The sequence below is a fragment of the Galeopterus variegatus genome, unplaced genomic scaffold, assembly GCF_000696425.1.
Source record: "Galeopterus variegatus unplaced genomic scaffold, G_variegatus-3.0.2 Scaffold658, whole genome shotgun sequence".
In the NCBI taxonomy this organism is placed as follows: domain Eukaryota; kingdom Metazoa; phylum Chordata; class Mammalia; order Dermoptera; family Cynocephalidae; genus Galeopterus; species Galeopterus variegatus.
In genome coordinates this window covers 69,904-132,797 of record NW_007726769.1, presented here as the reverse complement: position 1 = coordinate 132,797, position 62,894 = coordinate 69,904, and the positions used below count along the sequence as shown (strand labels likewise).

The 62,894-nt window shown below is 54.9% G+C and overlaps 4 protein-coding genes across 5 annotated transcripts in view; all 4 read left to right on the top strand.

The window, feature by feature from the left end:
• The first annotated feature begins 12,370 nt into the window (after positions 1-12,370).
• LOC103589168 (keratin, type I cytoskeletal 42-like) lies at positions 12,371-19,333 on the top strand. Its single transcript, XM_008571062.1, is given in 8 exon segments — positions 12,371-12,541; positions 14,953-15,035; positions 15,169-15,325; positions 16,454-16,615; positions 17,204-17,329; positions 17,576-17,806; positions 18,831-18,915; positions 19,031-19,333. Coding segments are annotated over 8 exon segments (1,113 nt in total). The 3' UTR covers positions 19,129-19,333.
• Positions 19,334-21,161: 1,828 nt separating this feature from the next.
• Positions 21,162-27,101, top strand: LOC103589167 (keratin, type I cytoskeletal 17). Its single transcript, XM_008571061.1, has 8 exons — positions 21,162-21,707; positions 22,700-22,782; positions 23,234-23,390; positions 24,879-25,040; positions 25,668-25,793; positions 25,886-26,106; positions 26,199-26,224; positions 26,981-27,101. The coding sequence occupies exons 1-8, from the start codon at positions 21,276-21,278 to the stop codon at positions 27,073-27,075; spliced, it is 1,302 nt and encodes a 433-aa protein (XP_008569283.1). The 5' UTR covers positions 21,162-21,275; the 3' UTR covers positions 27,076-27,101.
• Positions 27,102-34,486: 7,385 nt separating this feature from the next.
• KRT16 (keratin 16) lies at positions 34,487-37,526 on the top strand. Its single transcript, XM_008571060.1, has 8 exons — positions 34,487-35,140; positions 35,587-35,669; positions 35,805-35,961; positions 36,076-36,237; positions 36,328-36,453; positions 36,749-36,969; positions 37,071-37,120; positions 37,272-37,526. Exons 1-8 carry the CDS (start codon positions 34,619-34,621, stop codon positions 37,373-37,375), a joined length of 1,425 nt encoding a protein of 474 aa, XP_008569282.1. The 5' UTR covers positions 34,487-34,618; the 3' UTR covers positions 37,376-37,526.
• Positions 37,527-60,103: 22,577 nt separating this feature from the next.
• The window catches only part of KRT14 (keratin 14), a 4,867-nt gene continuing 2,076 nt past the window's right edge, over positions 60,104-62,894 (top strand). For both annotated transcript variants that reach the window (XM_008571058.1, XM_008571059.1), the window contains exons 1-3: positions 60,104-60,634; positions 61,818-61,900; positions 62,436-62,592. In XM_008571058.1, the coding sequence (XP_008569280.1) occupies positions 60,104-60,634; positions 61,818-61,900; positions 62,436-62,592 (771 nt within the window). The remainder of the gene's footprint in view (positions 60,635-61,817; positions 61,901-62,435; positions 62,593-62,894) is intronic.

Below are 62,894 nucleotides of genomic sequence, written 5' to 3'. Positions count from 1 at the left end.
CACTGAGGTGTGTGTGACTGTGTGTGAGGCTGGGTGTGAATGTGCACTGAGGGGTGTGTGAGACTGTAGGTGTAAGTCAGTGTGAATGTGTGTCGAGGTGCGTGTGTGTCTGTGAGCATGTGATCGTGTGTGTGTAGATAACGTGCGGCTCATCCCGCAGGAGTGCCCACGGGACCCGGGGCGTGTCCAGGCTCCCCGTCCCCCACGCCATGGTGGCCCCGGGAGACGACCCTCCCCGCGTGTTCTGGGGAGAGCTGGGGAGAGTCTTGGGAGGTCCAGGGAGCTCGGAGGCTCATCTTGGTCCCGGACCAGTTCACTCAAGGAGGCGGGTGAGCTTCCCACATTCTAAAGAGGGAACTCGGAGGCCATTCTCTATTTAAAAAAAAGTAATATAGAATAGAATAAAAATATTTACAAAGTATGTGTAGGACTTAAGAGTTAAGATCCAACAAACACCTGTGACTCCACTAACCAATTCTAGACACTCGACACTTGCCATGTGTCCTCCCCATCCCCACGTCCCCCACTACCACCCTCCCCCGGGCCCCAGGTGTAACCACTAGCCTGCATTTTGGGTAATTATTCCCTTGCTTTGCTTTATCCACCCAAAGCCATTCCGGCGTCCGGTGAGGCCTGGGCGGCCAGCACAGGACGCTTCCCCGGCTCAGGCCGTCCAGAGCAGAGACGCCGGGCCCAGCCGCCAGAGCGGATCAGTGCTGCCCTCTGCGGGCGCGGGAAGCCGGCGTCCTCCTGCTCGGTCGGTCCCCAGTCTGCGTGAGGAGCCCCCAGCTCACCGTGCTGAGACCCACAGAGAGGGGGACGCATCACTGTGCACGCACACGCGTGGACACAGATTTGCACACAGGCTATGCACACACTCTTCTATCCCTCCATTGTATTGTGTCCCGAGCAGGTGCCACACCCGGTGTGGGACTCAACAGCAGCTGCTGTTCCTAAGGAGTTGGCAGCAGGGAGGAGGTGGTCCTCACGCGGTGGATGGAGACTGCCCTGCCCCCGGGGCCCGCAGACTCAGGGCGGGTAGAGAGACACGAGGGGGTGGGCAGGGGGCAGGGACATGTACCAGAGGCAGGGAAGGGCTTTTTGAGATGCAGCTTTGGGGCGGGGGGTGCGGGGGAGAGACATGACGTAATGCACAGGCCAGCTTCAGAAGGAGATTTCGGGTCCATGAGCCTGGAGGCAGGGGAATGGACACAATGGCCCAGCCGGGGCCCGGTGCTATGCGGGTCGTGCGACTAGACAGGGAGGAGCTGAAGGTGGCGAGGAGGAGCCAGGCCCCAGGGGAAGGGCGCAGGTGGAGGACGGGTCTCCGGTGTCCCTGCGTCCCTCCCCCCGCCCCAGGCCGCTCCTCCCGGGACTGCAGGGGCGCGCGACCCAGAGTGGCCAGCAGAGGGCGCGCCCGTCACAGAGTTGAGGCTCCAGCGGCGCGCGGAGCGTGTCCGCCTAACAGGGCACCTGTCACGCTTGGGAGGCGGCTGGGGCCTGGAGTCCCGATGGGGAGCACTGTGGCTTCCTCCTCGGGAGCCACCAAACCTAGGGGTGAGAAGAGACGACCTCCTGAGGTGGGGGCCGCACAATGCTATGTTTCTCCTCTTCCACTGCTCCCTGGCTAGGCATTTGTCTGGTCGATGTGTCCATTGTCTCCAGGTGGTGACCTTGAAACCACCCCCCGGAAATGTGACCGCTCCTCCTAACCTGTCCCAGAGGTCTTCTTCTGGGACACGGGGTCTGTCAGGGCCTGCCGGCCTTTCTGGAAAGCTCCCCAGCGTCCTGGCCCAGGGCCCCGCCTCTGCAGTGTCCCTGCTCCCCCGCCCGGCCCGCAGGAGGACCTCCTTGTCTGTGTCCTTCCTCAGCCTGCGGCGTTCCAGGAGCCTTCTCAGTCATCACCGTCGCCTTCTCGAGTTCTCAGGACCAGACGTAGCCCTCGGTCTTCCGCCACAGGGTTACGGGCTTCCATGGGGGGCTCAGCTGGAGGTGTGGCGGTCTTGTCAGCTACTTGGGGAGGGGGGCAGTTAGGGAAGAAAAGGTCCCTTCTGTTGTGAGTCCCTCCTTCCAGCTCTTGGCATCTCCACCCCAGCAGGGGCACCTCCAACTCGAGCCATTCATTTAGTCGTTTGTTCAGGTATGCATTTGTTTCCGCGGTTATGGAGCACTGTTTGCTAGGTCCATTTCTGGGGACAAAGAGAAGGAGGCAGGGTCCCTGTTGCATGCCTAGAGTAGACAGGTAAACAGGCTGTGACAACTCAGGGTGCGACATGCTTTGGGAGAGGTGAATTGTCGTTTTCCTCTGAACTCTGCTTTTCCCCCTGGCGTCTCCATCCCACTCCGTGCACCATCACCCGCCCACCTGCTCATCCCAGAAATGTGGCGTCATCCCAGCCAGGCCACTGTGTCCTGTCCTCACCTCCGTCTCTCTCCCAGGCCATGATCTCCGCCCTGGGGCCAGCTCTGCCCCATCCGGCTTTCTCATTGCCACAAGTCAGCCCCTTTTCAAACCATCTGATGCCCAGACACAGAAAAGAAAGAATTAACAAATGTGACCCGAGGGAACATCTGCGTGGAAAAAGACTCATAAACGAAGTTGGAAAACCAAAGAGCAGCTGGAAAAAGCACTCACAACACAGAAAAGAAAGAATTAACAAATGTGACCCGAGGGAACATCTGCGTGGAAAAAGACTCATGAACGAAGTTGGAAAACCAAAGAGCAGCTGGAAAAAGCACTCACAGCACCTGTGCCAGGCAAGGCCTCATTCCCACGTTTATGGAAAAGCTCACACAAGTCAGGAAGGAAAAGACACCATGGGAAATAGACAAAGGACAGGAACAGCCAGTTCATAAGAGAAAAGAAGAAGCGACCAAAAAATACAGGGAAGGATGTTCAATTTCACTCATAATTGAATAAATGGAGACTGAAGCAACAGAGAGGCTTTTTCAAGTATCATGAAAGACAAAAAAAGAAAAAAGAAAACAACAAAAACAACCTTTGATGACACCCAATGCTGATCAAAGTACGGGGGAGAGTCAATCTCGTTCATAGTTATTGGGAGTGAAAATCTGTAGAACTTGACAAGATTTTATTTCCCCCCTGTGGAAAATTTCAAATATACACAAAAGTAGGGAGAATAACAGAACAAACTCCCACATGCTCATTACCCTGTTTCAATAATTGTCAACAAGAGTCAATCTCGTTCATAGTTATTGGGAGTGAAAATCTGTAGAACTTGACAAGATTTTATTTTTCCCCCTGTGGAAAATTTCAAATATACACAAAAGTAGGGAGAATAACAGAACAAACTCCCACATGCTCATTACCCTGTTTCAATAATTGTCAACAGGCTGCCTTTCTGGTTTCTTCTCTCCCGTTCTACCATCTTTTGTGGGGGAGGTTAGAATATTCTTAAGCAAACTTCAGACATTATTTCATTTTTACTGTAGGAGAAAATTTGACAATGCTTTTCAAAGTGAAAAATGGATTTACCCTTTAACCTGGTAATCTCACTGCTAAAATTTCTCCTAAGGGTTTATTTGCTATATATTCGGGGAGGTTTATTACAGTATTGTTTGTAAAAACACAAAACCTGGAGACCAGAGAGGTGGTTGGTGGCGATGGAATAAATAAATTATAGCTCATGGCTATGATGAATTAAAAAGAATGAGGTGGCTCTCCAAGGGATATTATCCACCGGAAAACTGAGGCATTGAAGAGATCGATAATATCCCTTTTGTATAATTAAAATCTATATAAATAGACACATTAAAAACAAAACAAAACAGAGCACAGCAATGTTGGACGACTGTTGCTACAGGATGAAGTCCAAACTCTTTAGCATCTCTTTGTGGTGGTCTCCCTTTCCAACCCTTTTTTCCAGCCATTTCTCCCACGTGTATGTCCTATGGATTGGCCCAGAGATTCCCAAAGTGGGTTCCAAGGAACCTTAGCTTGACCAGCTCCTCCTGGAAGTGGCTCCATGTCCAAGTAAATTTGGGAAACCCTTAGCACCACGGAGAGTCACAATATGCACTGGCTTGTTAAAGGCTCTGGGAAGTCTGCAGTGATACAAGCAGAGAAAAACTGTTTGGCCGGGATGTACCTTGTCCAGGCCCTCCGGCAGGGCCCAGCCCTTGCAGGTCAGGGTCGAGAACCTCTTCTCTGCGGGCTGGCTTTGCCCTCTCTGACCTTACGTAGCCCCACTGTCTCCCTCTCTCACTCCGCCCTAGCCATGCTGGCCCTTCTTTCTGTTCCTTGAAGAGGAATTCCTCGGTCCAGCCTCAGGGCCTTTGCAGTCACTAGCTGTCACCTCTGCCTGGAACGCCCTTCCCTGTACATGGCTGGTCCTTCCTTCATTCCTTACAAGGTCGTTATCCCCAGCATTCCTGTTGCCTCCCCCTGGAAATGCTGATCCAGCTATGACTCTCCAGGTGCTCCCCAAACACAGCAGGCATGTTCCCACCTCTACCTGGACAATTTCCCACCTTGTCGTTCTGGCCTGGCAGAGCACTGCCCTGGCTTTGAAACTCAGCTTTACTGTCCCTCCCTGTGAAACTGTCCTCAGCAGTTTGGTCTGAATGGGTCGCTCTCTCCCTGGTCCTGCCAGGGTGTTGGTACACAGGTACCTTCATCACTACACAGATAACACGGTGTGGTAATGCCCTCTGTGCGTCTGTCTCTCACTCTCCGGCCTGCCCTCATCGAAGGCAGGGCTCGGCTGACTCAGTACTGAATTCTGAGCACCAGCCCAGTGACTGCCACATAACGAGTGCAATGGATGCGTGCTGAAGGAAGTCCAGCTTTGTGTTCTTAATGTCTGAATCCAGCAAGTTTCAATAGAGCACCTCCTGTGTACAAAGCACTGAGTCAGACTTTGTGTCGGGTCCAGAGATAAACAGAAAGCCATCTTTCGGCTGTAAAGGATTATCATACTAGAAAGAGAGCGGATCCACCTCCCAATAATTCTAACACAAGTGAGGGTGGCCAGCACTCGTGGTACTGGAATGGGCCAGGGGAGTGTATCAGTTTTCTGTGGCTGCTGTAACAAATTACCACAGATTTAGGGGCATAAAGCAACACACATCTACTATCTTACAGTTCTGGAAGTCAGAAGTCCAAACTGGGTCTCACGGGGCTGAGATCCAGGTGTCAGCATGGCTGTGTTCCGTCCGGAGGCCCCGGAGGAGAATCTCCTCCTTGCCTTTTACAGCTCTAGAGGCTGCCGCAGTCCTCGGCTCAAGGCCCTTTGCGACTCTGACCTCTGCTTCCGACATCACTTCTCTGGCTCTGACTCTCCTGCTTCCCTCCTGTTGGGGACCCTCGTGATCACACTGGGCTTGCTCACATCTGCAAAGTGCCTTAGGCCTTATAAGGTGCATATTCGCAGGTTCTGGGGACCTGGACACGGGCCTGTTTGGGGCTCATTATTCTGCGTATGACAGGTGGGGAAGGATGACCTCTCATGGCAGGAGCCTTCACCAGCCGGCTCTGGAGTCACTGACGCTTGACTGAATCTCTAGCTACTGCAGGACCTGGTGCGAGAGAGACTTTTACGTGTTCACTCGTTGAGTCCTTGTGAAGAGTTGGTCATGGAAACTCACGTTGCAGAGCAGGGGCTGAGGCCGAGAGAAGGAAAGAGACTTGCCCAGCACCACACAGAGTCCAGACTTGACCCCAGGTTCTTAGGCTTGGACTTTAGAGCTCCGTTGATAGCACTGTAGAGGCATGATCATAGATGACATGTTGCCTGACCCTGGGCGGTGACGATTAGGAGCTATGGTTCCTCTCCCGAAAACCTTGCTGGGGAAAGTGTATCAACCTGGAATGTTAAGTAACAAGGCTCCCAGGGCTCCTGGGTTCTGAGGCAGACGTAGCAGGGACAACAGACTGCAGGAGTTTAGTGGAAGGAAGCTTGTTCCTGGCTGGTAGGTTGGGGCAGCTCAGCTTCAGAGATGGAGGAGGTAGGCAGGCCTTCATGGGGAGAAGTTGCGGGGAGCAGAGGGGAAGGTGGCAGAATATTCTCTGGAACTCAGGCCTCTGCAAGGGAATGCTCCTGCTCTGTCCTCCTGTTCTGCTCTTGGAAAGGAAGGATGACCTCCCCTGGTCCTCCTCCCCAGATCCTCCTCCCCAGGTCGTCCTCCCCTGGTCCTCCTCCCCTGGTCCTCGTCCCCAGGTCCTCCTCCCCAGATCCTCGTCCCCAGGTCCTCCTCCCCAGATCCTCGTCCCCAGATCCTCGTCCTCAGGTCCTCCTCCCCAGGTCCTCCTCCCCTGGTCCTCCTCCCCAGATCCTCCTCCCCAGGTCGTCCTCCCCTGGTCCTCCTCCCCTGGTCCTCCTCCCCAGGTCCTCCTCCCCAGATCCTCGTCCCCAGATCCTCGTCCTCAGGTCCTCCTCCCCAGGTCCTCCTCTCCTGGTCCTCCTCCCCAGATCCTCCTCCCCAGATTCTCCTCCTCAGGTCTTTCTCCCCAGATCCTTGTCCCCAGGTCCTCCTCCCCAGATCCTCGTCCCCAGATCCTCGTCCTCAGGTCCTCCTCCCCAGGTCCTCCTCCCCTGGTCCTCCTCCCCAGATCCTCCTCCCCAGATTCTCCTCCTCAGGTCTTTTTCCTCAGGTCCTCCTCCCCAGATCCTCCTCCCCTGGTCCTCCTCCCCAGATCCTCCTCCTCAGGTCCTCCTCCCCAGATCCTCCTCCCCTGGTCCTCCTCCCCAGATCCTCCTCCCCTGGTCCTCCTCCCCAGATCCTCCTCCCCTGGTCCTCCTCCCCAGATCCTCGTCCCCAGGTCCTCCTCCCCAGATCCTCGTCCCCAGATCCTCCTCCCCAGATCCTCGTCCCCAGATCCTCGTCCTCAGGTCCTCCTCCCCAGATCCTCCTCCCCTGGTACTCCTCCCCAGATCCTCCTCCCCTGGTCCTCCTCCCCAGATCCTCCTCCCCTGGTCCTCCTCCCAAGATCCTCATCCCCAGATCCTCCTCCCCTGGTCCTCCTCCCCAGATCCTCATCCCCAGGTCCTCCTCCCCAGATCCTCGTCCCCAGATCCTCGTCCTCAGGTCCTCATCCCCAGATCCTCCTCCCCTGGTCCTCCTCCCCAGATCCTCCTCCTCAGGTCCTCCTCCCCAGATCCTCCTCCCCAGATCCTCCTCCCCAGGTCCTCCTCCTCAGGTCTTCCTCCCCAGGTCCTCCTCCCCAGATCCTCCTCCCCAGGTCCTCCTCCTCAGGTCTTCCTCCCCAGGTCCTCCTCCCCAGATCCTCCTCCCCAGGTCCTCCTCCTCAGGTCTTCCTCCCCAGGTCCTCCTCCCCAGATCCTCCTCCCCAGGTCCTCCTCCCCAGATCCTCCTCCTCAGGTCCTCCTCCCCAGATCCTCCTCCCCAGATCCTCCTCCCCAGGTCCTCCTCCTCAGGTCTTCCTCCCCAGGTCCTCCTCCCCAGATCCTCCTCCTCAGGTCTTCCTCCCCAGGTCCTCCTCCCCAGATCCTCCTCCCCTGGTCCTCCTGGTCATCCTCCTGCCCTCCTTGCCCTGCTTCTCCATTGTGTGGTGGGCTGGGTGGTCAGCAGCAGGATGGGGAGCGAAGAGACCCCTCTTCCTGCAGGCTGTGTTGCTGGCTGAAGGAGGGAGGAGATGGGCATGCTCAGAGCATCTGGAGGCTCACACGTAGGAGCGGGGAGAAACCCCCATGCCTAGGGAGCTCCCAGTCTGAGGGGGGAGACACAGCTGCTACCCCGAGGAAGTGTCCAATCTGAGGGGGAGACACAGTCTCCCTCTCCGGAGCCTGGACACACCTGCCCCTAGGGGAAATCTCTCAGGAGCATTAAAGGACCGGTACAAGAGTGGGAATTAATAGGGTGCAAGCTGCCTCGCAGGGCTTGGAGAGAGAAGAGCAGAGTGGGCAGGAGGGGCGAGGGAGGAGGTCGGGCTGGAGGGTGGCGTCTGGAAGGTTTCTAGGAGCCTGGAGCCCCCTGTGTCTCTGACTTCCTGCTTCCCCAGCCCTTCAGGACCCCTCAGCCAGTCTGCAGGGCAAAGTGGGGACGGGTTGTAAGCCCCAGGCCTAAAGGACAGAGCTGCCGTCCTCTCACCCTCCCCCATTCGTCTCCCAGGCCAAGGAAGGGGGAAGGGGGTGTGCAAGAGGGAGGGGAGGAGGAGGAGGGAGGGGAGGAGGAGGAGGGAGGGGAGGAGGAGGAGGGAGAGGAAGAGGTTGGTCTGGTTGGGCTGGAGTCTTCCAGCCCGTGGGAAGCAGCAAGATTTCCCGCAGGTGACTTGCTGAGACCTGCGTTTCCCTTCCCAGACTTCTTCCGTACCCATTCCCGTAGTTCCCAGTCCTTTTTGCCTCCCTCGCCCTGTCCTCCTGCCCTGGGCCTCATCTGGGGCATTTGGGCCTCTGGGTCCTTTTTTGGGGAAGGGGCCCCGGGCAGCTGATGTGGCTCTGCCTGGAAAGAGGGAGTGTCCCCTGGGTGTCTGTATCACATGTCTTAGGTCCACCCAGGTCAATAGTTCCTGGGAACCAGGAGGTGGCTAAATGGGGCAGAGGGAGAGAAAGGCTGAGTCTGCCTGTCCCTGGGAAGAGGAGCCCTTGGCTGGAGTGAGCAGGGGCTCTGGGGGGACCCCCTTACCCTGTCTTTCCACATCGGGAGGAGGGAGGCGGAGGCGGAGCCTCTTTGAAGCCAGACACAAACCATTAGTGGGTGGAGCTGGGCGGGGCTGCCAGGGCCTCAGGACAGAGGCGGAAACAGCAGAGTGAGAGAGGATTCCACCTGGGGGGGGGTGGGCAGGTGCGGCCTGGAAAAGGTGCATTTCTGAGGGGATACCTGGCCAGGGAGGGGCAGGGACGCCTATCCTATCCCATCCCGTTCAAGGTCTCAGTGTCGCAATGTCTGTGGGGTGAATGGAAGGGAGCTGATGGGCCCCAGTGGCAGGGGCCTGGGGTGAGGGTCTTCAGGGTACTCTCCTCATCAGGTGTGCCAGGGTCCCAGCTGGAGCCCACCTGGGGCTCCTCGGCCTCTCACTTCCCCTGACCACCTGAGACTGGCCCTTTCCCTTGGGTAGGTGGCCATGTTCCCTTCCTGGGACCCCGTGTCCACCCCAGCCACCACCCAGTCTCCATGACCCTAACAACTCAACAAGCTCTCACAGAGCACCCGCTGCATCCGAGCCCCTCCTAGAGGTTGACAATGCTTGGGGCACCCGTAGGAGCCACGGTCAGCTGGGCAGACATGGCATGATCTTTGTCAACATCAATATGCACCTGCTGAACATCAGCTGTATACTAGGCCTGAGATCATTCTGTAACCCCTGCCTTCCGTCCACATGACAGGGGTGGGTACCACGGAACGCCTCCCCCAGCACCCTGGTCCTGCTCATATCTGAGGCAGGGGCTGTCGTGCTGCACTCCGGAGCTGGCTGGCTTTTCAGCAGTCTCTGGACAGGAGACTGAGGGCCTGAGGGGAGTCCAGCCTGGGGTTGGCACGCAGGGCATGGGGCAGGTGTCGTGTTCTCCCAGCCACTCCTGCTCTTGCCTCCCTGTCTCCCACTGTGCTGACTCCAGCAGCCTCTGGGGCTGGAGTGAAGGAGCCATTTGGATCTCTTCCTCTTTTCCCTTCTTGTCTTCCACACGGGCCAACCTGCTGACAGCTGCGGGGGCTGTGGGCCCGGCACTGCCCCTCAGGTCTGCCAAGGGCCTCTGCCCGCCAGGGGCGGAGGACAGGCCCAGGCAGGAGGTGTCACGGCCCAGAGGACCTCTGTGCAGCCCTTCCTCCCCAAGCAGGGAGAGTGGGAGCTGCAGGAGGCGCTGGCCTCAGGCCCGGCTCTGACGCTGAGGCTGGGACGTCCTGACTGCCCGCCGCTCCAGTGCCCTGTGCCTCAGTGTCCGTACAACGCCGTGAGGATCTGAGGAGGAATGTCCAGGGCTTCTTAGCCCTGGCCAGGGAAGGCCATACACTCCAGAGGACCAGGGCGGCCTTCCTGGGGTCCTACTTCTGTCTCCGTCTGTGGTCTAACTTTGCCTCCATCTGGGGACAGGAGGCTGAGCCAGCTTGTGCTTCAGTGTACGAGGCGTTCAGGGTCAGAGTGACTGAGGGGGCTTCACAGGCAGTAGAGTCTCCAAAGAGCAGAGGCAAAGAGGCCTGGAAGCCACTGGCATGGGGAAACTGAGGCCCAGAGAGGAAGAGGAGCAGACCCATGGCAGGAAGCCTGGTGTCGGGGTGAGGGACTTTGTGGGGGCCACGTGGTGGTAGTGGGGAGATGAGGCCTTGGTGGTTCTGGAGGGAGGAAGGGAGGTTAATAAACTCTCTGCCCATTCAAACTGGGCTTCAGGACTAAAGTCTGGGGGCTTTGGAAGTGGGGCTCCCAGGCAGGGTGAGGCTGGGGTGTGGGTTCCAGAGAGAGGCGCTGAAGGGTGGGCAGCATTCCTGGCCTGGCCCCCTCCTCAGACCCCTGGCTCAAGGCAGGGGAGTCCCTTCTCTGGGCCCGGAGAGGCCTGGCTGCGGGGAGGATGAGGGGGGTAAGTCAGTCGGCTCGAGGTCGGGGGAAGAGGGGTTCTTAGGAGGGTGGCTGTGGCAGGGGCTGGGGAGGGGTCTACACTGTATGTCCTTCTGTGTGAGGGTGACTGGCTGGTGCAGGGCCCTGGCACACTTGGGTGAACCCATGTTCCGCTGTGTCCCTCTCCTCCATCAAGACAGTCCTGCATTGCCAACAAGTCCGTCCTAATGTTTAACCTTGTGGTGGGCTGACCTTGCTCCTAGCCTTAGCCTTGGCTTTGAGCCTTCCCCCCGAGCACCCTCCTAGGCTCCTGGGAGACCACCCACTTTCTAAGTGGGAAGTCCATCCAGCAATCTAGCCTCATCTTAGGAGCTTGGGGCCACAGGGAAAACGCGACTCACTCCCTGTCCCCGGGCGTGGGCAGAGATCCCAGGCCACCTGTGCTTCTCCCGCCTGTGGGCCAGGCTCTCCCTCCTCTGGCCCATCCCTTGGGCCTGGCTGCCCCGGGAGGCTTCACATTCAGACAGGCTGGTGCAGACATCAGTGTCCTGGCAGCGCCTAAATCATTAGCGCCGCGGAGATGAGGCTGGTAATCTCCTTGTTGGGTGGAGCAGGTGCCAGCCTCCGGGATGTGCTGTCACTGCTCCTTTGCAGGGGCCCGACTTCAGGGCACGGCATGACTGAGGGCCTCCTGGCACAGATCGTGCTTCTCTGTGGCCTTCTCCCTCCCTTCGTGCTGCCTCTGGGAGCCCCTCTGCACTGACTTTCCTCAGGTGCTGGGAGAGTGCACAGGGAGTCGCTCCAACCCGCTGGCCTCAAGCCCCTCCTCACCCCACCCCTTCTTCCTGTCAGAGCTTGACTGATGTCCCTGTCTCCCCAGATTCCCTCAAAGACCTTGGGAGACAGAATTATCCCCATTTTACAGGTGAGAAAACCGAGGCTCTCGAATTGACTTCCTGAAAGACTTAGATCCGAAGCTCCTCAGGGCAGCAGCAGCATCGGCTCCCCCTAGAAACAGAAATCGCCCAGGCCAGGGGCCATGTCCCCTCTGGCAGACTTGGAATAATCCCAAGAGAGCTGGGGGCTCCCTTAGGACAGAGGCTAATTCTCCCCCCTCAGACCTGGGGGAGGATGTCAGGCCCCAAATTTCTCCACCCTCTCCCTGGGGCCCTGGAACGCTGGGTGGGGGGCCAGGCCAGCCTCTGGGCACTGGGCCTGTGGAGCCTTGTTTGTGCCCTTTCTGGCTGTCAGGGCTGGTTCTCCGGACTCCCCCCAAGAATGAGCTCAGCAGCCTAATTGCGGCTGAGGATGGAGGATCACCCTACCCTGGGGCTGCAGTTCCAACGCCACCTTTGTTTCTGAGCAGACAATGGACCGCTCAGAGGCCACTGTGCCCAGGCTGGGCTTGCACGGGAGGGGCCCTGGGGATGCACTCAGCATGTCCAGCCCGGGCCCCAGGCCCTGGGTGGCTGGTGCAGAGGCAAATTACATGATGGGGGTTTTGGCTCGGACTTCAAGGGCCAGGGGCCCGGCCCCCCTTCAGTCTGGCTATAAAGACTGCCCAGGGTCTCCATCCAGACCAGACCCTGTGCCTGACCTGTGGACGCCATGGCTGCCACCACCACCAGCATCCGCCAGTTCTCAACCTCCGGCTCCGTCAAGGGCCTGGGTGTGCCTGGCGGGGGTTTCTCCCGGATGTCCTCCATCCGGGTTGGGGGAGCCTGCCGGGCCCCCAGCCTCCTGGGAGCCGGTAGCTGTGGCAACATGTCGGTCACCTCATCCCGCTTCTCGGCAGGTTTGGGAGGAGGCTATGGCAGTGGCTACACCTGCAACCTGGGTGGGGGCTTTGGGGCCAGCGTTGGTGTGGCAGATGCCCTGCTGGGGGGCAGTGAGAAGGAGACCATGCAGAACCTCAACGACCGCCTGGCCTCCTACCTGGACAAGGTGCGCGCCCTGGAGGAGGCCAACACTGACCTGGAGGTGAAGATCCGTGAGTGGTACAAGAAGCAGGGCCCTGGGCCCGCCCGTGACTACAGCCAGTACTTCAAGACCATCGAGGACCTGCGGAGCAAGGTGAGGCTCCCTGCCCTCTGCCCTTAGTAACTGCTTCTGACTCGCCCCATCTCAACCTTTGACCTTTGCAACCAATTCCCCGCAATTCTAGACCTCCATCATGCATGCATTCACTCACTCACCCACCCACTCACTTGCTGTGGACCTGGCTCTGTATGAGTCTCTGGTCCCGTGTCTGGAGAACATCCTGTGCTGTGAGGTTTCTGGAAGCTCCCCAGGTGGACAGAGGAGAACCCCTCCCTTCTTGAGGGGAGCATATTTGGGGCGGGTGGAGGAGGAGTGGTCAGGGCAGGAGTCAGTACCTTGAAGGCAGAGATGGTATTCCAGACGTAGGGAACAGTATGGGCAAGGGCATCGAGGTGGGGAGTGTTTGGCATGACTGCTGGAAGGTGAGGCTGGGTATCTCCTTCTTGCTGTTCCGTTCTCCTCTGGGGCTGCCCTCCTACCTGCCTCCCTCGTTCAGGCTGTCCTCCTGGGTGGATGACATTTTCCTTCTCTCCCCAGATCTTGGGGTCTCTTCAGCACTTTGAGGTTCAGTCTATGCCCTGTTCATTGTGCTGATTTCACTAAGTCCAGCATGTTCTCATTGACTGCTTTTGTTGTGGGTCTTCCTCACTCCCTCCAAGATGGCCATTCTGGGGTTCCCTGAGGGCAGCGGCGAGTCTCTCTCTGCAGATTGGTGGGGTATCCCTGAGGTCAGGAGCTGTGTTTTCCTACTCAGACTGAAAGCTCCCAAGGGAAGGAATTTCTCTAAGTTAGTCTGATGGAGACAACACACACATACACACACTTACACACTCCCATGACCTCTAGGAATGTGGCCTTGGCATTCTGTGAACATGGCCATGCACATGGCCGTGGGTCTTCTGCACAGACCCTGCCCCTGAGAGGGTCCTGGGATGCTGAAGATGCCAGAGGCAGGTGAGGGGTTAAAGAGATGGGGCCTGGCTGGTCCCCGGCAGTTAGGCCTGCCCAGTTCCTGGGTGGAGAGCTGGGCCTGGTGCTTCCCTGTGACGGCCTTTGACTGCTCCTGCCCAGGACGTCCATCAGGTAGAGAATTCCTGCAATTTCCTCCTGGAAGCAGAGCTACTGGCAGTGCCAGATCAGATACTGAGCTTGGTCTGGGCAGTGGGAAACCCCGGGGAGCCTTGGTGAGTCAGTGCTCCTGAGCTTTGGGGTTACCCAGCACCTCCCCACCTACCCCCAGTGTACTGTGTATCAGGCCTCTGAGTCACCCTGCCCACCTCCAGCTCCTCTGAGTCACCCTGCCCCCCCCCCCCGGGCATTCACAGCTCACCCTCGCTGTGCCCGGTCAACCTCCAGAGCAAGGAGGGGGATGGGGGCTGGTCTCTGCAGGCTACAGATGGGCCCACTGAGGCTCAGAGCAGATAACAAACCGGCAGGGAACAAACAGGCTTCAGCCTGGCCCAGGGCCACTTCACTGAACTTAGGGGTCTCAGAGGGGTGCTGCCCCACTCTCGATGCACAGGACGAGCCTGCTGGGGCTGCTTTTGACTGCTGCCGGGGCTTTTCCCTTATGTTCTCTACGCTTCAGCCCTCCCCAGCTCATGTCCCACCTCCACCAACCTCTTCTCTCTGCTCCGTTTGTATGGTGTGGAGGGCCTTGATTGGAGCCTCTCTTGGGCATTTCCTACGGTAACCATGACGGCAGCGTGATCATAACCAAGCCTCTGCTCCTTCCAGAGCATCTCCTTTTCATGTGCTCATTTAAACCTCCCAGATGGCCTTGTGCGAAAAGAAAGCTTTGCCCTAGGTTTGAGGTGGGGCCAGTCATAACCTCATTAATTAATTAATTAATCACTTCATTAAACAAATGTACCCTTGGGGCCAGCTCTGGACCAGGCACTGTGCCCAGGGCTGAGGATTCCAAAGAGAACAAGACAGATAAGTTCTTGTCCCCCTGGAGCTCAGAGTTCAGTAGAGGAGGAAATCATTTAAAAAGTCATGGAAAGAGGTATAAAACCCAGAGAAGTGCTATGAAACGGAGATGGTCAGGGAAGAGGTATGGCAGGGAGAGGGGGCCCAGACAGGGTATCCAGGAGGGCTTCCTGGAGGAGGTGACAACTGAGCCTAGAGGTGAATTTCACTGGGGAAGAGGAAGTGAGGCCCAGGCAGTTTAGTCAATGACCCCATGGTGGGAGTGGGGTGCACAGGGGTCTCTCTCTGGGCATCCATGTTTGCCCATGCCTGGGCATCATGCCCCCACTAGTCTGTGAGCACTCCAAGAGCCTTAGCTGGGCCCCTGGAATTCCCAGCAGGGCGCTCAGACAGGGATCCTCACTGCCCTCATCTGGCCCACTCCCCAAAAGGCTGCAAGAAGGGTGTTGCAGGTCCTCCCTGGGGCTGCTGGGGAGGGGCAGGGTGTTCAGTGGGCCCATTGTCTCTCCCAGATCTTGGCAGCTACCATCGACAATGCCAGCTTTGTGCTGCAGATCGACAACGCCCGCCTGGCAGCTGACGACTTCCGCACCAAGTGAGTCTGGGTCCCCGGGGGCTGCCTGGGGGCTGGTGGGAGGTCTGTGGCTCTGCACACCACAGACTACTCTGTGTGTGTACAAGGGGGTGTCCTTGTGGCACTCCACGGCTCACACCTCCAACCGTCCCAGGTACGAGACGGAGCTGAACCTGCGCATGAGTGTGGAGGCCGACATCAACGGGCTGCGCAGGGTGCTGGACGAGCTGACCCTGGCCAGGGCCGACCTGGAGATGCAGATCGAGAACCTGAAGGAGGAGCTGGCCTACATGAGGAAGAACCACGAGGAGGTGAGGCCTGCTCAGGGAACTCAGGAGAACCTCGCCTGGGAGCAAGCAAGCCTGGGGCCCCAGAATCTCCGGGGGCTGTGGCTATGCTCTCTGTCTGGCTCCTGTCTCTGGTGGGCTCCTGGCCCTAACCCTGGCCCTGATTCTGACCCTCAGAGGGCCCTGAGTAAGGCCTGGGGGGGCCCCTCCTTCTAAAGATTCTTCCCTTGTTCCTGAGGCTCAGTGCACTGCGAGGGGTGGTTAAGTAACTAATGAATGAATCTATGTGAGAACACACAATGCTAATTGTTGTAATTAATTATAATAGTGATAGTCATAACAACAAGGAACATGTGCCCAGCACATTACAGGTGATTCACAGCAATAATCTCAGCTGATGCTGGCAACATCGCTGAAAGAAAGATACTCTCAATGAAGAAGTTGAGGCTCAGAGAGGTTAAGGCATTTACCCAAGGCTGCACAGGGACCTTCCCTCAGGTCTGTCTGACTTATGTCCACATCCAGGTCTGACTCCACCTCTCTGCTACCTCTCCTGCCTTCCTTTTCCGGAGAGCTCTGTACCTTAGTGACCCTAAGCCTCAATCCAAGGCTCAATCCAAGGCCCTACCAGGGGACTCAGGAGGCCGCATATTCCCCTGTGCTTGTGGCTTCCCTCTCAGCTGAACTCTGGGCTGGCCTGAGCCGAGGGATTCTATCCCTCAATAGCAGGATGCCCCGAAAGTGTTCCCCTTGGCTTTGAGGCTGGTTATGCAGTTGCTTCCCCTCACAGATGAACATTTCCTAATGAGGCCTGGCTCTGGCTGGTACCAACATCAGGCTGCTTTCCCCAAGCTGTGCCGCGGGGCTGGTGGGGGGACCAGGCAGGTGGCCAGGGTGGCGAGAAGGTGGCCTTTGCTCACTCCCCGCCGTGTTGGGGAGTGTTCATCTCTCTCCTGCTTCCGCACACGCTGGGGATGTGTGTGTTGGGGGAGACTGTTGATATCCACAGCCCTGTATATTTCAGCAACGTCTGCCTCTGCCTTCAGGGTGAGGAACTGTCAGCCTGTGTCTGTCATCGGCACCTGTCTCCCAAAGTAGACAGGCAGGCCCCAGGGTGGCCCTGGGTGAGCTCCTGCTGTCCTCTTTGCCCAGGAAATGAACGCCCTCCGAGGCCAGGTGGGAGGGGACGTCAGCGTGGAGATGGACGCCGCCCCCGGCGTGGACCTGAGCCGCATCCTGAACGAGATGCGTGACCAGTACGAGAAGTTGGCAGAGAAGAACCGCAAGGACGCCGAGGACTGGTTCTTCAGCAAGGTGGGTGGCCTGGTGGGAGTGGGCATGCACACATGTGGGCACACGTGCTGCGTGCCTGGGAGTGCTCCCAGATCCACAGACTGTCCCGGTGGGAAGGACAGACATCTGGGAAGCAATTGGATCAGCCCCGTATACTTTAGATGTAGAATGTGAGGCTTGAGAGGTCTGGAGCTCACGCCACCCTCCCCTGTGGCCTGGGGACAGGTGCAGGTCTCTACAACCCCTGTCTAGGGCTTCTCCCTCCGTAGGTGTTTGTACGATGTGCGTATGTGGATACGTAACCCATGCCCTTGCACTATTGAGCATCTACAGTGTCCCAGCGACAGTAACAGGCACAAAAGAATAAAACGCAGTGCTGGCCTTTGAGGGGTTGCTGCTGAGCAGGAGTAACCACTGCAAATGACCGCAGAGCAAGGTCAATTCTGCTCAGATCCAACGTGGGCACCTGTGAGCAGGGGCTTTTGGGGCCCCACAGAGGCTGGGGAGGGGCTGGTGGGTAATTCTGGGGGTAAGGGCTCAGGGGCAGCCTCTGTCCTCTGCCTCATCTGGAAGCGTCTTTAAGCCCCTGTGGCCCACCCTGCCTTCCAGACGGAGGAGCTGAACCGCGAGGTGGCCACCAACACCGAGGCCCTGCAGAGCAGCAGGACAGAGATCACAGAGCTCCGCCGCTCTGTGCAGAACCTGGAGATCGAGTTGCAGTCCCAGCTCAGCATGGTAGGGCCTCTACCCCCTTCCTGCCCTGGACCCACCTCCCTGGGGTGGACCCAGCCTCGTAGATCCCCCACTGGGGGAACCAGAGGCTCCCCACCCAGCCTGTCTCTTCACACTGTGACATGGTCCCCCCTGACCCAGGTACTGCCCCACTGTGCTGGCAGCACCCACAACCCCCAAAGGCCCTCTCTGGGTGCTCCACCATGGGGAAGGGTCCCAGCTCAGTCTCACCTATCCCTTGACCCACAGAAAGCGTCGCTGGAGGGCAGCCTGGCCGAGACAGAGGCGCGCTATGGGGCCCAGCTGGCCCAGCTGCAGGGGCTCATCAGCAGCATTGAGCAGCAGCTGTGCGAGCTCCGCTGTGACATGGAGCGCCAGAACCACGAGTACCAGGTGCTGCTGGACGTGAAGACGCGGCTGGAGCAGGAGATCGCCACCTACCGCCGCCTGCTGGAGGGCGAGGATGCCCAGTGAGTGGGGGCGCCTGGGCATCTACTCTTTCTGGTGGGCTGGGGTCACCTGGTTTGAGCACCAGCAAAGGCCAGGAGGTGTGAATGGAAGAACCTGGGAGGTTTTCAGGAGGCGAAATTGAAAATGCCGCTGGGGTCTGACTGTGAGGAGCCTCAAATGCCAAGTTAAAGCATCTGGACTAGATCAGGTTGGCAATGGGGAGCCATGGAAGGATCTGGAGCAGAGAAGCGGTATGTTCATAAAGATGTTTTAGAACATTCAGTCTGGCTGCAGGGGGAGACGTGGATCAGTGGGGTCAGGGTGGCGCTGGAGGGACCTGTCAGGAGGCTGAAGCAGGAAGTCAGGCAGAGAAGTCGTGTAGTGGCAGAGGGCAGGGAAATGAAGGCGCTGTGTACAGAAGAGAGGCTAGAGCTAAAAACAGCAGGGGTGGATGCCTGAACGTGGGGTGAGTGTGGCTCACAGTCAGGACTCAGTAAGTGTTGAGTGAACACATGAAGGAGTGGGTGACAATGACCCTCGGTTCCGTTTGGATGACTGTGGTTGGCATGTCATTACCCAGGATGGGCCAAGGAGCAGCGTGAGTGGTAATCTGGTTTGGAGTTGGGTGGTTAATTGGGGGCCCAGCGTGAGGGGCTGAGAGTGTCCTGGAGTCTCCGTGCTGAGTCACCCATTCAGGCTTTTTGCTCCCTGACAACGGTGAAGTCCATTTATAGTCTAACCACAGTCTCTCCTGCTTTAATTGAGTCTGTTTGTTGGGCCCTTCGGGATATGGAAAAACCACTTGCTCAGCTCCTCCTTATAAGTCCCTAGTTAGTAGCCACAAAGTGCTGCTTGGCCTTCAGTCGGGTTGTCCCCTTTTCTTCTTCCTGCCACACTGAGCCTGTGCCCTTTGATTCTTGGGCCTGTGCTGTTTGTTTCCGTGCACTCCCAGCTGTGATTTCCTGCCAGTTTGTGGGACCCCCTCTCCCCTCTGTCCAGACTTCCCCACCTGCCGCTCTCCCCCAGCCGTGCTCCCAGTGGGCCAGCTGGCCAGCATCCCTGGGCTGATGGTTCCCCCTCTCCCCGCAGCCTGGCCACTCAGTACTCCTCGTCCCTGTCTTCACAGCCCACCCGGGAAGGTAAGAGCCTGCTTTGTCCTGCCCCAGGGAGGGGCTGCGTGGATCCAGAGGGAAGGGGTGTGGGGAGAGGCTCCTGCCTGAGGTTCCCTGCATCCCCCTCCTCCACTGCCTGCAGCTGTGGTGACCAGCCGCCAGGTGCGCACCATCGTGGAGGAAGTCAAGGATGGCAAGGTGGTCTCCACCCGCGAGCAGGTCCACCGTTCCACCCACTGAGGCCCCTTTCTGCATGTGACAGCCCAGCCTCAAGGGCCAAGGGGCAGCCATTGCCTCCAGCACCCAGCATGCTACTGCCATGCCCTGAGTGCCCATCTGGGCCAGTGCCCACAAGCTGTTGCCTTTCTGTATCTGCTGCCTGCAGCCCCTCACTGGGGGGCCTCCTTGGTTTGCCCCAGTGACTGCTATTAAAGCTTTGCCTGAAGTTCAATGCCTCATGTGACCTGGTCTTGTCATTGGCAGTATAGGCTGAGGGTCTGGGGGAGGAGGAGAGTTTTTTGAGCATTTGGGTATTGGCTCATCACCTGCCAACCTGTTCTGCCCACTCCATCCAGGCCTGGGGCTCCCGGGGGAATGGGAGGGGAGGAGGTGGAAGGATTGAGGGTGGAAGAATGAGAAAGTTTCTAAGAATTAGCCCCCGGGTCCGTGTCACCTGTGGCTCACTCCCGGGAGGGCCTCGCAGACTTTCCGGGGACCATGACAGGTATAGAGTACATGCTGCCTCGGCCCAGGGTGGGTTCGAGAGCAGAGGAAGAGGGGCTGGGTAGGAGGCCTTTGGAAGGAGTGGGCCACGGTGTTGGTGGATGAGAGGGGTGGCAGTGGCCCAGCCAGCCCAGGAAACCAGACCGGCTCTGCCCAGCTCTGGGGTGTGTGTGGGGCGGGGTAGCCACCGTGTCTGTGAGCGTGGGGGGCGTCCTGTTTTCTTTGGTGGCTTGGCAGCTGCCGGGCTATTGAGGAATCTCTCTCCGCTGCTGGTGGGGCTGTCTGGGGCTGTCTGGGCCTGTTGGGGAAGTGGAAGCCATTGGCAGTCTGAAACACGACCACATTCCACCCAGCAGGTTTGCCGGGACCCTGGGACCCAGGGCTGGTCTAGAGGTGGTGGGCAGGGCAGGGTAGGGCAGTCGGGCGGGGCACATGGCCCACCCTGAGGAGCCACAGCTCAGTGAGCCTAGGGTGGAAGGGGTTGGCTGGGGGTCTCAGTAAGAGCCTCTTCTTGGGCAAGTCCTTTAGGTTCGCAGCTGGATGGCACCTGACATATATGCCCTTCACCTTACCCTGAGGTCTCCTGGGGGACAGAAGGGGTGAGGAGGGTGGGAGGGGGCATGTCCCTCACATTTCCTTCAGATCCTCTCTTAGCACAACACGCCCCCCACAACCTGCCATTTCTCCATCCTACAGCTAAGTTCCTCTTTGCCCACCCCAGCCCAGGACTGCCCCCTACACCTGCTGGAGATGGGGAAAGGTTTAGAAGAGGAAGCCAGGCTACCAAGGCATTGTAAGCATGGGGAAGGGTCAGAAAGCTAACCAGATGGAACAGTAGCCCCTGGAGTGCATCCCTGGGGGTCAGGGCCCTGCAGGAGCGGGCCAGTGAGGTGGGGTCCCTGGGGGCGGGGGGTGGGCACTGTGTCACAGCGAGGAGAAAGGAGGTAGCCCTGCCAGCACAGTTCTGGAGCTGGGGTCGGGACAGTATGACGCTGCATCCTCTCTAAGCCTTAGTTTCCTTATCTGTGACATGGGTTGGTAATCTGAGGCTTGATGGAGTTCCCATGGTTTGAGGTGGGCCTGGTGGGTTTGGATCCAGTTTCCAAGGCAGGACGGGCTCTCAGTCCTTTCTGTGTCCTCAGCATCCAGCCCTGGGCCAGCGCCGGGTGTGGCAAAGGAAAGCAACCTCAGGTGGGAGCTGCTTGACTCCCCAACCTGTTTGTTTTCCCAGCAGACACAGGGTGCAGGGGGGCCAGGCTGGGGTGGCAGCTGCCTGGGAGGGCCTGGTGACGGTGACGTCCTGCCTTCTCTTCTCCGTATTAGGTCATGGGAAAGCGTAGCTGGAGGGCCTGCCTGAATCACAGGCGACGGCCTGAGATCAGAGACATGCACACGCACACGCAGAGCTCAGCACAGGGTTTGGAGAAGTGAGGCAAAGCCCTGATGATGGGAGGAGAGGGGGCCCACAGCCACCTGGGAGCTGGCAGGTGGCCAGTGGTGATGAAAGCCCAGGGGAATGGAAACAGAGGAGTGAGCCTGTTGTAATCGCTACACCCACTTGCCATGGGACTATAAAGGAAGCAGGCGAGCCCTGGCAGCAGCACGCACTGGGGACTCTCTTTTTAAGCCCTCTTGCTCTGAGCCTGCAGCCCACTGTTGCCACCATGACCACCACCATCCGCCAGTTCACCTCCTCCAGCTCCATCAAGGGCTCCTCTGGCCTGGGAGGCGGCTTGTCCCGCACCTCCTGCCGGCTGTCTGGAAGCCTGGGCACCGGCTCCTGCAGGCTGGGGTCTGCCAGTGGCCTGGGGGCTGCCCTTGGGGGCAGCAGCTATTCCAGCTGCTACAGCTTTGGCTCTGGTGGTGGCTATGGCAGCAGCTTTGGGGGGGTTGAGGGGCTGCTGGCCGGAGGTGAGAAGGCCACCATGCAGAACCTCAACGACCGCCTGGCTTCCTACCTGGACAAGGTGCGTGCCCTGGAGGAGGCCAACACTGAGCTGGAGGTGAAGATCCGTGACTGGTACCAGAAGCAGGCCCCGGGGCCCGCCCGTGACTACAGCCACTACCACAAGGTCGTTGAGGACCTGCAGAACAAGGTAGAGCCTGCTGGTGGGAGTGGGCTTGGGGGCATGGCTTCTCCTCCCCCATCTCCTGCCCTTGATGCAGGCCTCGAGCCCAGCCTGGGGCTGCCACGGGCCCGGGAACCAAGTGCAGCTTGGCTCTGGCTTGGCTTCTGGGACCCCACCTTGGGGCCCCTATGTGGCCCATGTCTGCCTTTTCTGGGGGTAGCAGTCTGGGCCAGGGACAAGCAGCCTCGTGCAGGGAAGCAGTGTAGTACTGGAGGAGGAGCCTCAGTTTCCTCACCATGGAGCTTCTTGCTACCTCATGTGGTTGTAGGATAAGGCGAGAGGGTGTGTGTGGAGAGCTGGACCCCTGGGGCAGCAGGGGCACCTGGAGGGGGTCTGGGGGTGATGGTGGGGTGGGGCTCTGGGTGAGCTCCGGATGGCAGGCACCTGCTTTGAGGGTGTGGCAGGAGGGAGGGGGCGGGACCTCAGAGTGAGGAAGGCCTTATTTGGGGATTTTTCTGGCTTCCCCGTCCCTCCTGCTGTCCCTTAAGACTGGGGCTCAGAAAACCTGCCTGCTGGAGCCTGGGGTTAGGGCTTAGCAGGGGTCATGACTTCTGATTTGGGGGAGCCTCTCCGGGGCATCATCTTGCCAACTGTAAAACAAAGGGTTGCCTACATCAGCTGCTCCCTTCTGGAATTCTGGGACAGCTTCTGCCTTGGGGGGCACTCTCCCATTCTTCTCTGGCTCCCCCGTACTCTCAGCTGCTGCCTCCTCTGCTTTAAGGCTGAGCCCAGCATGGGGGTCTGCGTGGGGGGAGGCAGGTGCTGGTGGGGAGGGGAGACAGGTTTCAGCTGGTCACTCTCCTGCTTGCCCTGCCTCTGCCAACAATGCAGCGCAGAGCAGGGGCCAGGCTGGGGGGGAGGGGTTGGATCCCAGAGAAGGCCGTACATCCTGTCTCCCAGGCAGCGAGGCCATCTCAGACCCCCAACCTAATGACCTGATCACTGTGCCATCTCCCCAGATCCTCACGGCTACCGTGGACAATGCCAACATCCTGCTGCAGATCGACAATGCCCGGCTGGCCGCTGATGACTTCCGCACCAAGTGAGTCCTGCTGGTGAGCTTGGGCAAGCTGGGCAGGTTAAGGAGGTGCTGGGGGCACCCTCCCCACCCTGAGACCAGGTTGCTTGTGGCCAGGCCTAGGAAGTGGGGGTCAGGCAGTCCCAGGTGCTGCTAAGAGCCCACCCGTTGGTCCAGGATACAGCCAATACAGCAAATTCTGGAGGTCACTGGGCTTGGACAGGAGACACAAGAGAGGGAGGGGAGGCAGGAGGCAGAGAGGAGAGAAGTGAGGTGGCCGGGTGGGTGGGGGTCTTGCCTTATGATGATCCCAGGGCCCCAGGGCTAGAATTGCTTCCACCTCCCGGCCCCCCACCCTGGCCCATCATCCTTCACAGGTCCTTAGAGCCCTGGAAAAGTGAAGCCAGATAAGGGTCCAGGGCCTGGGCCCATGAGTCCAGGTAGCCTGGACTGAAGTTTCTGGTTCCCATTGCAGGTTCGAGACAGAGCAGGCCCTGCGTGTGAGTGTGGAGGCCGACATCAACGGCCTGCGCAGGGTGCTGGACGAGCTGACCCTGGCCAGGGCCGACCTGGAGATGCAGATCGAGAACCTGAAGGAGGAGCTGGCCTACCTCCGGAAGAACCATGAGGAGGTGAGGTGGCTGGGGCAGCAGGTCAAAGAGGCCGAGGACTGGGTGGCAGGGCCCTGGGGCTGGGCCACGGCTGAGGCCATGGGAGTCAACAGAGCAAGCACACTGGGGTTAGTCACTTCACAGGGCTGCCCTGTCACCTGATCCCCTGGGGCCCAGAGCCAGCATGCAGAGCAGCCTCCTCTGGTACCAAAATGCTTCCCTGCAGTCAAGGAGCCTCCCAGGGGCCTGCAGAGGACTTCCCTACCTGTCCTGGCCTCCCTCATGAGGATGGAATAAGCGAAGAGGTCTCCTCCTTGGCCCAGTTCAAACCCTCAAGTCTGGACCCCACATAGAAGTTTGGAAATTAGGGGGGAAATAGTTTGGGGGGCACAGACTTAGGAATTAGATTTTATCTTTGGAGAGCAGTCAGTTAGTGGGGGAGACACAGTCTGATGGTGGAGGCAGGGCCCATACAGACCAGGTGAACAAAAATCATCAGGAGGGTCAGCGGGCAGAAGATAGGCAGAACGAAGCAGGGATCCTTGGGAGGAGTGGGGAGCCCCTTGTGGGGGAAGGCTTGGGAGTGAGGGGCCAGCACAGGCCCAGATGCCCACGTGTTACCTCTCGCTGTGTAACAGAGATGAGAAAAGGTGACTCAAAGCAACATGAATGCAGCGATGAGAGCCTGAAGGGGCCGCATCTCAGCAGCTCCTCTGTTAGAAGGAGAAACTAGGTAGCAACCCTGAGCTGGCTATTGCTTCAGTTTTTATTGAAAAAACAAGGAAATTACAGGAAAAGAGCAGATGGTTAATCAGTCATAGTAAGAACGTACAGAAATTGGCTTTGTAACAATCTTTATGTAAGGATGCATGGTTCAAAGTAGTTTAAACAATATACCATCAAAAGAGTCATAAATCTAAGCTAAATAACATGCAAGAGACACAATAAGACAGTCATGAAAGTGCCTGACTTCTTGAGAAACTCACAGAAACAGCTTAACGCAAAATGTGGAAAAACCGCCCTGTACTAACTAATCTAGCAAAACGTCCTTGGAAATCTTAACACATATTTTCCCATCATTTAAGCTTTGTCGTATTAAAGGTTGTTGCCCTCGGAACAATCCTTGTTCTGTTTCAGTTCTTGTTCACATCAAAGGCTCTAAACCTGTCTGAGTTTCCTTTTCACAAAATCTTCCAATGAACCCGTTACATTAACCATCAGTGTATATAATCCCTTACCTGAACAGTGGTTAGAATTGATCTGGTGGTCAGTAAAAAAAGACAAAAATTTTAAAAAAAAAAAAAAAAAAAAAAAAAAAAAAAAAAAAAAAAAAAAAAAAAAAAAAAGAATTGATCTGGTGGGCTCTTGTCCCCTAGCTGTAGGCTCTCACCTTTTATCTGAGGACTTTTGTCCCATACACGCATTACCTAAAAACCCTATACTAAAAATCAAATAGGAATCAAGATTTCTAACCCTCTACACCCACACCCACACCCCCCTCCTCCACAGGAGATGAACGCCCTGCGATGCCAGGTGGGTGGTGAGATCAACGTGGAGATGGACGCCGCCCCCGGCGTGGACCTGAGCCGCGTCCTGTCTGAGATGCGTGACCAGTACGAGAAGATGGCAGAGAAGAACCGCAAGGACGCCGAGGACTGGTTCTTCAGCAAGGTGGGGGCTGCTGCAGGCCAGTGGCCTGAGCCCTGACAGTAAGCTCACTGCCTGGCATCTTGGGAGTGCCCCATCCTCAGCGAGCTTCAGGCACTCTAGGGATCAGGGTCACCCATTGCATCAATACACCTGGAGCTTAGCTGGAGCTGGGATCTGGGGGTCGGTGGGCAGGTGGGGAGCCCCCATGGAATGAAGGCAGAGAGTAAAGACCTCAGGAGCCACCACCTCTCCCTCGGGAAGTCAGGAACAAGCACAGACGCCAGGCTACATGTCCTGGTTGGTTCTCAAGTTTCCTATTTTGTGCTTCCCATTTGCAGGGATTAATACAAAAGTTTAACATTTCAAAGGGCGTGTTCCTGGGCTTTGGAAGTGGGAAGCTGGCAGGAAGGCACCGTTCCCCACAGTCAGGTTTGGGAGGAGGCCTGAGAGGCTCAGGGGAGGTCAGGAAGGTGGGCATGGCTGGATATCACATGTTACAGGATATTACATATTACAGGGTGTGAGGAAGGCCCAAGGTGCCCGTCTGGGAACAGATGCTGCCCTGGGCTGAGTGTATGGAGCCATGGGGGCTGTCTCATTTGGGGAAGGATCCAGACTCATGCTGCCTGTCCTGTGTCCTGTCTGCAGACAGAGGAGCTGAACCGTGAAGTGGCCACCAACAGCGAGCTGGTGCAGAGCGGCAAGAGCGAGATCTCCGAGCTCCGGCGCACTCTGCAGGCCTTGGAGATCGAGCTGCAGTCCCAGATCAGCATGGTAGGGACGCTGCTGTGCATGGCGGTGGGCCCAGGGCCTAGAGGGGGCACGGACCACCCTCACTAAACCCTGCTCCTCCTACCCTCCTGCAGAAAGCATCCCTGGAGGGCAGCCTGGCGGAGACAGAGAACCGCTACTGCGTGCAGCTGTCCCAGATCCAGGGGCTGATCGGCAGTGTGGAGGAGCAGCTGGCACAGCTGCGCTGCGAGATGGAGCAGCAGAACCAGGAGTACAAGATCCTGCTGGATGTGAAGACGCGGCTGGAGCAGGAGATCGCCACCTACCGCCGCCTGCTGGAGGGCGAGGACGCCCAGTGAGTGGGGGTCTGGGGCCAGGGCTGGGGGCCTCAGGGGTGGGGATGGGGCTCTCAGACCCCCATCTGATCTCCTCTCTGTTTTTTTGCAGCCTGATTCAATACAAGCCCAAAGAACGTAAGGATCTCAGTGGCTGAGAGCTGGTGGCTGTTGGGGGTTTGTTGCCCAGGGCAGGCGAGCCACCTGCACATTGCTGGGTCAGGGTCCCCAAGGGGCTCCAGGAAAAGATGACCGGTGCACAGCAAGACTGGGGCAAGGAACTTGTTAGGGCTCAGAGTTGATGCTCAGGGCAAGGATCAGACGAGGGAGACTGGTTTGATGGGCCGTGGGACAGGGAGCGGCCCTTACCCTGGAGGTCGTAGTCTCAAGGAGGAGACATGGTCCTAGCTCTGGAGACTCTGATCTGATGGGGAGACAGGGACATGGTCCTTGTCCTCCAGATCCCAGTCTGATGGGGAAGAGGTGATCCTAGCCCTGGGGTTCCTAGTGTAGTGGGGGTGATGGAGACCTGGTTTTTGTCTTGGAGATCCCAGTCTGATAGGGGAGGTGGGAGCATAGCCCGTGCCCCGGAGACTGCAGAGAAATGGAGATAGATCTCATGAAGGGCTCGGTCTGCGGGGCCCCTCTCTTGCAGAAGGACAGAGTGGGTCAGAACCAAGTAGCCCATCCGGGGAGGCACGACTGATGTGGGACACCAGCAGAGGGTGGGCTGGAAAGGAGGCAGTGGTTAGGTCAGGAAGGTGTGCGCTACAGTGTGGAGGCAGCAGAGGCACCTACGGCAGCTGGGACAGGGCGGCTCCCACACAGGGGGCCTGGGGCCGAGTGGGGGTCCGTCGGCTCCTGCCCACCTCCAAGAGTCTGCTTCTTCCACAGCCGTGACGACCCGCCAGGTGCGCACCATCGTGGAAGAGGTGCAGGACGGCAAGGTCATCTCCTCCCGCGAGCAGGTCCACCAGACCACCCGCTGAAGACTCGGCTCCTCCAGGCTAGCCCCCCGTCTGCCCTGCTCGGCCTCCCGCTTCGGCCCCTCCCCACACGCCCCTGCCTAACACCAATAAAGCTTGTCGACTCAGATGTGAAATGCGTCCTTGTGTGGGCCACTGAAGTGGGCCCGCGGGACAGATGGGTGGACAGCGAGGGGATGCGGATGACGGGAAACAGTCTTTGGACACCCACTGTTGTTGACTTGGAGGTCAGGGGTCAGCTTAGACCAGGGTAAAGAGTAAGTCTGGGGAGAGCTTGGGGGGTGCTTTGTGTCTGTCGAGGGCTGGTGACCCGTGGAGGGTGGCGCAGGCTGTGCCAGGCGCAGGATAGAGTCAGCATATCAGGGTGGTCCTAAGTGGCCTCCTCTTGCCCTGTTAGTAGCTCTGTGACTCTGGGCAGTCACTTCCCCATGCTGAGCCATGCTTTCTCATCCATAAACGAAGCCTGAGTCCCAAGGGATGACTCATCCATCAATTGCTCCTCCTGGTCCTGTGTGTGGTGCCCTCCCCAAGAGGGGGCAGGGGGCTGGCATGGGCTGGGAGAGGCACGAGGGGGGTGGGGTATGCGGTTAAGGCCCAAGGTCCTGTGAGTCTCAGGAAACCCTCAGAGGTGAGCGGGGCCTGTGCGTCTGGGGAAGGCTGTGGACCCCAGGCAGGTGTGGAGAAATGGCGGGGCCTCTGTCAGGGAAGTGTCGTCAGATGGTCAGCGGTGGCTCAGGAGGTGGCAGCTGTGCCCTGGGAGCAGCACCCCTCTCCCTGGCAGCTTGGCCCCCCTTGGGTCCACACCTGGGGGTGAGGGTAGTGTGAGGAGGGTGGGAAACTGCCTCCTGGGGAAGGGGAGGTGGGGTGGTCCTGCCCCAGTCACACCCGGGAGCTTCGGTTCCATTTGTTCTGGCAGCGGGCGAGGGCCAGCTGTGGGGGTCAGTGAGAGGGGAGGAGCCCAGGCCCTGGAAGTCTTCCTCGGGGGAAATCCTCAATCCGGAATCCGCTGGGCGGGGCAGGCTGCCTTCCTGGTTCTCTTCAAGGAGGGGTGGGTGAAAGAGGCTAATGAGAAGAGGGTGCCCCCACCCCAGTTCACTCCTTGGCCTCGGGGCAGGGGTGGTGGTGGTCGCTGCTGCTGCAGAATCAGACCAGGGCCCTCCAAACACCCTCTCTCTCCCGGTGCCTGGAGGCTGAGGTTGGGGCCCAGGCGGGGAGGAGGCAGGAATGGCCGGAGTCTCCTGAGGCCTGGCAGGGTGGGGGCCTCAGGACTAGCAGAGGCCAGGGACCGGACAGGTGGGGGTGGTGGCAACTGGGGTGTGGGGACTTTGGGCAGGTCATGGGCCCTCTCTGGACCTCAGAAGCCACAGTATGAAATGAGGGGTGGGAGCTAATAGCCCTTCAAGGGTCTGACACCCCAGGGTGGCAATTTCTTGTCCACAGGAGAGACAGCGGCTGGGGTTGGGGAGCCCGGGCCGGCTACGGCGGCAGCTGCAGGACTCGCGCTGGGGCAGGCTCTGTCCCATCAGAGGCCGGCGTCTCAGCAACCGGGCAGCAAATGTGGTGTGGATGGGGCGCAAGAGGGAGGACCGTTCCCACCAGAGCCCGCCGCGTATCGGGCCACGACAAGAAGAACCAGCCCTGGGTGAGGCTGGCTCATCCCGGAGGGTGATGTCATTTATCTGAGCAGCAGTCCCAGGAAGCAGGGAGGGTCTAGGGAGAGGCGTCCCATTGTGTGGACGTGGACACTGAGGCTCCGAGGAACAGTGACTCAGCCCTTGTCCCTGAGTCTGGTGTGTCAGGGTGGGGCAGGGCGTGGGACGGGAGTGGACCCCTCACGCGTATGGGGAAAAGGGGCCAAGCCCTGCCTCCTGCCCCACCCGGGCTCTCGGGCAGGGCTGTCTTCCCTTCTGCGCGCTCCAGTGGTCACTTTTACGGATGAGGCAAGTGAGGAGGGGTCAGCATATGGGGAGGACTGGAGCCAGCCCCAGAGTGTACCCCTCCCACAAAGTGAGTGGGTGGGTGGCTCAGGAGGCTGTGATGGAGGAGCATTCAGGTGTGCCAGGAGAGCTGAACCAGCAGACGCAGCGGCTGCCAGGCTGGGGAGGGTGGTCCCCAGAGGATGATATGGGGAACTTTGGTGGCTTTGTCCAGGTGCCCCAAGCAGGCCCAGGCTGCTGGGTCACGCACATGGCGCTGGATTGGGAAACCCGGCTGCGGGACTCCACGGAGGGACTCACAGTTTATCCACAGCCCCCGCCCTGTGCAGAGAATGTTTTGTCCCTGCCAGCGAGGCAGAAGCTGCTGGCCTGTGACTGCCCTTGGGGCCACCTCGCTTGCTCTTGTGTGATGGACACGCACACCTGATTCCCAGTCAGGCCCAGCCCGCGGTAGCCCACCCCAGGACTCTTCCTCCGCATCCCCACGGGGAGAGGACTGGTGGGTGGCACTCTGTGCGCGGCACTGCACTGCGCCGTGCCTGGGTCTGTACTGAGTCCAGGGGAGGGAGGAGACACTGGCCTTGGCCTACAGGACAGTGTCTGCCCCCGGGGGCCCAAGGAGCCACTAATCTGGGGGTGGTGAGCAGGGCACAGCATGGGGCTGACAGTGCTCCCTCAGCCCATGTGCAGTGTGGGCCTCTTGTGCCATCCCAGGCTTTGGGGGTTTGAAGGGAACAGAGAGACCAGGGCCAGGGCGTTCTGCCCCGGGCACAGAACCAAGGCTGTACCTGAGCTTGATGGATCCTTGGACTCCTTCAAGAGCCCCTTGTTTGTGCAGACAGTGTGAGGGGCTGTCACAGCCTCACCCTCAGAAGGGGGCATCACACATGGGGTAGGGGAGAGGATCACTTAAATGGTGCCTGGCACTCACAGATTCCCCCTGGTCAGGACCAGTCACAGTGCCAGAGCCTGGACCATGGCATTTGCCTACCCCCAGGGGCCCTGCCCTCTCTGTCTCCTGCAGGCCCGTTGGATCCTGCTGTGGCCAACCACACAGTGTTGGGATTGTCTTTACCACTCTCTCTCCCCACCAGACCATGTGTGCGAGGGCTCGTCTGTCTTGTTCTTTGAATCTGAGTGCCCAGTCCAGGGCCTGGCACATAGTAGGTATGCCATAAACTCTCACCGAGTAAAGGTAATGATGGCCCCCAGTCTGTGCCAGGTGCTTTCTTTGTTCCACCTCTAATCCTCGGACATGCCTGTGAGTAGTGCTGTTACCTCATTTCCCAGAGAAGGAAACTGAGGCTCAGAGAGGCTGAAGGGCTCGCCCGAGGTCTCGCCCCTGCTTGCCCCGACTCTAGGCTGCTTGGTCCTGATTCAGTGGGGGTCTTCTCTTCCTTCCTCCTGCCCTGAAGGCTGTGGCTCTGGCTGGGGTCTTCTAGCAGCCCCTCTCTCCCCTCAGCCTCCCGGCGGCCTCCCTCCCGGCACCTTGGGCTGCCTCCTGCCTTCCCAGCCTGGGAATCCCCAGGGGAGCTTGTAAACCAGTGGCCATGACCAGGCCTGTCCTGAGCCATGCTGATGCAGGGGCTGGAGTGGGGGCTGGGAATCTGCACGGGATCTGATGATCAGTCAGGTTGGAGAAGCCTTGCAAGTTGAGGCGTGGCACTGGCCAACGATATTTCCTGGCCAACTTGGGTATGACATAACCTCATACCTGGGATGGAGTGGGGCAAAGGAAGGGTAAGGAGGCAGGGGTGGGGGAGGGAATCCACTGCTTGGAGGGTGCCAGCTCGTGGGAATCTGTGCTCTGTGCCCACCAGATTTAGCAGTCCTGGCTCTTGGCGACCTCAGGGCAGGTGCGCTTCACTGGCACAGAGGACATGCCCCCCTTTCCTTCCCTGCCAACTCAGATCCTCCTGGGCCTAGCTGGAGCCTCCCTCTGGACCCTTCTGAGGGTCAGGGCTAGGCGGGTAGCCCCCTCCTTCACTGCTGAAACTAAGCGGAGGGTAACACTCATCCCCCCCACCTCCTGCAGGGTGCGGGGAGGCAGGCCGGCCAACCACCCCAGGGTTTCCTGCCACGAGGTGCTGTGTTCCCTGGCCTTAGTGTTCTCTTCAAGGTCAAATGATAAGTTTTTCTAAGGTCAAGGCTATGTCACCATCCCCTCTCCTTGCCCCAGTCCCTGAGTGCTGAGCACAGGGTGTGTGTGTGTGATCTATGGTACTGGCTGAGTGGTTTGCAGCTTCCCCTGGCTTCTCAGCCCATACAGATCCCCAGAACTTTAGGGCTGGACCTGTGTGTAATCCCATCCTGACTCCTCCCAGAATGGGGCCAGGGGTGGGCAGGGATCCAATCAGAAAGGAAGCGAATGTGTGCGTGCGCGTGTGTGTGTGTGTGTGTGCATGAGTGTGTGCATGTACACGTGTGTGTGCATGAGTGTGTGCGCATGTGCGTTGTGTGTGCATGTACACGTGTGTGCGTGTGTGTGCATGTACACGTGTGCGTGTGTGTGCATGAGTGTGTGCGCATGTGCGTGCGTGTGTGCATGTACACGTGTGTGTGCATGAGTGTGCGCATGTGCGTGTGTGTGCATGAGTGTGTGCGCATGTGCGTGCGTGTTTGCATGTACACGTGTGTGTGCATGAGTGTGCGCATGTGCGTGTGTGTGCATGTACACGTGTGTGTGTGCATGAGTGTGTGCATGTACACGTGTGTGTGTGCATGAGTGTGTGCGCATGTGCGTGTGTGTGCATGTACACGTGTGTGTGCGCGCATGAGTGTGTGCATGTGCGTGTGTGCATGAGTGTGTGTGTGCGCGTGTGTGCGTGTGCATGAGTGTGTGCATGTACACGTGTGTGCGCGCGCATGAGTGTGTGTGCATGTGCGTGTGTGCGTGTGCATGAGTGTGTGCATGTACACGTGTGTGTGCATGTACACGTGTGTGCGCACGTACGTGTGTGTGCATGAGTGTGTGCGCATGTGTGTGTGCATGTACACGTGTGTGTGTGCGTGCATGTGTGTGTGCATGTACACGTGTGCGTGTGTGTGCATGAGTGTGTGCGCATGTGCATGCGTGTGTATGTACACGTGTGTGCATGAGTGTGTGCGAATGTGCGTGTGTGTACATGTACACGTGTGCGTGTGTGTGCATGTACACGTGTGTGTGCATGAGTGTGTGCGCATGTGTGTGTGTGTGTGCGCGTGCATGTGTGTACGTACTGGGGGCAGAGAATGAAGAGTTCCCAGCAGGTTCAAGTCCCTGCTCTCCTGCTTTCCTGCTGTTTAGCCTTGGGCAAGTCTTTCATGCTCTCTGGTTGGGGCTTGGTGGCCTTTGGTGACCCTGAGGGCCATTTCCAGTTTTGAGGAGTCTGTGGTTGGACCTCAACTCCAGGCCCATCCTGACATCTGCACTCTGGGGTTTTTGTCCAAGATTCCAGGGTCCTCTCTGCCCATTTCTGGAGCCTGGGGTGGGGACTATCAGGGTCCCTGTCCCGGGTCTGGCTCAAGGTGTGTGCATCAGGTCTGTTCAGCCCTGGGGGCCGAGCGACTGACTGGACAGGATGTGACAGTAGCACAGCCCTGGTCGTGCTGAGACACAGAATCTCCTGCCCAGCAGAGCTCAGGCAGAGGCAAGGCCTCCCTGGACTCCTCTCACCTCAACAGAGGCACGGTAGAACAGACAGGGGCCAGCACGCGGCTCACCCCCACGGCACTCCAAAGAGGCTCTGTCTCTGGGTCCAGCCCTCGGTGCTGGACCAGGCTCTCAAGCCAGGGTCATGCCTGCTGTGGGCAGAGCTTCTACCAGGCCCCGAATGATGTGGGTGAAAATCGGACACACCTGGCCCCTGCCTGCAGCTATCATGGGAGCCCAGAGGGGGCCAGAGCTCCAGTCTTGACCCGGATCCCCAGCTTAAAGCCCAGTGACTCTGGGTGAATCACCACCTCTCTCTGGTTCTCCCTCTGTCCTCCTCACTCTGCAGAGTTAATTCAAGGATCAAGAGAATGACATGACGTTGAGACGTGTGGGGAGAGTGGTCCAGGATGGGGGGTTTGGCACGGCGGGGGAGCAGACAGGAAGACATTCAAACCTCAGTGCCAGGTGACCTGTGTCTTGGGCAGCCCACCCGCCCCCCTAGCTCCACATCTGTGGACTGGTGGCAGGAATAATGTTCACCTCATGCCCACCTTACAGGCTGTGCAGATGTGTCAGGCCCTCTGTGCACTGTCTGAGCAGGCAGGTGACCAGAGTCTCGGTGCCCTCTCCTTTCTCCTCGACTGCATAAATGGAGTTGCTACACCCGGCCTGGAATCTGTGGTCACACAAGAGAAAACTGCTGGAAACCAATCCCTGGACAGGACCATTTCTGTGGGGGGACTCTGCGGCCCACGGTGGGGTCAGCAGTGACACACAGCATCAGTGTCAGGATGGGGACCCCCTCTCACCACAGTCACAGGACGGTGCCATGATTAGGGGAGGGCAGTAGGTGGGGAGGAAGAACCACGTATTGGGGGGTGATCGTCAGGTGGGAGTGTGGGTACAGGGCTCTGTGGGGGGTGGGGAGGGGGTGCCAGAGTGTAGAGGTGGGCGTGAAGAGGCAGGCAAGGGGCAGCTGGGTGGAAAAAGGATGATGGGAAGGTTGAGGGCCAGGGCTAGCCAGTGGGCAAGGGCCAGTGGGCTCCTTCATGCATGTTTCTTTGTGGCTGGGGGTGTGATTTCTCCTTCTACAGATGAGAAAACTGAGGACCAGAAGAGCTAAAGGACCTGCCTGTGCTGTGCCACTTGTAAGGGGCAGAGCAGGAATGCAGCTGCCACCTGCCTGGCTCTACAGTGCATGCTGTTTCTATGGTACACACCACTTCTGGGGGTCTGGGGGCTCAAAGGCTGCCTCTGAAACTGGAATTAGATCCAACAGGGGAAAGAAAGTCATAGGATTTTTAGAGTTAGATTTTTAAAGTTAGAAAAGACTCCAAGATCACCTAGTCTAGTCTTGTCATTACTGAGGGGAAACAAGCCCAGAGAGGAGAGGTGAAAGGCCTCAGGTCATACAGCAAAGTGAAGCCGTGAACCCAGCTCCTGCTCAGAGCCGGCGTGCAGGATTCCCACAGCCGCATCCCAGGACAGCCCTGGGATGGCATTGTTGAGGTCTCATTCAGCCAGGCTGTCACTGTGGGGCAGGGAGTCCTTCCTAAGGGCTGACTCACTGCCTGGGGACGCGGCTGCCACAAAGCCGCCTGTGCCATGGCTCCACTGGCCCCTCGGGCTCTGGGAACAGGAGCCAGATTCCTGGCTGCCCAGCCTGAGTCACGACTGACTCGCGTTTGTGTTTTTTTCTCAGCCCCACACCCCCAGAGCTGGGTGGGAACTCTGAACCAGCACACAGCAAAGTGAGTCGACCCTGTGCTGAATAATCCAGAGTGGGGAGTTGGACGGGACCGGAGTGATGAAATCCGGAGGGGAGCCTGGAGTCAGCAGTTGGGAGGCCCCACCTTCCCTGGTGCATATAAAGCTTCCTGGGGTTGGAGGCAGCCACAGCGTCCTCTCTCAGCCGCCGAGCACCTTTCTCTTCTCTCAGCCAACTCGCTCGCTCATCGCCTCCCTCCTGGGCACCATGACCACCTGCAGCCGCCAGTTCACCTCCTCCAGCTCCATGAAGGGCTCCTGTGGCATCGGGGGTGGCTCCAGCCGCATCTCCTCTGTCCTGGCTGGTGGATCCTGCCGGGTCCCCAGCACCTATGGGGGCCTGTCCGTCTCCTCCTCCCGCTTCTCCTCCGGGGGAGCTTGCGGGCTGGGGGGCGGCTATGGTGGTGGCTTCAGCAGCAGCAGCAGCTTTGGTGGCACTCTAGGTGGTGGCTTTGGTGGAGGATATGGTGCTGGCCTGGGTGGTGGCTTCGGTGGTGGTTTTGGTGGTGGTTTTGGTGGTGGCGATGGTGGTCTCCTCTCTGGCAATGAGAAGATCACTATGCAGAACCTCAACGACCGCCTGGCCTCCTACCTGGACAAGGTGCGCGCCCTGGAGGAGGCCAACACTGACCTGGAGGTGAAGATCCATGACTGGTACCAGAGGCAGCGGCCCAGCGAGGCCAAAGACTACACCCCCTACTTCAAGACCATCGAGGACCTGAAGAACAAGGTGGGTGGCTTTGGTGGATAGAGTGGTGGTGGTCCTTAGAAAACCTCTCTAAAAATTCCATTTTACAAACAGAGAGACTGAGGCACCTTGGGGGAGTGACCTGGGTCACCCAGAGAAGTGGTAGCATAGGGTCCCTTTTTAGCATCTCTGTGTCTGAGCTGGGGCTGGAACCCTGAATCTCTCATTCCCTCCAAGGATTCTTTGCATTGCAAGCTCAGCTTTTCAGCCTTGGGGCAGGATGGTGGTGGTGGGAGACGTGGGTGCATCCCACACACCATGAGCTGGGTGGAGAAGGCATCCCAGCCTAGCTGGGGCAGTGTAGGGCCTTACCTGCCATCCAGGCAACCCCCAGGTTTGGGAGGTTCCTTTTCCCCTTTCTACCCTTCACCCTCAAGCAGCAGGGTCCTTGGCTGACCAGGCCTCCTATCCTTCCATCTCCACTCCAGATCATCGCGGCCACCGTTGAGAATGCACAGCCCATCCTGCAGATTGACAATGCCAGGCTGGCAGCCGATGACTTCAGAACCAAGTGAGTTGCCAGCATGGTGGGCTGAGGGCAGAGGGCAGAGGGCAAGGAGTGGGACTGTCCATCCAGGAGGTCCAGCAGGCACAGAGCCTTGGGAGCCCCAAGGATGTTTCTGATTCTCTGACTCTGTCCTGTCAGGTATGAGCATGAGCTGGCCCTGCGCCAGAGCGTGGAGGCCGACATCAATGGCCTGCGCAGGGTGCTGGACGAGCTGACCCTGGCCAGGGCCGACCTGGAGATGCAGATCGAGAGCCTGAAGGAGGAGCTGGCCTACCTGAAGAAGAACCACGAGGAGGTGAGGTCGCTGCTGGCTTTGGGGGTGGGAGGCTGGTGTAGTGGTGTTGCCAGATCCATGCAGGGCCAGCAGAGGGGTCAGCTGGGCTGACCACCTCCTGCCATCCTTTCCTAGGAGATGCTTGCCCTGCGGGGCCAGACCGGTGGGGACATCAATGTGGAGATGGACGCCGCCCCCGGCGTGGACCTGAGCCGCATCCTGAACGAGATGCGTGACCAGTACGAGCAGATGGCAGAGAAGAACCGCAGAGATGCTGAGGCCTGGTTCCTGAGCAAGGTGGGGCTGGGTCCTCAGTCCTCTGCAGGACATCCCAGCCAGGGGGCCTCTGGAGCGTCTCACACCGTTTGCTCTTCTTTCCCATCTCAGACTGAGGAGCTAAACAAAGAAGTGGCCTCTAACAGCGAACTGATACAGAGTGGGCGCAGCGAGGTGACTGAGCTCCGGAGGGTGTTCCAGGGCCTGGAGATCGAGCTGCAGTCCCAGCTCAGCATGGTATGAGGGACCTGGCCCAGCTGCAGCCCCCCAAGTCACCAGTAACGGCCACTGCCACCTCAACAGTGCCACAATCCAGTTCCAACTTTCTTTTCCCAGGAGTAGGAAAATTTTAAGATGGAAAATTTTAAACAGATGGAAAAATTTGGGCCCAGCATGGAGGAATAACTTTTCTCCATGTTGTCCAGCCCATCAGTACCCCAGCTGGGATGAAAATCCATGCATCTCTCAGGAAACATGCCCAGAGACTCGGAGGGACAGGAGTGACCATGTATGTTGACTCTCCCACTTGCAGAAAGCATCCCTGGAGAGCAGCCTGGAGGAGACCAAAGGCCGCTACTGCGTGCAGCTGGCGCAGATCCAGGGGCTGATCGGCAGTGTGGAGGAGCAGCTGGCACAGCTGCGCTGTGAGATGGAGCAGCAGAGCCAGGAGTACCAGATCCTGCTGGACGTGAAGACGCGGCTGGAGCAGGAGATCGCCACCTACCGCCGCCTGCTGGAGGGCGAGGACGCCCAGTGAGTGCCCGGCCACCCCCCCACCCCGAGTTCATGCCCCCACTGCACACTCACTGTGCCCCACCATGTGTCTAATGGTCTGTCTCTTTCAGTCTTCACAGCCTCCCCTCCTCCCAGCACGCATCTGGCCAATCCTATTCTTCCCGTGAGGGTAAGGCTCCTGAGGTCCCCAGGCACTGAGGCCCCTCTGCCTGTTTACATAGGGTGGGGGCCAAGCCCTTTCCCCCACAGCCTCTTTCTCCCTGTTCTCGAGGCTGCTTGGCCCCCAGAGCCCTTCTCACCTCCTCTCTCTTCTCCCACAGTCTTCTCCTCGTCCTCCTCGTCCTCTTCCAGCCGCCAGACCCGGCCCATCCTCAAGGAGCAGGTCTCGTCCAGCTTCAGCCAGGGCCAGAGCTCCAAGCACTGAGCTGCCTCCCCCAGAGCCTCCTGCCCACCCGCCAGCTGCTGCTCCTGAAGGCCTGGGTCAGGGCTCTGTTCTCCCAGCACGGTTCCCAGCTGTCTCCCCTCCCCCTGCGCTGGTGGTGGGCTAATAAAGCTGACTTTCTGGTTGATGCAAACCTGTGTGATTTCTGTTCTTGAACTGATGGGAGGGGAGCGGATGGTGCCTCCCAGGAATGCTTCTGGAGCCCCGCAGCCTGAGAGATGCAGGAAATGGAACAAATCTCAGAAGACCTGGAAGGGTCTTCCTAGAAGACCTTCGTGCCACACGGGAGTGGGAGGGGGGCACAGGAAGGGAGAGGTTCGCAGTGCTGACAGACACATGTGAGGCATTCTCTGGAAGTTCTTCTATCACACTCTCCTAGTAACCTGTGAGGGGGCGTGGCCAGGCCCATTGCGAGTTGACAACCCCGGGATTCAGGGAGATTAAGTAACTTGGGTAAAACCATGCAGACAGTAACTGGCATGATTGGAATTCAAACTCAGGGCTGTCTGGCTGCAAAGACAATGCCTTTCTTTTACTACCAGTCCATCTTTTAGGTATTTTTAGGTATTAAAGACTCCAAAGCTTGAGCTCCTAACACGACCCCTGGGCTCCCCATATCTGCACATGATGATTTCTGTTTTGGAAGGTAGAAGGGGGAGACTTCTGCCTTGGAGATGGTGTCTGTGGTCAGAAAGGAAATCTTTCTTCTCCTGGACTGCTCCCCCTCACCACTCCCATCAGCTTGTTCCTCTTCCTTATTCCTTGTAGCTGGTTAACTGAGTGCTGACGAGTCCCCTAGAAGATATCTGTCACCCATACCCTCTGTATCCCACGGCCACCACCACATGCAGACCTTCTTCCTCTCTCCCGAGAACTGGGTGCAGTCTCCTAACTGGGGCCCCTTGCTGTCCATCTCTCCCACTCCTGATTTCCACCCACTGACCTTTCCACAAGATTCAGAACAAGGAAGTGATCAGGACTTTCCTGTGCAACAGCCTGTGACAGTCGCCTTTCCCCTGCACACTGGGCCCTGCCGTTGCAGCTCTGCCTTGTTGTCCTCCTGCCCTTCCAGCCCTGCCGCCCCTGAGTCAACCCGACCTGACTAACTGCATGGCCCACACCTCTACTCACTGATCCTTCTACCTGGATGCCCTCCATATCTAAAAAATTAAATTAAAAAACCAAAGTTATGTGTGCATAACACCATGAGGTTTTTCATAAAAAAGAGCCATCCCCAGGCGGGATCCCACTCCTCCATTCCCACCACCCACTTTCAGTTTTAGCTGTTTGGTATGCCTCCTCATGTCTAAATTATAGGCTTATACTGCTATTTCCTGATTTTTCATTTTTAGTTTTTAATCTCTTGACTTCCTGCTTGAAGGATAGGAATTTAGCTATCTTATATAGCATCGCGCCTACCTGTTCTTTCCTTACTTTCTTTCTTCCCACCTTCTCAATATATTCATATTTTGGTTAGATAAATGTTCAGTGTTTACATTATTATGATTATTGAAATATTATTCACAGCTGAACCATGTTTTATCCTGTCTTAAATTTCCTTGGAATAAATATCACTTTTTCAATTTGCTTAAGTTTTCTGTGTATCTATTGTTAATTTGTTCCCTAATTCACTGTCAGAAGAATGTCTCCTCTTCATATGATAAAACCCTGGGTGCTCCATTAATTTCATCCTCTTGAAGATGTCCCCTCTGGAGCCCCCTCTCCTGTTCCATTTGGTTCTGGCTGCTCCCTGGGCCTGCTGCCCAGCAGTCACCCTGGAATCTCCCTTCACCGCTATCCTGGGCATCTCTGTTTTTTCTCTGTCCAAAAACTGCCTTTTAATACAAGAGAGCAGAGAGCTTGCTATTCACAAATCCTGCACACAGGTAAAGAAAGTTTGACCAATCAGATGACCCATTCTGGTGCTTTGAGGTAAGAATCAATGATGCAAACAACAAATATAGCGGAGAGTCTCTTTGGATGTGGGATACCAATGACAGAAGTCCTTGCCTATAATATTCTAGGAAAACCACTGTAGTGTCTAGGCACTAATGCCTCAGCTGTTAGGAATTCCTTCCAGTTGTGGTTCCAGTGTCTTCCTGATCTTTTCAGAGTCTATTTAGCCAGCCATTGAAGTAATAATGTGAAACCACATAATTTCTATTTAAAAAATTACAGCTTTAGAAAGTCCAACATATTTTTTTGTGACCTTCTTTCCTTCTTCCTTCCTTCCTTCCTTCCTTCCTTCCTTCCTTCCTTCCTTCTTATCCCTCTTTGTTTTAGTGAAGCACATCCTCCAGTAGTTTCCTGAGAAAGGATTCATAGGGGTTAAATTTTTTGAGACCTTTTATATCTGAAAAGATCTTTAGTCTACCTTCACTCTTGACTGATAGTTTGGCTGGGTATGGAATTCTTGGTTGGAGATCATTTTCTCTCAGCATTTGAAGGAATTGTTTCACTGCTTCTGGGCTTTCAATGTTGCTATTGAGACGTCTAATGCCATTTTGACCCTAGTTCCTCCGTACTGTCTTATCCTAACTCTCCTCCCTAGAAGCTTCCAGTTCTCTGTCTCTCCAGCAGGCTGAAGTACCACACATACTTGCCTTGATACAGCCCTGTCTTCATCCATTGGATTGGACATCAGCAGACCTTCCAGTGTGGGAGTCCACTGAATGATCTTCAGTTCTGGCAAATTTTCTTCCTTTCTTTTTTTTTTTTTGGCAGCTGGCCAGTGAGGGGATCCAACTGGCAAATTTTCTTATTTGACGATTTCCTCCCTCCAATCTCTTTGTTTCTGGAACTCCTCTTTATCCTATGCATTCTGTTTGATTTTCTTGTCTTTTTTTATCTACTTTCTGAGAAATTTCTTTATCTTTTCTATCATTTCAAGTCTTAAAACATCTGCTGTATTTTTGGTATCCAATAGCTCTGGATATTTTTTAGTAGTGTTGTTCTTGCTTCAAGATGCAATATTTTCTCTTGTCTCTTTGAGCCTATTAGTTGTGGCTCCCGCAATTCTTCTGTTTCTGTCATCGTCTCAGTTTCCTCTGAATTCCTTTTTTCCTGCTTGTCTTATCTCCATTTTTCATGCCAGAGGCTTTCCTCAAATGTCTGGTGGTCCTTGGTAGTCATTTATATTTAAGAGTAAGTCACTAAGAAACTGACTGGAGCGTGTGAGTATGTGTGTATACAGCAGGGGAGCTTGTCCCTTGGTGGGTCTCACTCTATAATAATCTGGTGAAGAATAAGCTGTCTCATTGGGGGCCCCCAAATGTCAGTACCTGTAGGTCTTTTCTCTTGGGTAGGTCTTCCTTAGAAAGGAGGTCTCTAATTTCCTGTCTGGGTTGTAAAGGCTACCAGCTTTCTAGAAGCTGTGTCAGGGAGAGGGACTGAGAGGGTCTCAGTCTCAGTTAATCTTCTGGTCGGTTTCAGTTTATTACTCCACCCCTTGGCCCTGCTTGGTGTTTAGGGGTTCAGAGTCTGTCTGGATAAGTTCTCCAGAGTAAGTCCCCATTTCCTCAAGGTATAAAGGAGGAGTGGTTGGCATCACATGGGTGGGGGAGAGAGAAAATATGGAGACCCCCCCCTGCCCTTTTTACAGACTTCTAACCCATCCTCCAGTTTCCAGCCCACTTGCTCCCCACTTTCAGAGGTACCTTGTGCCTCCCGTTCCGGAGACTTTCAGGTTCTGATGTGTGAAAACGCTTGCTTCTTGGCTTCTCCCTGGGCAAACACTGAGTTTTCTTTGTGTTTGTTTTCCAGATTCCAAAATTTTGTGCTATAATTTCCTTTCTTTCTCTTTTTGTCCATGTGGATTTTATCCCTCTACAGTAATTTTAGTTGTTTTTAGCAGGTGAAGATAAACCACATGTTTAGTCTGCCAGTTTACCAAAGTCCTTGCTTCATGTGCAAAATCATATTCATCTTTCAGGGTTGCTGATCCTAATTCATCATTCTGTAATGCATAACCAATGTTGGGTATTCAGCAATCATCTCCCTTTTTCTGATCATCAACCCTGATTGGCTACTTGGGCCATAGGGTGAGTCTATGACTCAGACTGAATCCCAAATCCCAATACCGAAAGGTGACCACTAATAACATTTTGGCTAGTTTCTTTCATATAAATGAAATATGTTTATATGTATTATGAGTTACAGTTACAACTACAATTACACTGAATGTCTCTACTATTTTACATTCAATTTTTGTTAATATTATAAGAGAAACACTTTTCCATGTTATTAAAGGTGTTTTAATAAAAGTATTTCCTGTGTTATTAAAAGTGTTATACATTTTTAATGCTGTTTTTACTGTTTTTTTATTTTTATTTTTTTCGTTGCCATTGAAAATAATTCAACAATGAACATGTTTCTGCATAAAACGCCTACAAATAGTTTGGATTATTTCTTTAGGCTAGATTCCCAGAAGTATAATTACTAGTCAGAAGATACAAATGCTTTCAGGTTCTTGATTTACTTTGCCAAATTGATTTAAATAGAAGCAGTGCCAATTGCATGGCTTGCCAGCAGGGAGTGAGAGTGTCTATTTCAAACTGGGGTCAGAAATAGGGTCTCCTTCTGAACAGGTGCTATCTTTGCTCTAACATCCTTTGATCTGCTCAAAGACTTTCATGTTCTCCAACTTTGAATATTATTTTTTAAAAACCTCTTTTGTAGATTGTTTTATCTGTCACTTTCAAAGCTGATGTCTTAGGAGGACCCTTATACAGAGACATAGTCCTGGCCTGGGTTACAAAGCAACTCCTGGGCTGGTGCACATGAATTTTTAGTAATGAGATATCAGAACAGAGGATGCACAATACCCTCTACCTGGGTGTGTGAGCTGTTTTGACAAAGCTGTCTTTGCTGGTATCACTGAGTGCATAGCTCTAATCAGTGGACCCTTGGGGATCTCCCTGAGAAAGGCCTCTACTTGACAGATGAGGAAACTGAGGTTCAGAGTAACTAAAGGGAAAAAAAAGTTTTCTTGGGTCTCACAGCTAAAATTCTCTGAGAGCAGGAATCACGTTTCTCCTGTTCATTGCTGTATCTTGTGGAAACAAAACATGAGTCCCTTTTAAATAGGACAATCTTAGGCAGAAATGTGAGTTTCCCCTTCAATGAGAGAATTAGCTTTTCCATCTGGAAATGTCTGGCTGCCTGGATTTTTCAAACTAAGGTCCAAGTTGCAAATCAAAGTGCATTTAGCTCTTTGGTGGCCTTTCCCATTTCCAAAGATCCTGGCACTGAAACGAGCAGGTTGAGTATGCTCAATGTTCCTTGTGACTTGTCCGGTTTGGACACACCCTCAGCTTCCTTACGCTTGAGTTGCTGTCAAAGTTTGTGAAATATTGTTTTAGATAATTGCATACAGTGCTGAAACAATGACTAGAGTGAGAATTAATGATAGCCCATAAAATGCATCTGCTGATGTACATGAATGAGTGGTGAGCTGGTAAGGCATTGCTTTCTTTGGGCTCATTGTTTCTGAGAGCTATAAAAAGCTCAGTGTCCCTGCAGTGTCTGAGATAAGCAACTTCTTTTGCTTGTCTTCCCACTGCTGGAGTTCGTTGATTAAGATCTTCTGACTGCTCCCTGAAAAATATACAGAAATGGAACTCTGTTTTGCTAGTCCCCAACAACCCTTAGACAGTACCCAGCACATGAGGGACACAGTAAAGATTTGTGGAGTCAAGCCATGGAGGTTTGGCTTAAAAGTCTCTACTCTTTCTGGTCTCCATGGAACATTCTCATAAGCAAGTTTCTTTTATTTTTATTTTTAATTTTTAAAAATGTTTTGTTTTCTTTTTATTGGTTATGAATATTCATGGGGTACAAAGCAAATTGTCACCACTTGTGCCTAAGATGTGATGGCCAGATCCACATGGGCAGCATGTCCATTACCACAAATTGTGATTATACCCCGTGTCCCCTACCCAATTATCCCCGCTCTCCCTCCCCATCCCCCTCCCCCCACTCCACTTTGTTTTCCTAGGTATGTTCTCTCCCTCTGCAAGTCCAACGCCCCACTGTGGTCTTTCTTTCCTTCCTTCTTTATCTCTTAGCTCCCACTTATGAGAGGGTACATATGGTGATTTTCCCTCTGTGCTTTGATAAGCAAGTTTCTTGAGAGCAGGCTTCTCTGGCTTCATGTGCTTCTTATCACTTTGGCACAGGTGGTCTCCATGGGTAGCAACATGGCACTGATGAGCTGCCATGGAAGAGAAAGCAAATATCTTCCTGAGCCCTGGAGGGATGGAGCCCATCTATGAACAAGAGTGGAGTTCTAAACCTGGCTTTTCCTCTAATGTGCTGTGTGGGTCTCCACCATGCGTCCCCACTGCCCCAATAGCCCTAGACCTCTGAAGGCTTAGAGCAGATCAAGGGGTGTTAGAGCAAAGACGGCAGCTGTTCAGAAGGAGACCCTATTTTGGCTGGCCCGTGGCTCACTTGTGAGAGCGTGGTGCTGACAGCACCAAGTCAAGGGTTAAGATCCCCTTACCAGTCATCTTTAAAAAAAAAAAAAAAAGGAGACCCTATTTCTGACTTCACCCCCTGTTAACACATTGCTAGGTCCCCAGGGTCCCTCTTTCCCCTACAATTGCAGGATTGTTACGCATAAAACAGATACGTTTTGTCCCTTCCATCTTTTATCTATCATACGAATAGTGTAACAACATGAAGGAAATACAGAAAATGAAAGCATTCATCGATTGTTCTGTCTCCAGAGTTTCATTCTCCCAGATTCTTTTCTGGTCTCAATATATGTGAATATACAGCAAAGGTGATTTTCAAATTATTTAAGAACCTTCATTTAATGTTAAATTAATAAAAGGAAAAGACCAGTATGAAGGGGCATATATGCAAGGATATTCACGGCTGCATTATTTTTAGTGACAGAAAATGGAAAATAAATTTTCTACTAGTAGTTTGAGAAAATAATGCTCCACTTACCATGGAGTATTAAGCAGCCATCACAGTCAATAAATGGGAGTGATGTCAGACGGCCAGGAGGGATTCCCCATGGAACCGGGGAGAGAAATGCACAACACAGAAAAGGTCGTGTAGTATATAGGCTTCACTTGTGTGAAATAAATAATAGCCTATCCTGTATCCCTTATTTATGTCACTGCATATGTGTATGAGTATGACTTATGAGTACCAAAAATATGAAAAGATACATATGAGGTTATTAACATAATTACCTTGGAGGTGGGTGGGAGGGTAGAGGGGAAGGGGGTATCCGAGAAAAACAGAAAATGTGAAAAAGAGTGCACATGTTTTTATACATCTACACAAAATTGTGTATGTCTGTATATGAATAAAGAAATTAAACAAAATTTTGAAAACCAAAGAATCAATTAATTAATTTGTTGGATAGCACATTAACTTCCTAATGAAAAACAGACTGCATGCACTAATATTCTGGCTTGTCAATTTCATATTACCATAAAGCAGATTTTTAATTTACTTTGTGCTTAGATATGACTATACAACTTAAAAGTGATAACTAAAAGAAAAAAAATAAAGTAAGATCATAGCCCCTTGCAGAGGGTAGTGTGGACCGGTGGGAGGAGGGTAGAGGCCAACCTGGGGTGAACTTTGAGTGTGAACTTGGGTGGTTGCCCCATCTCTCTGCCTCTCAGTTTCCTCATCTGTAAATTTTGGGTATTGCTATCTCCCTGAAGGGTGCATGCGAGGACTAAAGTAGATGAAGGGTGAACAAGCACACGGTAGATACCCCAAAACACGTTGGTCGATCCTCCTCTCTCCCTCTTGACAGTTTTCAGAACTGCTTCGTTGACGCATTTGGTTCTTGCAGCCAGGCTGCAGGCAGGCAGTGGGTTCTGCTTCCTGAGGCTGGGCTGGAGCAAACGTTCCTCCCTGCCTGCTCTCTGCCAAGCCGCCTCGCTATCTCCTCACACCTGACTCATCCCATTTTATAGGTGAGGAAATTGAGGCTCCAGGAGGCTGTGTGACTTGCCTAAGGGTGCATGACTGGTAGGTGTGGTGTCAGAACGGGCCCCCTCCCTATGCCACCTCTGCATAGATCTTCGAGGTGAGCAGACCCCCAGCGTCGTGTCACTGGATCAGGTTTGCAGAGAAGGCGAGTTCTAGCAGTAGCACAGAGAATTCAGTCCAAATCCACTTAGAGGTTGCTCTGGGCCAGGGGTTGTGCTGGGCTGAGGTGGGTGCACGGTGGAGCCACAGTGGTAAATCAGGAGCCACCCTGGCCGTTAATGAGATAGTTCTGTGCAGCACCCACTCAGGGACGGGTGCTCTTTGACCTCCTCCTGGAGGTCCTCTAGTGTGGCGTGGGTGGTGCCATGTGGCTGAGCGCTTTCTCAACAGCCGGGTCTTGGCTGGTGTCTCCCCTTTCCCTCCTCCTCTAGGTGAGGCGATGGGGGACTGAGCTCTGTAAGTTACAAAGGCCTAAACAGTGGCTTGAGTTTGCGCTGTCTGCCCAGAGGGCCACAAGAATTGCAGCCTTAGTTAACTCCGTAGCATGGGAATAAAAACTTTCTAGGAGCAGATCTGCCTGGGCGTGAGTCCCAGCCCCACTTTCTACTTGCCTTCCATTGTTGCTCTGAGGATTACAAGGGATGATAAGGTTAAGACCTGGCTCATGCTTAGCCCTCAATACATGTTAGCCTTTTGGAATGAGACTCTAAGAGGGTGAGCTTTACCTCTAAGCTGGCCCTAGAGGAGAGCTCCTAAAGCTGGTTCTGTTCTGTCCCACTGGAAGACTTGAGTCAGGGTTTTGTTTTCATACTTCTTTACCATCACCACCACCACCACCACCACCACCTCCACCCCAACAACCACCATCACCACCATCGTCACCACCACCACCATCATCACCACTACCGCCATCATCACCCCCCCAACAACCACCACCATCACCCAACCACCACCACCACCACCTCCACCATCTCCATCACAATCATCACCACCACCACCTCCAGTACCTCCAACATCCCCGGCATCATCACCTCCCTCCCTCTATCACGCCTCTAGTTCTTTGAAGGGGATGCTGTTCATGTGGTTTAAGTTGGGTGAGAAATAAACGAAGTCTTGGGACACAAAGACATCGCTCAACCTGGGACAGTCAAAGGACAGACACACACCATGCGCTGCAGCAGAAGGATGCTCACCGGATGCTGATGGAAAGACTAACAGAACGGTGATGTCCGGGCCCCTTGAGTAAAGACCGGATAACGTGGCAGTGCAGACTTGGACGCCCCACCAGGGCTCCCGTGGGGCTCCCTGGGGTCAGACAGTGCTTGGTCCATGTGGTGAAGGCTGGGTGGCTTCTGGATGCTGCTTCCACTCCTGCCCACTGGGGTGTCTCCCCTGATCGCTGGGGCCCACTGACTCTTATTCTCCCCTCTCACCAGTATCCCTGCCCCAGCCTGGTTTCCCCTCTTTCACCTTATCTTACCTGAAAGCAGAACTGCTTTGCATTTCATTAGCTCCTCCTAGTCCATTGCTTATGGCCTAAACGCTGGGGCTGGCTCATACTAACTCTTGAGAGCTGGATGTTAAAAGCTCAGTAATTTTGCAAAGCTGATTATTAAACACAGCCAGTATTAACAATGAAACATATAAACTTAAAATTGAGTAAATTGTAGTGGAAACAAAGTTAATAAATACTTAAAACTCATTACTTCCAAATTATTTTACTACATTTTAGTAATATCTATGCTCCTGAGGTTACTTATGACTGTCTCACCCACGTGGTGGACACACTACATGCGTGCTCACGCACATCTCTTCCCAGCTCTGTGTTAAGCAACTTCACGTTGGTCCCTTGACATTGGTCACACGGGGGTATTTACATCATAGAAATAGTAAACTCTATAAATAGGAACTTAATTTGTTGTTTTATTGATTGTCTAGACTTAAGAAAGGGATGGGAAAAATGTTAATAATGCAAGTTAATATCTATATATTTTACAGAAATTGGCCTTTATTTGTTATACTAAAGTCTGTTTGACTTTTGATACAAAGTAACATTTTAGTACAGAAAATCTCAGTCTGTCTGCACCCACTGTACCATCACAGTCTAACTCTGTCTGCAGCAAGTTCATCTTAAATGTGTGTCATGTTGAGTTCCGGTCAAGGTGGCAGGAGAGACGGTTCCCAGCGTCACTCTCTCCCACAGATCAACCAAAATTACTACTGTAAAAATGTAACATCAGCCAAGCCAGGGCCGCTGGAGCTCAGGGGAAGAGGAGAAGAGACCTACGGAGTTCATGAGGTGGGAGAAACTACGATGAGAGAAAGAAAAAGCTGCTCGGAGCATTTTGGGCCGCGGCTGCTTTAAGGCTCCAGCTGATGAGCGCATGGAGCAGGAGCGGGCAGAAGCCACAGCTGTGCCCTTCAGATGGCGTTGCTTGGAGGTGGCAGGGGAGAAGAGGGCCTTGGCGGCCCCCAGGACAGCAAGACCACTAGTAGGGTTCCCATGGACCCACGCAGGAGCGAGGAGCCAGAACAGCTGAAAAACGGGAGCCGTTCAGAGGCTGGTGAGTCATTGCAAGGGACCAGCACAGGGCCTGTCCCATGGGAAGTGTTTGGAGCACGGGTGGTGAGCGAGATGGGAACACCAGGAGAACACTGGGACACAGCAAGGCCAGCCGACCTGCCCCCCAGTCAGCGCAGGACCACTCAGAGGAAACTAGTCAGGAATGCAAGATTGCACGGGGTGCAGTTTGATGAAAAAACTCAGGCCCAGATCAGAGATTCTACAGAACACATCCACCAGGTCTCTGGAGAGCCGGAAGTACCTACAAGATCAACCATTAAACCCCGAGCTGCACAAAAAGCCTTCCCTAGGGAAACAGCAGCAAAGCAGCAATTTAAACAACCACACAGCTCAAGTACTGGTTCTCACTGGAAGTTCCCCCATGTTAGAAGCAAAGGACAAAAAATTAGTTCTGGCCCAGGCACACCACCAGTGCCTTGGAGCCTGCCTGGGAACCAGAGGCTTGGATTGGGGACCGGACCCCACTCCCACTTCCAGGCAAACTGTGCCAGTGCCTTGGGCCCTGCCTGGGGATCTGAGGCATGGAGAAGGGGTCTGGACCTCTCTCCCACAACCAGGCACACCAGGCCAGCACCTTGGGGCCCACCCAGTGACCTGAGACATGAAGAAGGGGACCAGACCCTCCTCACACAACCAGGCACACTGCGCCTGCACCTTGGGGACTGCCTGGGGACCTGAGGCATGGAGAAGGGGACCTGACCTTTCTCCCATAACCAGGCACACCATGCCAGCGCCTTGGAGCTCACCCAGAGACCCAGGGTATGGAGAAGGGGACTGGATCTCTCTCCCACAACCAGGCACACCATGCCAGTGACTTGGGCCCTGCCTGGGGACCTGAGGCATGGAGAAGGGGACCAAACACACCCCACAACCAGGCACACCGCCAGTGCCAAGGAGCATACCCAAAACAGCACCTCCACGTGGGTGGCCCACCACAGCACCACAATAACCATGGCTGCCGCAAAAGCCGCTAGATGCCACAACCACCACCCAGATGGTCCGCCAACCACTGGAGTGCATTCACACAAGAGTCACCAGCAGAGACAAAGAAAAGATGATGTCTCTTTCCAGAAAACCCATTTCAGAGTGACAGAAGAAGCATCTGCTCTATGATAATATTGAGGAACCTGACCACATCTCTCAGCATTGGACAGATCATCTAGGCAACAAATTAGCACAATAACCATTATTCTTTCAGAAGGAAAGAAGAAATCTAGGGAAATTACGGGGGGGAGAGGGAGGGAATGGGGGATGGGGAGAGATTGGACAAGGGGCATAAAGAATAATTGTGATTTGTAACAATATGATGCTAGTAATATTGATTTAATCAACATATCTCAATGTTCAACCCCCAAAATATGTATAACCTATTTTGATTCAATAAATAAAATAAACTAAAAATAAATAAATAAATAAATAAATAAACAAACAAATAAAAATAAAAATAAAGAGATGTTCCTATAAAAAAAAAGTGTGTCATGTCTGTAGCCATCTCATTGCAAATAGCTAAATATTAAGATAATTTTCTTCTGGTATTTGAAATCTATTATCTGATTCAGCAAAGAAATCATTCAGATCATTGATGAGTGAACGAAGTTAGGGCATATGCCTTTGTGGTTTCACTTTATCTTACTTTTTAACATAAATAGACGTTTCAACCAACATTCATGTCAGAACTACATGGTCAATTGCAAGCATAAATTACAAGAATTTGACAAAAATCAGTGGAAGAATCCTGTGAGAATCAATATAGAGACTTTACAATGTATAGAATTTACAATATATAAAATCAATATGTAAAATTTACAATAAAGAGTATTTCTTGTTATTTGCAAATTGACTGCTAAATATCCCTTATATTAGTAAAATTTATGATAAAATCATTTATTATATATATATACATACACATGAGGGTATTTCAAAAAGTTCATGGAAAAACAGAATAGAAAGATAATATGAATCTATCCATGAATTTTTTTTTTTTTCCTTTTTGTCTTTTTTCGTGACCGGCAACGGATCGCAACCCTCGGTGTTGTGCCCATACCAGACTGGGACCGGCAACGGGATCGCAACCCTCGGTGTTACTCCCGCACCTCGCTCAGCCAGTGAGCGGGAACCGGTCTGTATGTGGGATCCGAACCCTCGGCGGGAGTGCCACCGCACTTCCCAAGTGGTGCACTGTAGCAGTGCGCCACCGGGCCGGTCCTATCCATGAGTTTTTTTGAAGATTTTTAGGAAATATATATATATATCTCAAAAAACTTCAAAAAAAATATATATTCCACTTCCCTTTTGGATAGCTGGTTGTTAAACACTTCCCAGCATATCACTCACTGGCTTAGTTAAAATTAAAAAACTCTGGTATCTTAGTATGGGTTCCCTGGAAGCAGACCTTGAGACAAAAGTTCAAGTGTAAGAAGTTTTTGGAGGGTGTCTCATGCAACACCATCAGGGAAAGGATAAACGAGACAGAAGGGAAGGGAGATAGGAAGGGTGTGTTATCGAGCGAGTGGCCGCCGTGGACAACCGCAGCGTCATCCTGCTGGGGAGCTCTGAGAGACGGCAGAGAACATGTGCCTCACATTCCTAAAGGACAAGGAAGCTGGGATATTTATCCTCTAAATCCCATTGCTTACTGGCTGAGGGTTGCTCTTGGGTAGGAGGAGTGGGGGAGCGGTGTTAATTTCCCAACATTCTGGTCTGCCCTGTGAGTAGGCAGAAGGGCTCTGGTGGCCAGAGAAGGCCCTTGAGCAAAGATCTCTGATGCTGACAGCTGGAAATCTAGCCAGTAAATGCCCAGGAAAAGTGGCTGGAGCTTGGTGCTGGCAGGAGGCAGGCTGTGATGCTGCCAGGAGTAGGGCCCCTGGTTTTATGGAGCATGTTGGCTCTTTCGGGACACTGCACATTCTGTTGGCAGCTGGGAGGGGGATGCCAGAGGCACGAATTCAAGAGGCACTAGCTCTTGGGGACTGAGGTCCAAGGATTGCCCACACTTCCTTAAATCTATAATATAGACCTTCTGCACAGGGTGGTTGTTAGGATTAAATGAGATGACGTCAGTGACAGTGACTAGCACCATGCCTGACAGCAGGGGCTAAGTAAACTGAAGTTTTTAGGGTCCTTCAGATTCTGTGAAGACAGATTCTTCTCAGACCTTAGAAGATGTTGGTCTCTCTTGACCATCAGATGTGCCTCCTTCCTAGATGGTGAGAGTTTCATATTCTATCATGTTTCTCTTTTTGTCTTGGCTGCCAGGAAACTCAGAGCTAGGTGTCAAGTATAGTAGCCTCCTTCTTTATAACTACTCCCACTTCCCTTTTGCAGTAGACACAAATTGGGGTGACTGCTTAGCTCATAGGGGTTGGGGCCAAGTCTATGTTCCCCTTCTTCTGATACCAGATGCTTCCTCTCTGGTCATGGGTCGGAGGCACATGTGCTTTCTGGGTTAGTCATAGGAGTCCAGCCACTGGCTATATCAGGCCACACAAAAGCCTTCCTTGAGATTTTTCCATTCGAGCTGATCCTCTCTGGCCTTAAGGATGAGCTCAGGGCTGCCTTAGCCATGGTTCCAGCCTTTTCTTTATGGCTCTCTGATGCCTCCTTTTCCTTGTTTAGATGGTGAGAGCCAATGAAGCAATAAATTGCCTCTTTTGAAACTAATTTAAGTTGGTTGTCTGTCGCTTACAACCAAAATGTGTTTGTCAATATAGCCTATTTCCTAGTTCTTGATTAATTTTTCTTCTGCCCTTGCTGGATATTTTTAGTTTTACTGTACATGTGTCTTTTATCACAAGCTGCCCATGTCCTCTTTTAGAATTGGGTGACATAGAAATAGTCATTTTTGCAGACATTGCCTCCGTTGCACTGACAGCCAGGGCTGGGAAGAGAACCAGGTCCTGGCTGGAGCTGAGCGACCCGGAGGACCTCCCCAACGTCAGGACTGAATTGGAACCTGAGCTGCTGTGTCCCTACCTCCCTCACTCTGAGGCCAAGGGGAGCTGGCATGGGGTCCCTGGCTGCTCCCACACCTTCTCCCTCACGCCCCAACCATCTCGCTGACGCTTCCTCAGCAGGGTTTCCAGGGCTGCCCTGTGTCCACAGCCTCCACCCCCGCCAGGCCCTCGCCACCGGCTGACCTCAGAAGCTCACCTGCCCTGAAAAGCTCACTTGCGGCTTCCTGCTGCCCCCACCCCACCCCCGCTCCCACCAACGCTGCAGCACTAGCCTGGACTCTGTTCTCGGCCTCAAGGTCTTTGGCTGAATTCTGATGCCTGCTCTGCTTGTGCTCACTCCCTATCCTCCATGGGTCAAACTCTAGGGCTTAATTAATTCAAGGGAACTTTTAGCCAAACCTTGACTCTGTGCCAAGCTCCATGCTGGCCACTTGCCGTGGATTATCTACTCCTCTCAATAATCCTGCTGGGTGGGAACTGTGGTTATGCCCCTTTGATAGGAAACCCAGCTCGGAGGGCTGCAGCGACTTGATCGAAGTCACATGGCTGGCTGTCAGTGGAACCCAGACTCGAGCCTCGGCCCCGCTCCTTGCCCAATCCCACACGGCATGCCAGTCTCGGGGGTGGGGTGGGCTGCAAGACACTGGATCTGCTCTTGGGCCTCTGACTGGTGGAAATGACCCCTTCTTCTTACCCATGAGTCTAGAACTACCCAGGGACCCCCCTGCCCCACCCTCTCCCTTCCCCTTGTCCTGCTGTCCCCTGGCTCAGGGTTCCTGACACAGCCATTCCCACTTCCAGGTGCTGACTCTCCGTGAGACTCACGTTGGGTGCTGGAGTTCCCACAGCCACACCCATGGCTGGGAATGCCCTCTCCCTACTCCACCCTCCAGAGCTCTTCCTTCTTTCAAAACCTGGGTCAAAGCACACCCTTTCCAAGAAGCCTGCCATGCGCTACCCACCCCACCTGGTGGCTCCTCCGCTCCAGGCTCCCCTCAGCCTATGGGATGGAGAAAGCTCTGGGCTTGTTGCCCTCCTGCATCAGACTGGACAGCCCCAAGGGCAAGGGCTGTGTCTCCCCCATCAGACGAGAGTAATCACAGTAAATTAACTTACTGAGCACCTACTATGTGAGAGACACTTTGTGCCCCCTAAGGCACTGTAGCAAGCCACAAGGGGGCACAGGTCACAGGAGCACTGGGAGGACCAAGCGGGGCAGGTGATGGGACTTCCCGGGAGGAGAGAGGTCTGAGCCAGCACCATCCCTTACCTGGACAATGGCAAAGCCTCCTGACCAGTTTTCCCTTTTCTTCTCCCTCCCCCTCCAAGGATGTTCCATGTGGATACCAGAGTGGCCTTTGTAAAACTCACCCGACAGCATCACATTCTAACTTACGGAGTCCTTCAGTGGCCCCAGTGTCGTCAGGGTAAAGTCTGGGCTTCCCAGCACATTCGCCACCACGCAGCCTCTCTCTGTCTCATCAGCAGGTGCAGCCTCGAGCTGTGAGCTCCAGCAATGCTTACCTGCTTGTAGCTTCCATCACCCCAGTGTTGCACTCCTCAGGCACTTCCCCGAGGAAATGGCATGTCCCTCCTCACTTTCTTTGCTTGCTTGGCATCTATCCATCTTCAAGGTTCAGGTCAGTGAAGAGCTCCTCGAGGATGCTTGCCCACACCACCCCCAGGCTGGGCAGACTGCCCTCTCTCTGTGTTCCATCCACCCCTCCCTCCATCCGCCCACTTTCCATCCCTCCCTCCCTCCCTCCATCCGTCCTGTTCCTTCCTTCCATTCATCCATTCATTTGCTCCCCTGTCTGCCCACTCACCATCCATCCATCCATTCACTCTTCCACATTGCCTGACCCTCTTTTCTCTCCCCTCCCTCCCTCTCCTTCATTGAGCATCTACATTATGCCGCACAGTCTGCAGGAATCATATCTTAAAGCTGTGTGTTGAACTGAGGCTTGGCTTTAAAGAATGGATATTTGGGTAGGAAGAGAGGATCGAGGTGGAAACTCAGGCAGAGGCTGGGGGATGGGTGGGGCCGTGGGGATCAGCACGGGGACTGGCCTGTTGGGGACAGGACTTGGTTTACAGTGGGGCATCAGGAGTAGTGGGCTGGAGAATTTAAGCCATGCTTTCTTTGAACCGGGAGCTAACGGAAGGTTTGTGACCCAATTTATTGCTGGCCTTTGGCATCTGTTTTAGTCTATTTCTGTTGTTTATAACAAAATACCAGGAACTGGGTGATTTAAAAAGAAAACAGAATTTATTGCTGACAGTTTCTGAGGCTAGGAGGTTCAAAGTCCAGGGAACACATCTGGTGAAGGCTTCCTTTTGTGGTGACTTCAGTGATGACAGATTGTCACATTGTGAAAATGGTGGAGCAGAGAGAGCAAGAGACTCTCCTCTCTCTTCTTTTAAAGCCCTCAGAACCACCATGTTTAATCATTCACTATGGCATGATCCTACAATCTAATCACCTCTTCAAGGCCTCACCTTTCGATTTACCGTAATAGGATTTCCCACCCTCAACAGTTACAGTGGAAATTAAGCTTCTAATATACAGACTTTGGGGACACAATTCAATCAACCCACAGCAGCATCCCTGTTCTTTACAACCTGAGTGAGATTCTGGGGTGCAGGCACAGCTTTTATCACCCCACACACATTTGCACCCTGCCTAGCTCAGGCCCTGGGTGACACTTGTGAAACAGTTTGTACTTTTGAAGTGGACTTTACTGTGACTTTGCACATGCCCCTTCCCCTCTCTGGGCCTCAAGCTCCCTATCCATAAAGTCAAGAGGCTGCTCTAGATGACTGCTGAGGCCCTTTTTGGCTCTGTTATTGGGGGCTTTCTAGCAGGAGGGGACCTGCTTTTGAAGGCAGGCAGAGCTGGAGGGATCCTGGCTGAGCAGCGTCCTTGCCATGGGCTTTGGGAAGTTCCTCAGCCTCTGAGCTTTCTTCATCTGTAATGTGGGACAGTCAACCTCTGCTCTGTCAACTTTGCAGAACAGCTGGAGGCTCAGACAAGGCCACAAACAATGACATGCTTGGCTCAGCTGAGCTGTTGTGCTAACCCAGGCTCTCAAAGGACTCTTAACACAAATGGGCAGGCTGGTGTGGGAAGCCTGTAGGTGGTAGAGTTCTCTGGGGCAGAGGGAACCCAAGGGCCTTGGGGAGGTGCGCCAGGCTCCCGATTGCCTCCGTGCCTGCAATCCTGCCTGCTGCCTGCTTCCAGCCCCTTTGCTAGCCCTGCCCTTCTTGCAGCAGAGGCTGCTCTGTCTCCAGCCCATCATCCCTGCAAGTGACAGTCCTGAGCTCTAGGAGACTTTAACTTCTCTGCACACAGATGGCTGAGATTTGGTGGGGTAAGGAATGGGTAAGGTGAACGGGGCTGGGCAGGGGAGGTTGTAGAGGGGCAGAGCAGCAAGGGCAGGGGTACAGGACTCTGCCAGAAGGAAAGGAGAAGCTGAGTCCTGGGCAGACCCTGGGGACCTGGGAATAACAAGGGGGACTCCACCTTGTCACTTGACCATGAGCCTTTCTGGACCCCAGATTGTCCACCTATGAGAAGGGGAGGACCCAGACTGTCCCCTTCTTTCCCAAAGGGCTGGTGAGGGCCTAGAAAAAGACCCTAGACTACAATGATTAGAGGAACACCTGGCATCTCTTCCAGGGAGGCCAGCATGGGAGTGTCTTAGGGCACTGAGAGGGCTTGAGGAAGCCCCCCCTGGCTTTGGAGCTGGACAAGGGAGAAAGAAAGAGTTCTTTCTCTTGGCCTGGGCCCCCCAAGTTGTCTAGGAGTTCAGAACAAAGGAGGCTCTTGAGCCCAGTGGGCGACAACCGTTCCTTCACTGATGATCCCTCCACTGAGGGGTTCAAACATCAGTGGGTCAAAGTTTGAGAAACAGGATTTTTGCATAGGCTCTAAGTATATTCGTCAAGGTATTTATTAATTTCAACTGGAAAAACAGAAACTTTACGATAAAGAAATCCAGTAAGCACTCCCTTAGCCAAGTGAATGAGGTTTACATCACCAGCACTAAGATACATCAGCGTATCTGTCTTAGATGCCTGCTAGGATGCAGGGAAAGATGCAGCATCATTTCTGTGTTTTTCTTGCCAAAAACCATAACCTCAATCTGGTCATGAGAAAATATCAGAAAAATCCAAACTGTGGGGCGTTCTACAAAACAATTGATCAGCATTCTTCAAAAGTGTCAAGATCACAAAAGACAAAGAACTTTAACCGAGGAGCTGTCATCGGCTGGAGACTAAGGAGACATGAAAACTAGGCAATGTGGAAATATGAGCTGGATCCTGCAACAGAAAAGGAACATCAGTGCAAACACTGAGGGAAATTCCAACAAAGACTGTGTGTAGTCAATTATGAGCATTGTGTCAACGTCAATTTCTTGGTTTGGAAAACTGTACAATGCTTATGTAACATGTCACATCAGGGGAATTAGGGTGAAAGGCACACATGAATTCTCTGTCCTGTTTTGTAACTTTCCCAGAACGTCTAAAAGTATCTCAACATGAAAGTTAAAAAAAAAAGAAGGCTCTCTTCCATAGTGGTTGTCTATTTGTGAAGGAGCAGGAGAATTGAGTGGTCGAAAGCTCACGCCTAAGACCGGAGAGTTCTGTGTCTCCTGCTGCCCAGTCTCCAGCACCCTCGTATGTTGACCTAAAAGCTACTCCCAGCAGCCTTCCGGTCAGGCCTTGCCCACGTCTTATCACAACCATCTCTCCAAGCTTTCACTTCTGCCTCTGCAACGGGGAGAGCTGCCAGTTTGTTATACGGTGCGGTGGTTGAAGAGTGTCCCCCCCCAATTCACGTCTACCTGGAACCTCAGAATGTGACCTTGTTTGGAAACAGGGTCTTTGCATAGGTATTTAAGGTAAGAATTGAAACAAGATTATACCGGGTTAGGGTGGGCAATAAGTCCAATTAACGTCATTATAAGAGACAGAAAAGGATACAGAGAGACACTCAGAGACAAAGGCCGTGTGAAGACGAAGGCCAAGACTGGGGTTCTGCAGCCACAAACCAGGGAACAAGACAGCCACCGGCAGATGGAAGTGGCAAGGAAGGACTCCTCCGGACAGTCTTCAGAGGAAGCATGGCCTTGCCAGCACCCTGATTTCAGACTTACAGCCTCCAAAACTGTGAGAGAACGAGTCTTTGTTGTTTCGCGTCACTGAGTCTGCGGTGGCTTGTGACAGCGGCCCTGGGAAACTAAGATGTAGTCGGCACTCTTCTTCCGTTGGTTCGTATCTTGAGTAACTTTGATGTGCATTCTCTCTTCCCTCTTAGGCTGGGGGCCTCCAACGGCAGGGACAGTCTCTTCCACTAGCCACGAGCCTGTGTGCTCAGAGTGCAGGGGCTGTGCCTCCTCCTCAGTCTGGCCTGTCCTGAGGTTTGCTTCCTCAACACACAATGCAGGCTCTGGGGGGGCTGCCTGGCCCTGCCCATGTCACCTGTTTGGGTTGGCAGCAGCCTCCCATCGGCTGGGTGGTGCAGGGAGACTCACCAACCACAAGAGGCACCACCCCAGGCTCCTCCTTCAATCCCCTCTTTCCTGGGGCAGGCTGACCCCCTCACAAAGCCTGTCCACAAGTCCAGAGGTGGGGGTACTCCAGGACCCAGCAGTCAGAGCTGGCTATCTGATAGGTACACCCCCAAACCCACTAACCCCCCGCTGCCCCAGAAAGCTGTCTCTCCTCAGAGCATCATAAACAACAGGCCTCCAGGCACCAGGGAGGGGGTGACAATGTGGTGTCCTCTAAGTCTGCACTCCCGGTCGGGCCGGGCCGTGTGCAGCTCCTTGATCACTGAGACCACGGCTGCAGGGGAGGGAGGGTGGCCTCAGGCTCTGGCTTGGGCCAGGGCAGGGGGAGAAGAGCAGGCTGTATTCCATGCTGGGGTTCCAGAGTCCATGCCAGTGGGCAGAGGTCTCTTCTTAGATTGTGTGCAGGGGTTTATCGGTCATTGGTCCCTACCATCTTTATCTTTTGAATTCCCCTGGGAGGAGGGAGAGGAGAGAGCTTCTTTTGGGTTCCGTTAAATCAGAGGACGGGAGAAGAAAAGCTTTCCTTGTGTCCTGGGCCCCAGGGCTTCTATCCCTGGTTCCCTGCGGAGGAGGAAGACGGGGTGGCGGGGGGCCCAGCGGGAGCTGATATCGGGCTCTGCACTCCACTCCTGCTCCCTGGATCCCTCTGAATGCTGAAGTTTTCTCCAGTGAGCACCGGCCCCTGCAACAGCTAACAGCAACATGCCTCCCAGTGAAAGCGTCTGTCCCTCAGCCACAGTCCCTGCTGCCTCTCACTGGGGAAATTGTAGGGCTGGGCCACGGTGGGGGATAGTCTCTGCCAGGAGATGCGGAGTGTCTGTCAGGGGCGGGTGGAGCGGGGTGGGGCTCTGGCTTAGTCACATCCTCGAGAGTCCTTGGCATGGCAGATCTGGGGAGCTGGCAGCCTCAAGTGCCGGTCTCAGCACTGTCTTCTGAGCTCCTAAGCCCTAGCGGGGGGTGGGGGAGCTCCCTGACTTCTGCTTTGGTGGTAGTTAAGGTGGGGGTGGGGCTGGCGGAAGGCTCTGCTTCCCTCCTGGGAGCAGTTGATCCTAGAAAAGTGTTGGAGCTTCCAGCGGGGGCTGTTGGGGCCTGTCTGGAGAGATGGGACGTGTCAGGCAACCCCAGACACGACCGCATTCCTCCCAACATGCCTGCTGGGGTCTGTGGAGCTGAGGGGCTGATGGGAAGGTGAGGTGGGGGCCGGAAGGGATTGCTTCTGGAGGCTGTGTAGGAGAGGTGGGGCGGCTGAAGTCTTGACATACGAACCTCCAGGGCAGGACCCAATGGACTCCTGGAAATGTCCCCTGGCCCTCGGGGCCTCGGGAGTCAGGGACCCTCATGTTCACTCTGGCCACATTCTTGGCACAGCCTGCTCCTCTCCCAGGTGCCTGTACTCCTCCTTGAAACATCCCCGGGGCCAGCTCCACAATGAGCTCAAATGAGGGTGCCTGAACCAGCCCTCTCTCACACACTGGGGCTGCCCTGGGGGTCTGAGAAGACACCCGAGGCTGCAAGCACAAAGGCCCCCTCCAGGCCCGTTCCTGCGATGCTGCACCATCCCCTTTGGGGCCAAGGCTGACTACAGCGGTGCTAATCAGACTTTGTGTCACACGCGGTTGACAAAACCCTTTCACATATGTGGTCACATTGGGTTCGTGGAGCTGCCAGAAGTAGGCAGAGCAGATGATATTTACTCCCATTTTGCAGATGAGCGAACTGAGGCTCAAAAAAGTGTCAAGCCCTGGGCCACACAGGTGTAAGTGGCAGAGTCAGGAATCACCTGACTTCATGATCTTTCCCGACATCTCTGGCTGTGCCTGTGAGACCACCTGCCCTTGGCCAGACTGAGCAGCCAGTGCCATGGGCCTGTCCCCAGGTGTATGGTGGATGTGAGATCCTCCTCTTAGAGAGGATATTAGGATCTGTGCCCAGGGCTGGGGAGAGCTGCTTGGATTTCCCTTTAACGGGGGCATCAGGGTAGAAGTCTGAGCCACCCAGCTGGCTGGGCATGCTTCAGAGACATGACAGGCTTCTTAGCACAATCCAGCAGGAGGACCTGGAAGGGCCCTGACACCTTCTTGTCTTCTTTAACAGATGGTAGCGCTGAGGGTGGCATGCATGTGCCCAAGGTGACCTTGCCATGCTGGTCTTCCCCCAGCCAGGCATCAGTTGCCTGCAGGGTGGGCCTCCTCTAAGTGGATAGTAAAGGCCCATCCAATTAATGCGGAGCTGACAGGTCACCAGGTTTACAGTGCAGAGAGGCCCTGCTCCCTGTCACCCTGGCGAGTCCAGTGCACGGGTTCCTGAGGGCTGTGGCTGCCTGGGCCCGATGGGAAACTGTAGCCCGCAGGTCCACACCTCCCCGTGTGAATCACGCCTGGCGGGACAAGAAAGCCCCAAACACCCCAAACAATGAGTTTCCAGTAAAATATGACAGACATGACGAGGCAGAGGAGAGGAGGGATCTGACTGGGAGTTGGTGCTCGCCTGTGGGTGATGAAAGCCAAGGGGATGGAAGCTGCCGGGCCCGCCCCTACTCCTGGGTATAAAGCACTTGCATCCTTTTCCAGCTCACCTGAGTGCCTTTCTCTTCTCTCAGCCAACTCGCTCGCTCATCGCCTCCCTCCTGGGCACCATGACCACCTGCAGCCGCCAGTTCACCTCCTCCAGCTCCATGAAGGGCTCCTGTGGCATCGGGGGTGGCTCCAGCCGCATCTCCTCTGTCCTGGCTGGTGGATCCTGCCGGGTCCCCAGCACCTATGGGGGCCTGTCCGTCTCCTCCTCCCGCTTCTCCTCCGGGGGAGCCTACGGGCTGGGGGGCGGCTATGGTGGTGGCTTCAGCAGCAGCAGCAGCTTTGGTGGCGCTCTAGGTAGTGGCTTTGGTGGAGGATATGGTGCTGGCCTGGGTGGTGGCTTTGGTGGTGGCTTCGGTGGTGGGTTTGGTGGTGGCCTCGGTGGTGGTGATGGGCTCCTGGTGGGCAGTGAGAAGGTCACCATGCAGAACCTCAATGACCGCCTGGCCTCCTACCTGGATAAGGTGCGCGCCCTGGAGGAGGCCAACGCTGACCTGGAGGTGAAGATCCGTGACTGGTACCAGAGGCAGCGGCCCGCTGAGACCAGAGACTACACCCCCTACTTCAAGACCATCGAGGACCTGAGGAGCAAGGTGGGTGGACTGAGCAGCAGGAGGTGGCATCCCAGCTACCTCCCTCTGGGAACAATAGATGCCTCAGGGGGCCACCTGCACCTTTAGATTTCTAGACAGGACAGACTTCAACCCCAGATCCCTTCTTCTGAGGCCCTGGATGCCCCAAACAGAGCTGGTCAGTGAGAAGATGGTCTCCCTTGCCCTGCCTTGATCATTTCCCTGCCTCCAGCCCTCACGCCATGTGAGACCAGGGATTCCTACCCTTACATTTTACAGAGGAAAGAGTTGAAGTTGGGGCGGTGCTGTGACCTGCTGAAGGTCACACGGCAAATTAATTAATGGCAGAGCCGAGGCTAGAACCCTCATGCCCCACCTGCCAGTTCAGGAGGCAGCTACCTGTTCTCCAGTACAGGGGAGGGGCAAGGCTGTAACGGGACCAGGCTAGACACTCAAACCGCTTGTTAGCTCATTAGTCTGGGCTGTGGCTGCTGCCGCCCATGAGCCCTGGCACGGGCTGGCCCCTCCCCACAGCCAGGCGGGTGTGGAAAACCCACAGAGGCTACCAGTTGTGGCCCACCTTATGTGCCCTGCACAAGAAGGAGCCTGGTGTGCTTGTGCCCATCTGACTCCAGCCCCCTTCTCCCTGTCCCGCATTGCCCTGGGAACGCTCCCTGCCGAACCTGCTTGGCTTTGATGCCTTGCATGGGTTAGGAAAATTAAATGATGAGTTAAGGGACTCCAGCCTGGCTCAGGGTTTAATTTATCTTCTTTTTCTTCCCCTGCTTCCTCTTTTCTAATCCCCAGTGCAAGCTGGGTCTCATCTCTTGGTGGGTCCCACGCCCAGTGGACTTGAAAAGGAATGCATGTGCTTGTAGAGGACTGGCAGGGCTGATAGATGCAGAGAGAGGAGAATCTAGATCAGGAAGGGGGTCTCGGGAGCCTTAAGGCATTCCCCTCATGTGTAGGTGGGAGGCGTGAAGCCCTGAGACCCATCTTAGGTTTTGCAGCAAGTTTGGCAGGACTGGAATCACAGCTCCAGCACTTTTGATTCAAAGGACACAGCTCTTTTTACCCACTCTGCTGACCATAAGTTGACAAAGTCCTGTGTAGAAGCTGGACCTCCTGGGCCTAATGCAGGTTGCAGTGAAGTCTGGCTAGTGATGTCCCTTTGACAAATGACCTGTGCCCTTTCATCCTGCAGATCCTCACGGCCACCGTGGACAATGCCAATGTCCTCCTGCAGATTGATAATGCTCGCCTGGCTGCTGATGACTTCCGTACCAAGTGAGTTTGCAGTGGTGGCTCAGAATATCCAGCCTCCCCGGGGTGGAGCATTTTTGGAGCAGCGTTTCCTATATAGAGCTGACCAGTGCCAGGATAGCTGCATAAAAACCCCTTGGGGTGTTTGTAAAAATACAGCTCTTGGGCCCATCCTTGAAGTTTTGATTAAGTTATTTGTAACAGGTTACCTGGGTGATTCTGATCCACAGCCAGGTTTGGGAACCACAGCTTCGGGGAGAGACACGCCCCAGTTCCCCACCTGCCCTGAAGTGCAGGAGGTAGTCATATTTGGAGACCTTGCGCACTATTGGTTGGCTGAAGCTAGAAGTGCACCCCTCCTCCCCCCGAATTCTGCAGCAGGATGAACTGCCTTATTCCCAGGCCCCCAGGAATGTTCAGATCTGAGCAATCAATGGGCACTGTGTTCAAGATCGGCTCCCTAAACCACCCACAGGGTGCCAGCACTGGGGAGAAGGGAACAAAATCTTCAGTGTGGCCAGGATGGGTGTTTCATTCCTTTGCTCTCGGGTCATCCCAGGTACGAGACGGAGCTGAACCTGCGCATGAGTGTGGAGGCCGACATCAACGGGCTGCGCAGGGTGCTGGACGAGCTGACACTGGCCAGGGCCGACCTGGAGATGCAGATCGAGAGCCTGAAGGAGGAGCTGGCCTACCTGAAGAAGAACCATGAGGAGGTGAGAGCTAAATGGGAAAGCCAGCTTAAAAGAATAGCAGGGAGGGGGCCGGCCTGGTGGCGCACTGGATAGTGCACCGCTTGGGAAGCGCGGTGGCGCTCCCGTCCGAGGGTTCGGATCCCACATACAGACCGGCTCCCGCTCACTGGCTGAGCGAGGCGCGGGAGCAACGCCGAGGCTTGCGATCCCGTTGCCGGTCCCCGGTCCGGTATGGGGGCAACACTGAGGGTTGCGATCCGTTGCCGGACACGGAAAAAAGACAAAAGACAAAAAAAAAAAAAAAAAAAAAAAAAAAAAAAAAG

Coding starts and splice junctions, on each gene's coding strand:
- KRT16 (XM_008571060.1), top strand. CDS start 34,619: ATGACCACCTGCAGCCGCCAGTTCACCTCCTCCAGCTCCATGAAGGGC. Junction 35,962..36,075: donor TGAAGAAGAACCACGAGGAG/GTGAGGTCGCTG, acceptor ATCCTTTCCTAG/GAGATGCTTGCCCTGCGGGG. Junction 37,121..37,271: donor ATCCTATTCTTCCCGTGAGG/GTAAGGCTCCTG, acceptor CTTCTCCCACAG/TCTTCTCCTCGTCCTCCTCG.
- LOC103589167 (XM_008571061.1), top strand. CDS start 21,276: ATGACCACCACCATCCGCCAGTTCACCTCCTCCAGCTCCATCAAGGGC. Junction 22,783..23,233: donor GCTGATGACTTCCGCACCAA/GTGAGTCCTGCT, acceptor TTCCCATTGCAG/GTTCGAGACAGAGCAGGCCC. Junction 23,391..24,878: donor TCCGGAAGAACCATGAGGAG/GTGAGGTGGCTG, acceptor CCTCCTCCACAG/GAGATGAACGCCCTGCGATG.